General features: G+C 36.5%; 10 protein-coding genes across 11 annotated transcripts in view; 6 read left to right on the plus strand and 4 right to left on the minus strand.

Moving 5' to 3' along the window:
• Window positions 1-14,060: 14,060 nt before the first annotated feature.
• On the minus strand, window positions 14,061-15,492 carry LOC115999580. Its single transcript, XM_031239422.1, has 3 exons — window positions 14,717-15,492; window positions 14,455-14,577; window positions 14,061-14,313 (listed from the first exon to the last, which is right to left on the minus strand). Exons 1-2 carry the CDS (start codon window positions 15,490-15,492, stop codon window positions 14,463-14,465), a joined length of 891 nt encoding a protein of 296 aa, XP_031095282.1. The 3' UTR covers window positions 14,061-14,313; window positions 14,455-14,462.
• Window positions 15,493-18,729: 3,237 nt separating this feature from the next.
• LOC115997951 lies at window positions 18,730-21,591 on the plus strand. The gene is made up of 5 exons (XM_031237375.1): window positions 18,730-18,856; window positions 18,961-19,053; window positions 19,411-19,518; window positions 20,070-20,250; window positions 21,091-21,591. Exons 1-5 carry the CDS (start codon window positions 18,830-18,832, stop codon window positions 21,573-21,575), a joined length of 894 nt encoding a protein of 297 aa, XP_031093235.1. The 5' UTR covers window positions 18,730-18,829; the 3' UTR covers window positions 21,576-21,591.
• Window positions 21,592-22,166: 575 nt separating this feature from the next.
• LOC115998276 (probable zinc metalloprotease EGY2, chloroplastic) lies at window positions 22,167-26,739 on the plus strand. Its single transcript, XM_031237802.1, has 13 exons — window positions 22,167-22,502; window positions 22,670-22,748; window positions 22,893-22,982; window positions 23,108-23,194; window positions 23,737-23,787; window positions 23,922-24,032; window positions 24,184-24,258; window positions 24,340-24,445; window positions 24,546-24,639; window positions 25,111-25,264; window positions 25,677-25,884; window positions 26,035-26,195; window positions 26,359-26,739. Exons 1-13 carry the CDS (start codon window positions 22,357-22,359, stop codon window positions 26,620-26,622), a joined length of 1,626 nt encoding a protein of 541 aa, XP_031093662.1. The 5' UTR covers window positions 22,167-22,356; the 3' UTR covers window positions 26,623-26,739.
• A 999-nt stretch (window positions 26,740-27,738) lies between these two features.
• Window positions 27,739-32,751, plus strand: LOC115999887 (anthranilate synthase alpha subunit 1, chloroplastic-like). The gene is made up of 11 exons (XM_031239830.1): window positions 27,739-27,971; window positions 28,259-28,443; window positions 28,532-28,721; window positions 29,917-30,068; window positions 30,293-30,408; window positions 30,503-30,749; window positions 30,836-30,892; window positions 31,008-31,160; window positions 31,326-31,406; window positions 31,825-31,911; window positions 32,036-32,751. The coding sequence occupies exons 1-11, from the start codon at window positions 27,806-27,808 to the stop codon at window positions 32,408-32,410; spliced, it is 1,809 nt and encodes a 602-aa protein (XP_031095690.1). The 5' UTR covers window positions 27,739-27,805; the 3' UTR covers window positions 32,411-32,751.
• Window positions 32,752-33,076: 325 nt separating this feature from the next.
• Window positions 33,077-33,895, plus strand: LOC115999798 (30S ribosomal protein S31, chloroplastic). The gene is made up of 3 exons (XM_031239711.1): window positions 33,077-33,276; window positions 33,389-33,453; window positions 33,578-33,895. Exons 1-3 carry the CDS (start codon window positions 33,111-33,113, stop codon window positions 33,707-33,709), a joined length of 363 nt encoding a protein of 120 aa, XP_031095571.1. The 5' UTR covers window positions 33,077-33,110; the 3' UTR covers window positions 33,710-33,895.
• Window positions 33,896-35,469: 1,574 nt separating this feature from the next.
• On the plus strand, window positions 35,470-37,434 carry LOC115998881 (clathrin light chain 2-like). Its single transcript, XM_031238555.1, has 3 exons — window positions 35,470-35,824; window positions 36,437-36,590; window positions 36,947-37,434. Exons 1-3 carry the CDS (start codon window positions 35,532-35,534, stop codon window positions 37,280-37,282), a joined length of 783 nt encoding a protein of 260 aa, XP_031094415.1. The 5' UTR covers window positions 35,470-35,531; the 3' UTR covers window positions 37,283-37,434.
• A 485-nt stretch (window positions 37,435-37,919) lies between these two features.
• Window positions 37,920-42,448, minus strand: LOC115998880 (mucin-5AC-like). The gene is made up of 5 exons (XM_031238554.1): window positions 41,771-42,448; window positions 41,390-41,501; window positions 40,715-40,829; window positions 38,955-39,971; window positions 37,920-38,443 (listed from the first exon to the last, which is right to left on the minus strand). The coding sequence occupies exons 1-5, from the start codon at window positions 41,904-41,906 to the stop codon at window positions 38,186-38,188; spliced, it is 1,638 nt and encodes a 545-aa protein (XP_031094414.1). The 5' UTR covers window positions 41,907-42,448; the 3' UTR covers window positions 37,920-38,185.
• Window positions 42,449-44,549: 2,101 nt separating this feature from the next.
• On the minus strand, window positions 44,550-47,672 carry LOC115998279 (protein yippee-like). Of its 2 annotated transcripts, XM_031237807.1 has the most exons (6): window positions 47,404-47,672; window positions 47,086-47,193; window positions 45,847-45,890; window positions 45,371-45,479; window positions 45,222-45,277; window positions 44,550-45,047 (listed from the first exon to the last, which is right to left on the minus strand). In XM_031237807.1, exons 2-6 carry the CDS (start codon window positions 47,179-47,181, stop codon window positions 44,966-44,968), a joined length of 387 nt encoding a protein of 128 aa, XP_031093667.1. In that variant the 5' UTR covers window positions 47,182-47,193; window positions 47,404-47,672; the 3' UTR covers window positions 44,550-44,965. The 2 variants fall into 2 exon arrangements, with proteins under 2 accessions (XP_031093667.1, XP_031093666.1); XM_031237806.1 differs by lacking the exon at window positions 47,404-47,672 and having other exon boundaries at window positions 47,086-47,386.
• Window positions 47,673-61,122: 13,450 nt separating this feature from the next.
• LOC116000029 (cytochrome P450 90A1) lies at window positions 61,123-66,646 on the plus strand. Its single transcript, XM_031240022.1, has 8 exons — window positions 61,123-61,671; window positions 63,203-63,352; window positions 63,828-64,106; window positions 65,581-65,667; window positions 65,757-65,835; window positions 65,922-66,028; window positions 66,114-66,244; window positions 66,426-66,646. The coding sequence occupies exons 1-8, from the start codon at window positions 61,138-61,140 to the stop codon at window positions 66,532-66,534; spliced, it is 1,476 nt and encodes a 491-aa protein (XP_031095882.1). The 5' UTR covers window positions 61,123-61,137; the 3' UTR covers window positions 66,535-66,646.
• Window positions 66,647-68,481: 1,835 nt separating this feature from the next.
• The window catches only part of LOC115998537, a 2,383-nt gene continuing 1,663 nt past the window's right edge, over window positions 68,482-69,201 (minus strand). The window contains exons 3-4 of the mRNA XM_031238128.1: window positions 68,819-68,976; window positions 68,482-68,658 (exon numbers count right to left, since the gene is read on the minus strand). Of these exons, the coding sequence (XP_031093988.1) occupies window positions 68,911-68,976 (66 nt within the window). The 3' untranslated portion in view covers window positions 68,482-68,658; window positions 68,819-68,910. The remainder of the gene's footprint in view (window positions 68,659-68,818; window positions 68,977-69,201) is intronic.

Below are 69,201 nucleotides of genomic sequence, written 5' to 3' on the forward strand. Positions count from 1 at the left end.
GAGATTAATCGTGAGATGTGCTTCAACTAACCCACCAATCCTTAATACTTGTAGATTAATATTTCACATACATACTATGCATAACCATTTGCCCTTACTCAACTTCTCTTTACCAACCTTTGCATTCAAGAAAATCTTTCTCAAACTTGTTTTACATAATTAATTAACTAACCTACAACCATCTCACATTTTTATTTACCTCCTCATGTATTTTGCCCAATATCTTTACCTTACTATTTGTACCATCTTCAACTTTAACTATTATTCACCATGTATTTTGGCCAATATTTATACCTCATTATTTGTAGAATCTTCACTTTAAGCATTATTCATCATCATGTATTTTGCCCAATATTTTTACCTCATTATTTGTAGAATCTCCACTTTAACTGTCGTTATTCATAATCAATTATCATACCACATCTACTCCTCACCTTAATTTGATCCACACCAAATCCCCTTTTCATATAATATTGTATAATTGCTCAGTATATTATGAATAAAACATGAAATCTAACATGTTTGTATTCTTATTATTCCCCCCACCCACCCCCACCCCCACCCCCCAAAGTTACCTAGCTATGAACCTAGATAACATGTAATTTTAATTTGTTACCCCGGGAGTCCGGGACAATTGGTCAACAACCCAGAGTAAGTTTATATACTTTGTTTAGATACCAGTCACATGGTGTAATACTCGAATATTACCAAACAGTATGTATGTATGTATGTATGTATATATATATATATATATAAAATAGGTGTACTTACATCCCACCATTTACAAAAGAAAACCAATAGATATCTAGGTCATATAAAGCTAATGAGATGAGAGCAACCGATTTTTCCATCAGATTGAACATCAAACACATGTAAACCATAGGTCGATAATGCATGATATGATTGCACATACACAACAAGCATATTCACTTTTTATTTTAACAAACTTCAATTAAAAAAAAATTACCGGCAAAGATATTGTGATCAAGTGGTATAATTGTGATCCTCTCAAATAGAAGATCACATGTTTGAACCTTCTCTCAAATAGAGGTCACAGGTTCAATCCACAGTGTGGTCATACCACACCTACACAATTAATTTACTTCTAGAAGAACCCCAAGAATAAACTATCAAGATACCATCCAAATCACTATAGAAATTAAATTAGCATCATCGCATAACATTCATCTTTCACCATGCAAAATTGCAAACACACCCCATTGCACAATTATATATTGGGAGCAAGGTAGTAGGTGTAGTAAGTATATCTATACATATATATATGGTGTATATAGGAGCAGGAGTCTTTGGTCTTCCCCAACAAGACCATTATCCTATCCTATCCTAGGATACCCTCAACACCTCCACGCTTAGTCACCATCGTTGAAAGTTAAGCAACACTGAACAGTATTGTACCACTCGATCGAGTCCGTAGATAACGTCGTATCTATCGCCCATGTTCCTCGGCGTGCCCAATTTCGCCAAAACAATTACGTTTGACAATCTGGGATTTGCATGCGACTTCTCCAACACTGTACCCGTTCCAATATTGCGGCTCCTAATTTCACTTTCGTTCTTTAATTTTCCTCAAAACATGCTTTGATTGGCGCACAAAGGTTAGTAGGTTGTGTGTGTCCGCGACAAATCGGATTTGTGTTTGTATTTCCTCCTAAAAAGAATCATTTCTTCTTTCGTTAGTTGCACCCCCTTAGCTGGAACAACAAATTAAAGCACCTTTTCATGTACCCGTTCATACACGGCTTTCTTTCTTATTACCTGTAATAAAAGGTTTTTTTAATATTAATTAGCTTTATTTGAAGATTTCTTCGGAAACAATTATCCGTTTGTGCGACCAACACCGGTGTCCTTTTCATTGTTTATGGTTTCTTCCTCATCCTAGTATTTCTTTGAAGTGAAGTAATTTGTCATTATGCCATTTTTTAATGGGTGTTGTATAATTATGTGTATTATACTTTTTTTTTTTTGGTGGGATATGTGTATTATACTTTGATTGATAGTAAGGATAGCTTGCCGTTGTTATTGAATTTGCGCTCCAAGTGATCGAAGTTCATATTGCAACTTTAGCCGGCAAAATATTAGAAAATTATAAATCAATCTAATAAGTTGTCGAGAATGCTAATAGGCAGGTGTTACAATAAGTCAAATTTGGAATATTGTGGTTAATAAACCAACTAATTGACCAATTTGACTTGGGCTACCCAATTATGTGTATTATACTCTTTTTTTTTTCTTTTGTTTTTTGTTTTTTGTTTGTTTTTTTTTTGTTTTTTGTAACGAGGGTAAACCCACAACCACTAGTAAATCACGTCTTATGATTTTAATTGACAAATAAAACGATCACAAGAAGGTAAACTAGTCTAAGTTGCTCATAACTGACCAGTCAAATCAAGAAAACCGTTACTGAGAGTCAAACTTAAAACCTTATGGCTTTCAAGTCGAATTGGTCAATACTTATAGTACATGATACAACAATATTTGCTCGTACAATCATCTTCTTATATTGCAATTTATTAATTTCCTTCACTTACTCGTATTATTACTCGCATCAGTAGCATTTAATATTATCAATATCTATTAATACCGTAAAAATTGACTGCATCAGATATTCTTACAATACAAGTTATTAATTTCCTTCAATTACTTGGTATTAATTGCATAAGTAGTATTTAATACCATCACTAGAAATTGATACCCTAAAAAAGTTAAATGTAATGTGTTATTTTTTGTAACTAATAAATATGAAATCTTTAATTTGGTACAAATTGGCGGATTAAGACCAAACCTAAAAAGGCTACTAGAAGTGGTAAGATGAGTTTGACAGGGTCTGTTCAACAAATTGAGATGGTATGCAGCATGCATTGACTACCAAATAATAAACAAATGATAAGAGTCGTGTTTGTTTGGATAATAATAATAAGGAGTCTCCAACTCGGGTCGTAAATCAATCCGATTTTGATTTTCTGCTAACTTTCCAAACGTTTGGCGGGCAGACAACGGAAACTTTCGACGACTAGGTTGGACTGCCCAAACCCCTCCGCGTTTGCCGCTTCAAACGTCAAATTCCGCTCAATCCCTATCCATATTCCTTTTATCTTTTATAATTAGAATAACAAAAAATATATATACATAATTTATTGCTGACAAAAATTGTGATATCTAATACGTGAATTGTGTATGTTGGTGTGAATTGATCCGATGATCCCTACATACATCACAGGATATTTGAAAATTAGGTGTATAATTAAATAACTAGAGCAAGTGAAGAAAATAATGAAGCTTCAGTTGCTCGGGGTGAATCAGGAGCAGTTATTTCATATATTTCGTAAAGTTTTAATTCGTCTACTTTTATAGTGTTGAAGTAATATTTATACTAAAACTAGTTAAACTACATAGTCTAATCGGAATTGGTCACCTTTTTCGCCAGCCTGCTGGTCAATCCCTTATCGAAATGTCGCCAAAGCTCCGTTAACATGCTATAGCAGGTTACAATTAGGGTTTTGGGTCTTGATGTACCAAGTTAATATGTTAATGTGTGTAATTGCGACTTTCTAAAATCCGAAAGCCTAATTGACTTTTTACACAAAGTTGAAGGGTGTATTTGACCATATTTCCAAAATTATTCAAGGATAAAGAGTTCAAGTCAAAGTTACTCATGACTTAGGTACTAGTCCAATCAGTTTGACTGATCGATGTTCGTACGTGCTTAACTTATTGATTCGATAAATAATATTTAAGAGAAGAAAAGAAGCTTGACTGATCGATTTCGTTTGTTATAATGATCGTTATATTCATCATTATTTAACAGGTCGAATGACATTAGTTTGAGAATAATTATTGCAATAAGGTATCAAATATTTTATTGTATTAGTAATATGGAGTAAAACATTGTGTACGTATACCCGCATTCACGCGTTGTGTGAAAGTCTCTTGTGCAAAAATTTATGTCGACTGTTGACACCTCTGAGTGGTCCGACATGTCACCTGATGATTGGTGCACCGGCGTGATAGAGTCCAGCTAAGCAGGATGGGAGCCATGCACTTTTAGATCACCAGCCAATCACGCGGCCCAGCATGTGACTTGCCCTTGCGGTTAAATAAACCCAAATGGATCAGTCACGTGCAGTATACCAACCCGATTCCAGCCTGTACGCGCCCACGTGGAGTCATGCGGTTGGCTGGGCGGTGCCAGACAGGCACGAAAAGTTCCGCCACGTGGCGCATGATTTAGGATCTGGAAAGGCTTGTTTGGCTTGCACGTTTGGAATGAGGGAACAGGTGTCGCATAATCCTTGGATAAGCGAAGCTAAGAAAGTGGGCGTTGGTTGGCGTAGGTAAACCGCTGTTTAAATGTTGTATTATAATTACAATAATAGCCCCGAGTATTTTACTTGGTAGGAGACCTTTCACGTCGGCAAATAAAGAATTTTTAGTCATAGTTTTTTTTTTATATTTTTCTTGTGTTTGACATTTTTCCGGTTCATGCATGCCAATTCAATTACATGAGCATTCCGTTGCGCCTAATTTTTGGCTTCATGTATATAAATATAAGAGGTGGTTGTTAAGTGTATTTATACAAGAGAACATGTTTCATATAAAAAATTAAGAACCAATATTAATAGTGTTTAAAAAAATTAATAAATCTAATTTAATTTTAGAAAATAATTACTGACACTTTGATAATTTCTTACAATTTTCAAAGTGTAATTTTTATAAAAGAGTAAATTTTTATGTAAACCCTAATTAATATATATATATGGGCATTTGATCCACAAAATGGAAATGTGATGGTGAGGTTGACTTAGTATAGAAATTAGGCATTAGTCAAATAGAAATGGTTAATGGGGTGTGGTTTCCTAGCAGGGAAGCATGTCTTCTTGTGATTATGATCATCTCATCACCTTAATCCAAGTCAAAGTCAACAACACAACGTTGCTAGCTGATTATCTCTTCCCATCTTCCTATTGGGCATGCTCTCAGTGGTCCATCCTGTCACCGCTTTCATTTCCATCCAACGTTATCCAAACCTTTTTTTTTTCCTTCTTCTTATCATTATATTACATTATTATTATTTAATTTATTTATTTCTACGGATTAGATTATCCGACTTTTCTAGACTACAACAGCGGCATCATCGTTGTACGCTAAAAGGTCTAACAACTGAATAAGAGCGGTCGGGCCACGGCCTATCAGGCAGAGCTCTCTTTCGTCAAGCAATTGTCACGCCCTTTAATTTCATAATACCTATAAATTATACGTAGATCAGAAAAGGTAAGAGAAATGTTTTATAACATTTTTTGGAGTTGCAAAGATAAACAATTGAGGGTAGTTTTGTTTCATATCGGTAGGCAAAGGTCAAGCTCAAATTTTTAAATTGGAGGAAAAAGATTGTTATGTATTTATTTAAATCGGATGAGTGCGTATTGCGCATCTAATCATGTTGTCTACAAATCACATGTATTGTCTCTGGGTATAACTTAATTAGTTAAAGGTACATCTTGCGATTTATTTTCTCTACCTATTTTTATGGTATGAGTGATGAGGGCACTCAAGTTAAGTGTTGGGATTTATAAGTTACATATAATAATTAATGAACGGTGTACTCTAGTCTAGTTGGAGGATAGACGCTCTAAACTTTAGCAATAGTAGTTATTTATTGAATCTTTTAGGTTATTGTTTGTATGTTAATCACAATTATTGTAGGGTTAAACGTGATTTGTTATATAAGATATTAACCGTTTGATTATATATAATTCAATGCATTTATTAGTTTGTTTGGCAATCAAGTTGTGTTATAAATATCATTTCAAACAATAACAAATAATAATAGGTTAGACTATATATGTTTATGGTAATTACAAACCCTTCTTAAATCTTAGTCCGTGATTTTACATATATAGACACCAACCGCATATTTGTTTAGATGCCGCACGCTGCAGCATTGTTTATTGACTTAATAACAATGCATTTTTGTTAGGTTTTTTCTTATAAAGAGGTGAATTGAAAAATATAGAGGGTTAGAGAGAGAAAATTGTAAGGAGGTAATGGGTTTGAGCTCCATAAGGGTAGTGATGGGTAAATATGCACATGTACTAGTCGGTCCGTAAATCACCTGTCCGTCGGTCACCCAACCTGTCCGTCAACGGTCACCCAACCGGTCCGTCGACGGTCACCCGGTCCGTCGGCCGCATGATCGGAAGCAACACACCTTGTGGATTGGAGGCTCACGAGCGCAACAGTTGCTTGATGTGACGACCGACAACTTTTCGGGAACAAGGGATCCGTGTTTTCATCACCTCGAGTAACTCAACCACTTCGAGCAAACCGATACGCATTTTGCGGAGTGACAGCCCATATGCCCTCCACTTGCATATCAGACACCATGTGCATAGTGAATCCACTTTGTATAAATATAGGGCTAATTCCCCTCGCTGAAGGAGGAGGAATAACTCATCAGTACTACACTAATATACTTGCGATTTGCTCATTTTTCTCCTACTTACTCTTTATTACTGTTCGTCACCCGTAGAGCGATATAGCTTCGAACCGCTCAGTCGCTGACCGGTAGACCGACCGTCTGACCGGCCGAACGACATTCCTCACCACACGTAACACACGTGTTCGTAGCGTAATCATAGACCCGTTTACATTTACGCTATCATTGGCGCCGTCCGTGGGGATTGAACGAGTCACTCTGTTCTATCCCGTTATCTTTTATTTCTTCACACCGTTATCCATCTTGAAATGACGAACAGCAGGAGAAATCGTAGCCGAAGTCACATGCGAAAGAGAAATTCAACCCGTCAGATGACTAAAGCATTTCTAGAGGACGATCTACGTCAACAATTAGATCGGTCAAGGAACTTGAACAACGAGCTCACGTCCAATCCGTCAAGAAAAAACATACAACCAACCCAACCGGTTGGTTCGAGCGAAGGCCTACATGCTGGACAAACGAATTTTCAAATGACAATTACATGTGCCATGTTGCTGCCAGTAGGCCAAACGTTGACCTCAACGCCAAGTATATTTGGAGGGAATCAAATACAAGGAGCACCGCAACATGGACCCACACCGATATGCCAACCAGGGCCGGGAACTCTTGGGTACTATGTTACGACACCCACCCCCCGAATGACGACGAACCCTCAGAGTCCTATCGCTCAACAACAAATGCCTCAACTTTTCCATGCACAACAGTCGCATCTACAACCTCAAGGGAGCAACCAAGAGGAAGTTCGATTGGCGAATCGTACGCAAAGACTAGATCGAGAAGAACATAAAAAGCATCGACAGGATGACGTCATACAACGCAGAAGTGTTTTCGACCGAATTCGAAAGAGTGCTAAATTTCGATTGGGGGTTCGAGGTAACCATGATCGACAAACATCACGGATGATTACAAAGAAGCGGCTCAAAGAACGCACTACAAGCGGAACGGAAGGCTTAGCTGGTCGGGTGGACAACCAAGATGCATGGAAGAATGGGTCAGCTGTCTGACCATGGGATCCTACAAGTCTTAGACTTCTTCGTTTGGAGTTTTGTTCGACCTACACGTTCGTTTGGGGTTGTGTTCGACATGCACGTTCGTTTGGGGTTGTGTTCGACCTGCACGGATTTTCGTTTGGGGTTGTGTTCGACCTGCACGAATTTTCGTTTGGGGTTTTATTCTACCTGCACGGATCTCCGTTTGGGGTTTTGTTCGACCTGCACGGATCTCCGTTTGGGGTTTTGTTCGACCTGCACGTTTGGGGTTATGTTCGACCTGTACGAATTTTCGTTTGGGGTTTTGTTCGACCTGCACGAATCTTCGTTTGGGGTTGTGTTCGACCTGCACGTTTGGGGTTTGATTCGACCTGCACGGATCTCCGTTTGGGGTTTTGTTCGACCTGCACGGATCCGTTTGGGGTTTTGTTCGACCTGCACGTTTGGGGTTATGCTCGACCTGCACGAATTTTTCGTTTGGGGTTTTGTTCGACCTGCACGAATCTTCGTTTGGGGTTGTGCTCGACCTGCACGTTTGGGGTTATGATTCGACCTGCACGGATCTCTGTTTGGGGTTTTGTTCGACCTGCACGGATCTCTGTTTGGGGTTTTGTTCGACCTGCACGGATCTCCGTTTGGGGTTTTGTTTGACCTGCACGAATATTCGTTTGGAGTTTTGTTCAACCTGAATCTTCGTTTGGGGTTTTGTTCGACATGCACGAGTAAATGTAACCATCAGAGCAGCCAAGTTGTGCAAGTTTGTTAGCAGCGAGAGTTGGATGGAAGAATATACTACTTGAGAAATTGCAAGAAAGCATAGAGAAGCTTGAAGAGATAAGAGAACGTACTACTTGAAAAACTGCAAGAAAGCATAGGGAAGCTTGAATATTATCTTATGTCAAGGAATTTGCAAGATGGTTGATCAGTCGACCAACATCTTGGGAGTCAAGCAACCAACACCAGCCAACCAAGCACAACCCGCACCAACGAGCGAAACACTTGCGGATGCCGATCAACCTGCACCAGCCAACCAAGCACAACCCGCACCAACGCGAAACACTTGTGGATGCCGATCAACCTGTCCCAGCCAACTAAGCACAACCTGCACCGACGAGCGAAGCATTTGTGGACGCCAATCAACCTACACCTGTTTACTAAGCACTTCGTGTGACGGGCGATTCGACCACTTAAATGTTATGCAATCTGGTCGATCATCCGCTGGGAAGCCTAGCCACCTTCAACGGACAACAACCACTTCAACATCAAGCCATTGACAGAGTGATATGTTGAACAACCACTTGCATATCGACAGATTACTTGGTGTGTAGTAATCTACCGTGTTTTGACCAATCACTTGGACGATAAACAATCTATGTCGGTATGGCGAGCAATCGGTAGACAAATCGCTTGGATGAGGAGCAACGGACGATCGGCCACCTGGATGGCAACGTATACTTGGCCAACCACTCTGATGTCAAGTAACTTGTGACAAAGTGATATGTCAATTGACCACATGTATGTGAGGCATCTGTCGACAAATCAACCAATGGCGTCCACGAGCAAACACCCAATCAAGGAAACAACATGTTACGTAATGACAAAGTGAAGGAAGGAAATGATTCATACACGCAAAGTTAAAAATACAACCGACACAAGCGGGGTCGGTCTCCCGATCACACTCCACAAACAAGCAACTACGACTATGGAGGACAAAACAATCATGGATCTTGACCACGCGATGAGGAAGGACCCGTCGGAGGCTTCTTGAAGGGCTCTGGACCAGGAGGTGTCAGATCTTCGGGCAGAACGGTACGAACCGATTCCCAATCCTCAGGGAGAGCATTTTGTAATATGTGATACAAAGTTTGTTGCATGCCCCTTGTTCCTTTGAGATAACCCCATGCGGTCACCTTACGTATCATCGCTGATATCACTGGGTCTTCTCGGAACATATGGAACAAAGGAATGGCCGCATCCTCGGAGGGACATAAAGCAGATAACAGACCGGGCACCTCGGATGGTCGAGATACGAAATAAGCAATGACATCTCGACGAAACTGATCGGAATTTGGATACTGTCCCAAAGAATAGAGTTGGGCGTCCAAATGGGATATTTGTTCTCGACGAGATTCGAGTTGGTTTTCCTGATCCCTCACGGTGGCCCTGAGTGATTGTGTTTCCTTTTCCCATCCTATTGCAGTAAGCTGGCATCGCAGGAACAGCTCGGCGCCTGTGCTAGCAACCTGACATAAACACGATCATAAACCACAGTTTAGAAAGTACAAATCGAAGAAAAGAGAGATCAGCAACTTAATGATTGGAGTAAGTACGTTAGCTAGGTGATGGGCTAGCTGCTCAGCAACTTTTTCGTTGGACAAAGTGGCGATGCCCGAGGGTGGAGGACTCAGTTGGAGTAACAGATCGAACATTTTTCGCAAATCAACTGGTGCGCGGGTCAACGCGCTCACAAGTGGAGACCCCCGTCGAGGTTAGGACAAGTGGCAAAAGCGTTCCCCGACACCTCATTTTCAACCTCACCTATGGGACGCTTCCCATGTGATTTAGGGGGAAACGGAGCAGAAGGAAAGCCAGGGCTACCAAATTCATAACGGGGGATAGTAGGAGGTACAAATTTCTTTTTCAAAATAATCTTTGGCAATCCAGGTCGACTACTCCCGCTTGCGCCTGCACCTAGCAGTTCCTTTAATTCAGGATCAATATCCGGCGCTCCTGGATGTTAATAAGAAATAACAAAACGTGTGAGGAATCAAAGATTAAAAGGGGAGACATGTGCTAACCGTTTGAGATCCAACCTTGGGCCCCGTAAATTGGAGCAGGGAGTCGAGCTGCATCAAAAGCCTCTGCGGAGTGGTAAATCTCCCAAGAATAGCATTCAGACTTAATCTTCTCAACAGCAATGTGAATCTCTGGAGTCTCAGGGGGTACCACGCACTTACGCATCCGACGAGACCATTCATTTTTGAAAGGAAGATCACCATCCAGACGAACCCGAAGAAATTTCTCTTTCCATCTACGGTTGTTGTCAGGCAAGTCAGAAACTTTCTCAGCCGTCCCACGACATTGGATAATGACAAAACCGTTGCGATGGTTCTTCCCCATGCACTTTACCAGATGGAGAAAATTGAAGAGTTCTAGTGTACAAGGCACTTGGTGACGTTTGCAGATCTGAGGGTAGCATGCAAGAATACGGTGTGCGTTGGGTGCTATATGACCTGGAACTATGCCGTAATAATTCACGAAGTCAACAAGGAATGGGTCAAAGGGGATGCGCAAACCGGCTTTCAAGGAATCAAAGTGCACACCTACCCAATTCTTTTGGTGGCAATCAATGATGTTGGAAGGACGATGATCAATTGAGTAAGAAATCCCCTTTCCAATTAGCTTCTTGAGTTGTTCTACCTCTTTGTCGGTAAAATCAATTCCAACGATACGAGCACCATCGGAATCCAAGTCGACATAGTCACGTGATACTCNCCGTGGAGAACTTGATTGGTCCGTCAACTATTACTGGACCAAAGTATCACCAAGGGAAGACCCATCTCCAAACCATGGAAAAGATGTGAACAAAACCCGCTAAATGATCCATTGCTCGACGACCGGAAACAACCAGGACAAACCCGTCTTTAGTGATTATGCTTTCGGTTGTACTCTTTTTCCCTTAGCTAGGTTTTTTCCCAAAGGGTTTTTCTTAGTCTAAGGTTTTTAACGAGGCAACCCGCGTAAATCACGCCCCTCCTGCTCAAATCAAACTTGAGGGGTTCATCACGGATTATCAAGGCATTCAAGCCAGGGAGACTTTGCTCGCAACAAGTTAGCCGCCTGGAGCACATTCTACTTCTCGAACCTGACGACTCTCGCAGATTCAAGAAGTGGGGGACTTGTGATGGGTAAATATGCACATGTACTAGTCGGTCCGTAAATCACCTGTCCGTCGGTCACCCAACCGGTCCGTCGACGGTCACCCGGTCCGTCGGCCGCATGATCGGAAGCAACACACCTTGTGGATTGGAGGCTCACGAGCGCAACAGTTGCTTGATGTGACGACCGACAACTTTTCGGGAACAAGGGATCCGTGTTTTCATCACCTCGAGTAACTCAACCACTTCGAGCAAACCGATACGCATTTTGCGGAGTGACAGCCCATATGCCCTCCACTTGCATATCAGACACCATGTGCATAGTGAATCCACTTTGTATAAATATAGGGCTAATTCCCCTCGCTGAAGGAGGAGGAATAACTCATCAGTACTACACTAATATACTTGCGATTTGCTCATTTTTCTCCTACTTACTCTTTATTACTGTTCGTCACCCGTAGAGCGATATAGCTTCGAACCGCTCAGTCGCTGACCGGTAGACCGACCGTCTGACCGGCCGAACGACATTCCTCACCACACGTAACACACGTGTTCGTAGCGTAATCATAGACCCGTTTACATTTACGCTATCAGGTAGTATTGGCTCTTTGTGCTTCAGTAGGTTGAGAAAGTAATTATGAACGGATAATATATTATAACAGTAGTACTCAAACAAATTTTGTAATTATTTAAGTTTATTAGGTTCAATTGAAAAATTTTAAAAACAAATAATAAAGATGTCCGTTTTGTGTACCAGTCGTGCCCATTAGTTCGGTGAAGGCAACGAACAACTAGCTTCCAAATATTGATTGAACCATCTGCATGAAGCTTAATACAATGGCGCGGTGAAGGCTAGTTCTGGGCTAGCTAGTGCGGGTGGATTGTTTCGTGACTACATAGTGATTGGATTGTCCGTAGGGGTCACTTCCAACATTAGTGTCTCCAATAGTTTTATGGCAGAACTTTGGGGGCTTCGAGAAGACCTTCTAATTGCCAAAAACCGTGGTTTCGACAAGATCATCGCGGAAACGCATTCTAAATCCATGATTCAAGGCTTCACCTTAGTTGAGGATTGTAAATTCCTCTTGAACCAGTTTCAAGAAGCCAAGCTCATCCATATCTTTCTGGAGGGCAACCAGTGTGCGGACTTCTTGGCTAATCTGGGCCAACTTTCCCCGCAGGGCTTGACTATTCTGGATCATCTCCGGACGACTTGATTGTCCTTCTCCAACGCGATGCGACAGGTGTGACTACTTGTAAGCGTCGCTAATCTTCGGAACCCTGCGTCCCTCCATTCTACCGAAAAAAAAGTTGTGCCCTTTTTTTTTCCTATTCTTTTATTTATCTTGTAAACCTTTAAAAAAAAAAAAAAAGAAAAAAAGAAAAAAAAGAAAGAGCTCATTATGTGTTTGAGCTTTTGGATGCTCTAACAAGAAATAAAATCGTCAGATTCATTGAATGACATCTTTTAATTTCTAAAACTATTAATGTTGCACCATATTCAAGTAATTAATATTAGTATTAGTGCATTACCATTTCTTATAAATATTCTACACGCTTTCTTCTTTATTTTTTATTTTTTCCAAATTTTTGGATTTTGAAAAAGTTTTGCGGCGTTATCCAATGGAGATACCTGTCTTGAAGGCCAAGAACTTTCCTACAGTGGACCCATTCAAAAAAAAAAAACAAAAACAAAAGTCAATAGGAAGGGAGAAGACGATGGATGTGTCAAAAACGTAGGCGTTAGGGAATGATGAACAAAACCTCCTTCTCTAACAACCCATGTGAAATTCAATATAATAATAAGTTTGAACGCGTCTAGTGATTAAAAAAGATAAATCATAGTGTGCATTAATCGATTTGTTTGTAATAAGTTCAAAAGAAAAAGAATTGGGTCTTTGTATGATTATTATACTATCATTACTATGTTGCTGCGTATATAATTTATAAATTTAATTTAAATTGGTTGATCAGTTAAAGCTTAGCATTGTTTTTGATAGATTGGAGTAGGAACACATTCTTGTCCCATGCCGTATATAGTTTATTTAAATGAGTGCAACTCATGACCTGATATTATATTCCTCGCTTTAATTTGTCTTCCACAACTTTCATGGATTATTAAGAGATTTTTAATTATATATGATTCCTTCGCAACGTGTAAGGCATTCTGTGACTTAATTAAACTTCACATAATTAAATACACGAATGCAAAAAATACACAAATGCAGTTACTCTTGAAAATGTTGTGATTTTTTACTATAAAAAAATCAGTAAAAACTAAAATTTGAGGTAAAAAATAATGTAGGTAACTTCAATTAAGTTGGTTAGTCAATTAGTTTAGTAATAGTAAAGTTTCAAATTCACTTTTCTTTGTGCAATAAGGTTAATTTATTAGCATTCTTGGTTTCAGTCCATTAAGTAAGTTAGTTATAAGCAGATATAAACTGACTTATCTTCTTTTATTCTTTCTGTTGACTAAGATCAAAACATAAGTTTCACCTAAAGTGTATCTTCAAATGAATGACTAAATTGACATTGATAGGTAAAAAAAAAAAAAAATCAATTTTATGAGTTAAACCGTTAAACGATACCTACAAATTTTAAGTTATCCATCTTCTTGAGCTTGCTGAACCTATTGGGCCTAAAGTTCAATCCAATACCTATGTGGTCTTTTTGTGTGTGTGTGTAACAATAACATATTTTAGACCCAATTAAGTAAGATTAATAATGATTACATTTTGTTTAAAGCAATAGAGAATGAGCAACAATATTTACAGTGCAACAAACCATAACATTACCAAATGAAAACACTAATCACTTAATCAAACAGCCTGCAAATTAAAGACAATATTCTTCATCAGCCTCCTCCTCAAACTCGTTGTCTTCTTTCGTTCTTTTCCTCCACAACGAATTGAATTTCAGAGGATAGATCCTGCAATATTACATTTTCAACCAAAAGCTAGTAAAGATAGTATAAAAGAATTATACATATATATATATATATATATATATATATATATATATATATATATATATATATATATATATTTGATCTGTATATTATTATACAAACCTCAAGATCTATAACTTGAGAGGGAAAGAATAGGAGATGGCTAGAGCGAATGAAGTAACCATGCGAACACCCAATGCAAACTTTTCAATCAGCTCATCTTCTGTGAGATCCAGTACCTCGGGGCTAAATACAGATTACACATCTTAAGATTACATTACGAGATAATTACGGATTTTGAACAATCAATAATTATTAAATATAATATGAACAATAATAACGCATGTGTTTTGAACAAAATTAAAGTTCATAATGCAAACCAAACCTGGCCAGGCCACTTGTCCGGTCTCTCCACACAATTATGTTCTTCCTGTCTTCTTTACGAGGCTCGCGAGCTTTCATCCATACCCCATATTGGGACTCTTCTTCCTCGCCCGAATTGCCGCAACTTTTCTCACTATGTCCTAAAACTCCACAAATGAAACAGAAAATTGGTAGCCTTTCATACCTTAATATAACCCTGCATCTTTCTCTCTTCTGGAGTTCAAGAATCATAAATCTCCTTAGAGGTTTTGAGACATCAATGTTTACTCTCACCCTCATAAACCTCCCCCAACCGTTCCCATTTTCATCAACTTCAACCGCCTCAAAACATCCCAGTTTATCCCCGATCCTCTCGCCCACTCTCTGGTTCATCCACTTTAGCGGCAGATTGGAGATTTGAATCCAAAAGGAGCACCGGTTCATCTCCAGCGATTCCGGCGTTATACTGCCGTCATATTCTGAAAGTATTAACAGGTTCTTGTGAAACGCCCATGGTGTCCCCTCCAACACTCTTGCTTTATCCCTCGCATTGGCGAACTGGAATAGAGCCATGGAGTTCCCTAACTCTATAATGTCTAAGCCCTTGGCGAACCTCCACTCGGACTTCATCGTTGATTTCAAGGCTGTCATGTCGATCTTCTCGTGGGTTAAGACTCTGCCTACAAGGCAATTGTTGACAGTGTTGGTGACATCATCCGAGTTCCCAATCACTAACGCTTCCTCTTCCTCCGTTGTTAGTTTGATTTTGTTCCATTTAAGGCCCCTTTTCTCCTCCATCTCACCAGGCCCAGGGGTGAAGACAGTATTAAACAACGTATATCTGGAGATGCGGAATAGTCAGTTTTAAATAATTTTGAATATGAAAAGTCTAAAGAGGACTTATTTGATTATTTTCTTGATTTGTATCTTTTGTCCGAGAAATAAAGAGGGCAAAGAGAGAGACATCTCGAGATAGAGGGAGTGTTTTAAAAATAATCAAGAAAATAATCAAATAACGTATATTTGTATGTTAAACTTATTTGATTATTTTTAAGACATTTCCTCTATCTCGATATGTCTCTCTCTTTGCCCTCTTTATTTTTCGGACAAAAGATACAAATTATTCACCATTTAACATCTCGATATATGGTTTATATATGATTAATAAGTAGATTTTTTTTAAATAGGCGGGACCAACCAATTTATAACCAATAAATAGAAAGAGTTTTATTACTATTGTTTATTTTATGATCAAAATAGTTAATGATTGGCGAACACAACTAATAACAAACATAGTATAATACTAAGGACGCAGTGAGCAAATGTCTAACCTCTATGGTTCAGTTGAGTTATCATGATTTACATCTTCCTGGATGCTTTATCGAGCCGGGGCATGGGGGACCCTTGCGGTTGGAGATTCAACATGTTGGGAGAATAAAAGTATAATACTAAGGAAATTGAAAGTAAATATGGTGATGTTATTGCTTAGAGTGAAAAATATTCCAAACCCTTTACAAACACCTTCTCATGTTACTTATACATACGCGTATTGTGCGCCTAATTGTATTGTCTATAAATTAGATGTAATGTCTCAAGGTAAAACTCAACTGGTCAATCAATTTATACTAAGTTCATCAGTTTTGTTTTGGTGACAGTTGTAGCGTGTAAGGATTAAGTAGTATGTATATAAGTATGTGAGACATATCTTGTGATTTATTTACTTTTTCGCGTCCACATTCACTAACATCAAAGCGACGTTGTTTCGGACCAGGGTCCACAGTGCATCCACGATATAACGATTGCATTTTGGGTATGTGCATGTACAATGTGTGCGGTATTTTGGTGAAGTGTTTTCGTCCACGTCTTCCCTTACATTGTGAGAGCTTTATATATTTTAAGTATATTCTGGCCCATCATTGTTCTTGGACTTGCCAAGTCTTTTGGGCCCAAAACCCTATCCAACAAGCATCTAAACAGTAAATATACTTATGTCATACATTGTATTGTAAATCCTAATCCAAAATAACATTCATATTATTTAGCTACTGTTAACATATTAGGTATCTAGTACAATTAATATGTATTTTCAGTTAACATATTAATTGAATGTACATAATTTGGATGTGATTTTGAACCCAGATTCACAATGCAAGGTAAATGTTGGCCACGGAGCTTGAGCCAGGTGGCTATCGAGTAGCTTTTTAGGTTGTTCCTATTCTTCCCATTCCAAAAAACATAGCACAAATTTCATACGCTAAAACTTAGAATTGAAACAGTGCAGGCAGCACGCATTTTGATGCGTACGATGTTATTGATCCTCGACCAGAAAGCACAACACTCACGCACTCATCATGTGCAGCATAGCCTTGATCCTCTCAAACATATATACCCACGTACAGTATATATGCATAAACACAAGAAAGTGTTTGGAGTGCAAGCTTAAAACTAGCTACGCTGCAGGTCGGTAAGCTACAATGTACCAAGCTCGACAGCTCGTTAGCTTACGGGCACTAGTAGAAAAAAGTTTGAATTGTAACGGAATTCCGTTGCAATACGACTAAATTTCAGTGTAAATCACGTTTTGCAAATGAAATTTATAATGGAATACATTCGGATATGATAATTATGTTTTACTCACTTAATTATTATTTTTGGAGCAGGCAATATTCTTGAACTATATAATATGCATGACAATATTTGGGAAGAAGAAGAAGAAGAAGAAGAAGAAGAAGAAGAAGAAGAAGAAGAAGAAGAAGAAGAAGAAGAAGAAGAAGAAGAAGCGGCATATATATATATATATATATATATATATAGAGAGAGAGAGAGATAGACAACATATTTTGTAGGAGGCCCCGTGAATAAGATGCACTAGTACAATCCTCTAATCTAATGAGTCGATCAGTCACCATGAGTTGTTATATAAGGCCTTCCTCAATAGTTAAATTTGGTTATTTGGGTATGGTTTTTTAGGAGGCTTTATAAGTGTGATTATGAAAAAAAAAAGTAGGAGGGGAGAAAAAAAAAAGAAAAGAAAAAAATAAAACAAAATTAAAAAATAGAAAAAATAAAAAAGGGGTATTTACGCGCCCAGCCGGCCGGGCGCGAATCTCGTGTGAGGCGCAATTATGCTGTCATAAGGTGGGGCCCACATGGACTGACAAAACTTGCTTCTTTGCAGAAGAAAAACCCACTAAATTTACATCCCTACATTTGTTAAAAAATCCACGGTCAAGTTTTTATTTCTTAAAATTGGTGCCAACATTCACTAATGGAGACGGTTTAATGGACCAAGGTCCACCTAGATTTAAACTGTGTATTTTTAGTATTGAAATTGCGAACTTCTAAAATATCAATTTTGTTTCTAAGTCAAAACACATAAATTGTATACGTTAATATTGTGTGTTTATAGTATACAAATTGTAAATGTTTAAAAGGTAAAATTGTGAACATTTAGTATGTAAATTTTGAACACTCACATTCTGTTTTCATAGTATACAACCTACAAATTTTTAAAAGATAAATTGTCAACATTCAAAAGTTGATTTCACAAAATAATTTGAGTTTGGAGCGAGTAGATGAATTCCAATATAGTATCATTTTTATTAATTATTGATTTCCTATTCTGATACTACTCCCATATTAGAAATTGATAGAAAAAGTTTAAAATGAAAAAGTTGACATTTATTAGTAGGTGGAACATAACATTTATATTTGTTAAACGTAATATTATTTTGATCAAATTTGTTGTACAAATTATTTTTAGTGTAATTTATATCTTTGTGTAATTTGTAATCTATTGCAAAAGAATGAATATGAAGTAGAATGGATTCAAAATAATACCCTTATTACTAATTAGTACGGAGTCAATACTCAACAGTGCACCAAAGAGAAAGAAAAAAATTTCTGAGCCCTTCCTTAAATGGCTGCATGCATATGCTCTTTCACCATTTTCATACTCCCGTACGGCCTTACCCGTCTTCTTCTGCAAGTCTGCTGGAGAGTCCGCTCGTTTCTTCTCCCACCGTCATTTTTTAGAAGAAAAAAATGCGTTTCTTCTCTACTGCGAGAGACTGAGGGAGAGACTAGAGAGGGTGGGTGGTGTTTGCGCACAGTTCAGTGGTCGAAGCTCACAGCTATGGCTCCCCGCGGAAGACCCAGAAAAGTTCAGTTTTATTTCTTTTTTTTTTCGTTTCGTCTCCTCTGATCTTCATGGAGTTTCTCCGGTCGTGTTTCTTTTACTTATTCATGTGTTTTTTTTGGAGACAGAGGTCAACGAGAATGGACGCAGCGCTTGATGCAATGCGGAATCTAGGTTTTGAAGAGGAAGTTGTTACACGAACAGTGAAGGAGCTTCTCGATGTACGTCTCGGAAATTTTACTTTACCGCTTGCTTTTCCTCTTCCCTGTTTGTTTGGATAGAAAAATTTCTTCGAAATTGAGGAGAATAAGAAACGATTATGAGTATTCTCATCTAGGAACTACATTTCCGTTCATCAACATATTCTCAGTCTGATTTTTGTATGTATTCATGCGGCAATTTTAGGTTTTCGAAAATTAATTTAATCGAGTTTATGCTAGGTTTAGCGGAGGTTTAAAATGGCTTGCTATATTGTATGGGAGTTCTAGAATTTTTTTGCACAAAATTTGTTGCTAGACAAATGATTAAAGTAAAATTTTGTTTCAAGGATGATTTTGGTGATCTGATGTTATTAATAGATATATGGAGACGATGGTTGGCCATTCATTGAAGAGTATGGGTACAAGGAGCTCATTGATGCAATTCTTCGTGGTTCGGAGACAACAAAAGATGAAAACATGGAGGAGGTATGGACCAAATGTATTTTGTTGCATTACCATGATCATGTGTTTTCTTGTTCCTTATTGATGAATCATGAATTGTATATACTCTGTAAAAGCAAAGCCCCTGGGTGGCTTGGCCTTGTAAGCTTTGTGCATCACTTTACCTCATTTTGATGTTTCAGAACTAATTTATCAGGTGCAATTGATGAATTTAGATGAACTTGATTGATTATCTTTTGATGTGTGGGCTAATCTAGCAGTGTTTTTTTTCCAAACTGAACTTGATTTACAGTGGAACTAGTGCTAAAAGAAGTTCAGTACTGAACTTTGTGGAAAACTATTGAAAAAACGTGGCTGGGAATCTGTCCAGTGGTATTGTTTAGCTTCAATTGTCTTTTTCTAGAAGTGCCAATCTCTCATTGTTCATGCAGACAATTTATTTGGTCCAACTTTTCTGTGAGCTCGTATTACTTATGTTTATGGAGTTTGAGTTCGTGTCGTAGGACTGTTGGGTTGAAGTGTTCTTGTGCTGTTTAACTGTTTTAACTGTGATTGTTTGTGTCTATAAATTCCAGAATGATTCTAGACAAAATGAAGTAGCTAACGTAAGGCCTGAAGATGTAGCTGGATCATCTAACACTGCTTCAGGACAAATATGCTCTGAAGTTGGTGATTTTGCACCAGAGGCTGAGAACACTATTGTGAAATCACCTTCTTCGAGTACTTGCAATCCTGTGAAGAACACAGACAACAGAGGTAATCAAATTAGTATGTTCTCTTACTTTGTTACTAGGAACTTTAATTTGCAATACATTATGTAACTCAATCTTGCCAGTTTAGTAATGTCTTCCCTGCATATACCAGTAGCGTGGATTTATCAGTTGGCCACATACATGTTTCGTCAAATTGAGGGATGACTGCTTTTTAATTCTTACTTGCTTTCAACTGCATTATTAAAATAAACTCCCTTGCCACCTTTGAAGTGTGCCGATGTAGAAGGTTTTGCCTGTGATAAATTGTGCTGATGTACATATAACAAGGTATCACTCCATTAATATTGTGGATACCAATGTTGTTAGTTTCTGAAGCAAATAGAGTTTGAACATTTTAAGTTTTAACAGTTTCTGCTGTTAAATTTGTATGGAGTAATTAATACTGCTGCAGACTTTGATCATCTTAGGTTAATGCAATGACTGTTGTTCTGTATTGTGTGTCAATCTCATAGTGAATAGCAAAATTTGTTTCCTGTCTGATCATGTGTACTTGTGAGTTGTGACAAATGCTTTGAGAATTTGATTACAGCGATTTTCATTCTTCCAAATAGTGAAATGCAAGTGAACATTACATGATATTTAAGCCAAGGCTGTTAAGCATTTTGTTCATTAACAACTCGTGTTTAGCACTGACAAGTAGCTTAAGAATCATCAATATCAGCAAATAAACTTGTTTATCCAATAATGATTTGTTTGGAAATCTGGACGTAATTTGAGATTTGTGATGCATTTGTCCAATCTTTGGTAAAGCACAGAAATTCGCTTCTACTATGTTGGCAGCCATTTAATTTCTATATTCCTTAATAGCAATCATATTTTGCAGGAGGTACTCCCCTTGCCAATGAAGGTATAAGTGGTTGGAAAAAAGTAGCAGATTACCAGAGTAACCAGATAACCTCGACTCAGAAAGAGAGATGTAATGATATCTGCAATTCGAGTGGGAATCCTGGGGCTGAAATGAACTCTCAGAGCGCCCTTGCAGTCTTGACCCCAGTTGTGCCTTCTCCCCAGACACCCTTGATTCAGAAGGACAAATCCCATGATGATCGCAAAATGAATTCGCAGAGTGCCTCTGCGGTTCACTTTTCACCTCCGACTTCATCCCAGACACCAGTTGATCCACAGCTGGTTACTCCTCAATCATCTCGTAGGCGTAGGCGTATACCTTGTTATGGCTGGATTGATAGTGACGATGAAGAAGAGCCGGTTGATTTGGTACACTTGACACCAGTGGAGCCTGCCAAACGACCAACACAATTTGTTAGGAACAACTATGGACCTAACCAGGTGAAGCACCAGTCAGAATAGGATGTAAAGCCCAGAAATCTCTGATCCCTAGACTTGTCTCTTTGTTCCTATGAAAACTAACTAGTAACTACAGCTCCAGACACATATCAATGTATCTAATCTAGTCTACCATGATATTATAGTTGGAAGACTTACCATGTTGTCTACTTGTGTTGTTGTCAATATATTTCACTTGACTACTTCTCATGTTCTTACATTTCATGAGATCTCTTTGCCTCATAGAAGTAAATTGCAGATGTATGTCGACTGATATATAATTCTCAAAATGCACCATGTACTCTATAGCTACTAGAACAAAGTCTTTTAATTTATTTTGAGTTAGTTGATCAGTTGAATTGTGTTTCGAGACTTTATTTCAATTTTTATCGAGACTTTATTTCAATTTTTACTTGACATGATAGTCATGATAGATAAATTGGTGAGTATATTTTCCTTAATTTAGGTAAAGGGGTTTTTCAAATTTTTTTTCCTGCTTTTTTTTTAATTAGCTAGACATGTTACACGTGTCTAACTGGCATTAGCTAGTCTAATTCGCATTACGGGTTTAGGCGGTTCTCTTAACAGAAAGCAACGGATATTCCCCATTTCGCCCCAATCATAATCGTTCTTCACTGCCAGAAGGATAAGATATTTCTCGCTTAAACCTCTGGGTTTCCACGCTCTCCTTCAACTCTTTTGAACAAAATCGCTGCAAATCCTTGATTCTTCTATATTCAAACCCTATATTCAATGTTGCCAGGATTTAGATAATCTTCATACAGAAAACGCCAGTATTTTCACCATGAGTTTTCCGGCGATTTTTCGCGGTAATGTCGTTCCTCTATTGCAGTGCAGCTCCTGCTCTCACCTCCGCTTCCAACCTCTGCTGTCTTGCTCGGCTATTGCTCGCCAGAAACAAATCGATTTTCCGACCAAACACCTGCTTAGGTTCGGCGCAACTTGAGATTTATTATGCTCTATAGTGTATATTACTACTACTTCAATGAGTGATCAATTAAACAAGTGATTATTTCAATGCATTGGTTGAATAAGCTTATTAAATAGAGTGTAAGTCTTAACTTTTTATTTTTCTAATGTTTCGGTATTGACATTAGGTTCGCGTTCAATATGAAGCGAGATGTAATTTGCAGCTTTAGTGCGTCAGAAACCGAGCCTGATAGGAATGAAGACAATGTATTTTGTCCCCCTTTATTTCTTTTGTTGCACGGATAAATTATATTTTCTTCACTAGTTTGATGCATCGCAATTTATTAGTATTTGATTCTCGATACTGTGAGTTCTTGGCTTCACCTTAATGTTTGGTTTTGTGTTTTAAAGGAAAGGAAGTTGCATGAAGAAGAAAACAGCTCGGGCTCAGCTGACTCAGCTTCAGCAGATACATCGGAGCCAAACTCTTTGGCTGATCAAGTAGGATTGCTTGCTTGCTATTTTTTTTTTTTGGTTACACTGGGAGATTTATTCATTTCCAAATTGAAATTGAAATGTCATGTTGTTTGATTTGGAAATTTTTGTTGGAAACTGTTTTCTGCTAGGATAATGGGCAAAATTTGGGGATGCTTGAGTCTAAAGACTTGGTCAATGGTAATAGTGCAAACGCCAATGCCCAAACTGGAAATGAGGTATTTTTGCTTTTATTTGCTTTTGAGAGGAATATGGCCACTGATTTTCATTTAATGGTGTAATTGAAGCTATTTTGCTTGCATGCTTGGTGGTATTTTTCATGTTAACCTCATGAGTTCTAGCTTCTTCCATTTTCTCATGATTGTGTGAATCTTTTGAATCTTGGAAGGATAGTATGAAGTAGTTTTTAATACATTTTTCCAATCGAATGATTTGCAAACCTGTTTGCTGCCTGCTTAAGGGAAGTGGGGAGGCAAGACTGCAAGGGGAAAGGAAGTGAAGTATGTGTTAGTTTCACCCTTGTTAAAACTTACTGGGCATTGCTTCAGATTAATTTCAACTTATGAACTCCTTAAATATCCCAAGTTCCAGGCTAGTATGTTTTACAAGTAACAATCTCCAAAGAGTTACAAATATTCTTTCAGCTGTATAGGATGACGAATTGACTAGTAAGGGACTGGAAGTTTGCAGTTGTTTTGCGATTGAGCTTTCCATTTTCAATTCTTTTGTTTTACTTCATGTACCATTTGCGTTGATGCAGGATGCCGATGACATTCAAATTGCAAGCGGATCCCCTCTTCCAGGTCTCAAGGTGATAAGTGTTGACCAATTATTATTATAATTATTATTGTTGTTGCATTATTATTATTACTGTCATTTTTCCCTTGTTATATATACAATTTGAATTAGTCTCTCAATATTTTATTTCTGTTACTCCATGACCAGCCACAGCAACTTGATGAAGCTATCAGGATTCCAAAGGAAACTATTGATATTTTGAAGGATCAAGTATTTGGTTTTGACACTTTTTTTGTGACAAGCCAGGAACCATATGAGGTGAGTACCTCAATTGGCATTGCTTATAACACAAACTCACATACAAGAAAAACAATCATATGATAATATCAATTCAAACTCACATTGCTTATTTTCTTTCACTCCACTTGTGTAGTTTTATTTTTAAACATTTTCTTTGATATACTTTCAGGGTGGAGTTTTATTTAAAGGGAATCTACGAGGGCAGGCTGCAAGAAGTTATGAAAAAATATCAAAGAGAATGCAGGTATTTGCTTTCCATAATTTGAGCTGAATCATTCTACAGCTCCTATAATCAATCTAGAATAACTTGTAATTTTGTGTGCAGGACAGATTTGGAGATTTGTATAAACTCTTTCTTTTAATCAATCCAGAGGACGATAAGCCTGTAGCGGTTGTGGTTCCACGAATAACCCTGCAACCAGATACAACTGGTAGTTTTATACCGTCTATCTTCCAGAATTTACAGACTTTCATATTTGCTGGTTTAGTGCTCTCTTTTCAGCTAGGCTTTATTTACTCTACCTGCTGCAGCTGTCCCCGAATGGTTTGCTGCTGGTGCTTTCGGACTTGTCACAATATTTACCCTTCTTCTTCGTAATGTGCCTGCATTGCAAGCAAACTTGTTGTATGTACTCTTTCACTTTCTAATGTTATTTCATATCTGTACTCATGTTCTAATTTTAGTAAACAGTTAACACTAGATTTATATTCCATGGACCAAAATATAACATCTTGTTGAAATTGAGGGATTGAAATACCTGGCGGGTGGAGAATAACAACCACCCGCCAGTTAAGCGGAAGCAAAGTATTAGAGAAACCAGAGAATAATAGAATGTATGAGTATATTAGAATGAAAGAGTACAATGGGGTTCTTCTCTATGCCTCTATATATACTAAACTACCTACCAAATCTACCATAACAGGAATAGGAAACCCTAATAGGAATAGAAAACTAAGTCCAGCCCACTAGGAGTTTCCTAATATTGAATAATAGTTTCCTAATATTCAACACATCTTAACTGTCCACTATTTCTCCGGTTTCTTTTTGTTTTTTGTCTTTTGTTTGATAATATTATTTAGTGTTCGATTCACACAGGTCAGTTTTTGACAATTTTGACTTGTTGGAGAATGGCCTTCCTGGAGCGCTTGTAACTGCACTTATTCTCGGTGTTCATGAAATTAGCCACACTTTAGTTGCACAAAAAGCTGGAATTAAGCTGGGTGTGCCATATTTTGTTCCTAGCTGGCAGGTAAGAATGTAAGATATGTTTGTTCATGTACAGTAAATTATTGACAAACCCTTTGTACATTTATTTACACTTTGTTGATGGCTTTATTTATATTTACATCATCAATGCATTTGTTTATTGTTACTTTGATATTATACTTATATTGATTGTCTGATTGATTGACATTGGATCTAAATTCTTTGTTCTAAAGTAATGGGATCTTGGCTCTAGCATGTGCATGTCGCACCTAGTATTAGTTGACCTTTTATTTGCATGTTTAATCTTGCATAAAATTTGTTAGGAAGAGAGACTAACCTGTTGAAGTAATTTCTTCACAATTCCTGAGTTTCATGATTCCACTTTATTTACTCAGAATTGAATGCAGAATAATGTTCCCCCTCTACCCACTGCTAATGAGCTACTTTGGTGGCAGATAGGCTCTTTTGGTGCTATAACAAGGATTTTGAATATAGTACCTAAGCGCGAAGATCTTTTGAAGCTTGCCGCAGCTGGCCCTTTGGCTGGGTTCTCATTGGGATTTATTCTTTTGCTTTTGGGATTCTTCCTACCACCTGCTGATGGCTTAGGTGTTGTAATAGATCCCTCTGTGTTTCATGAATCACTTCTGGCTGGGGGCATAGGTGAGTAATCACTAATCAGCCTTGAGAACTCTTTCTGCAATCTGCATGCAGTTCATAATGTTTTGTTTTACACTCATGTAACAGTGTTTCAATGGTACTCTACTTGCAATGATTTCTTTGTTGAGTGATTCCGAAAATCTTTCTTTCTAGCTAAGCTGCTTCTTGGAGATGCTCTGAAGGAAGGCACTCCCATATCTGTAAATCCACTTGTACTATGGTCCTTGGCTGGACTTCTGATCAACGCCATTAACAGTATTCCTGCAGGAGAGCTCGACGGTGGAAGAATTTCTTTCTCCATATGGGGGAGAAAGGTACATTTTACAGAATCCACTCCACCCCCTCCCTCTATGACTAACTAAAAGAATAAAACAGAATTCAATAAAATAGAATATCAAAGTCCTAGATTATATAGCTATTATTATTCTTATGAAATAAATGTACAATGTGGTGATGCAAATGAGGTTGATGTTGCAGGCTTCAGCTCGCCTCAGTTCTGCCGCCATTGGGCTTCTTGGAATATCAGCATTATTCAGTGACGTGGCATTTTATTGGGTGGTCCTAATATTTGTGTTGCAGAGAGGGCCGATTGCTCCACTGTCTGAAGAAATCTCAGATCCTGACAACAAATACATTGCTCTTGGAATTGCCGTCTTGCTCCTCGGCCTTCTAGTATGCTTGCCATATCCCTTCCCTTTCAGTAATGAAGCTGTTATGGTCTCATCAGATATTATTATGTAATAATATATAATACACACACTAACACAATTTTTGCTTTTGGCCTCACTTCTGAGATGCATTGGTTAAACCAATAAAAAGAATTTAAGTCTGGAGGGAAAGATCATTATAAGTGGATAACAACATGAAATTATATTGCGTTCGTAATTATTCATCTCTTTATTGCTGCGAAATTAACGACTCGCAGCAACCACCAACTAGTCAACTACCAAGTACCAACAAAACAACGCTAGTTATTGCAAGGAGCTAACATAGCTCAGCCTCTTTAATTCAAATTTCAAGAGAATTGAGTATAAATCCAATCAAAATGGTGTTAGATGGAAAAATAGTAGGGGGTAGGGGGAAGACTTTGATTTATTTGAATTTTCTCCGTTTACCTGTCTGTATAGTGTATCCTCTACTTGATATTTAATTCCTAGGTGTCTATCATCCAAGTATGAAGCTGTACTGTATAATTTATGGTAAGTTTTATTATTTTTATGTAAAATATAATTAGGTACAAATTTCGTCACTTTTATGCTAGTAAACTATATTAAAGCATCTGTTGTAATATTTCCTTTTCAAGTCAGCTCTCCCTCTCTATGTTACTTGGCAATTGAAAAGCAAAAGCTATGAATGTACATATTTGCGGATGACAAAGAAAGCATAGTGATAGTGTAGAAATAAATGGACATTTGTGAAGGAAGAAAAATATTTCTTTGTTATTACGCAACTCCAGGCAAGTTAATCCACAAATTTTAAATTTAATTTTCAGTAAGAACAACTCGGGTGCACTGGACTTTACCATTTTGGGGGAATGGGCACAAGACACACTGACACGATAAATATGCAAATTATACTGTGGACCCCGATATCAAAATGACGTTGTTTTGATTAATGAAAACATACGAATAAAATGGTCACTATTTCGCGCAATTACAGTTTCTTGTTCTGCACCCTTTCAACACAAGTACAGTATCAATTCAATATAATTGCAATATCAATCAATCAGTATCAATTCAATATAATTGCAATATCAATCAATCATCATGACCATGGTCCACTGTATAACAACTGCACAATAAAGGCTCGCCCAGCGAATGAAAGAGATCCCTGTTCTCCGTTTTCTCTCTCCCATTGTCCATATACATACGGACTTAAAGTACACATATCGTTACTCTAAGTCTGTGTAGAGTAGCTCGCGAAAATGCAAGCGCTAGCCGCAATCCGTCAGCCGCTGTTTCCGGCGAGCCATCGCATATCTCCGCCCCAAACCGCCACTATTTCCAGCTGGAGAAGTTCGAGTTCTGCTCTTTCGCTTCGTGCATGTACACTCCAAGTCCAATGCTGCTCATTTCAATCTCCACCTCTAGGTCTCTCTCTCTCTCTGAGCAACTATGTATTATGAATTTATGATCAATTTGTGTCTGAAGTCTAGGATTCAAACTCCGTTTAGTTGCGTTTAGTGTTCGCTTTAAAAGCGCGCGAAAATATTGAACAAGATAAACGTTTAAATTTTCAGTCAATTTCTGTAACTTTTCAAAACTATATTACCTGTTTGAAGTTTCGTATGAATCGTATCAAAGGAAACAACGCTTTCAGAGCTTAGTCTCGTTATAACAAATCATCACTCTGTTATCATTTTCGGTTTCATATGCAGCTACGGATGAGGCGAATTTTATTGAAGCTTCTAGAAATGGAAACTTAATTCCATTGCACAAGTGCTTTTTCTCTGATCACTTGACTCCTATACTTGCCTACCGCTGTTTGGTCGAAGAAGACGATCATGAAACTCCAAGCTTCCTCTTCGAGTCAGTTGAGCCTGGTTTTCGTGGTTCCACTGTTGTAAGAGGAGTAACTTTTACCCACAATTGATTATTAATTGACTCCTGTTAATGTAGCTTCTCATTCGTTCCAATCCTTGATTTGTTAGGGGCGGTATAGCGTGGTGGGTGCTCAACCGACATTGGAGATTGTTGCGAAAGAGAATAAGGTGACAATATTGGATCACGTTGCCGGGGATTTGACGGATAAGGTTGTGGAGGATCCGGTGACAGTTGCAAGGAGTATTTCTCAAGGATGGAAGCCCAAACTTATCGCTGACCTCCCTGATGCTTTTTGCGGTAAGATTTTCATTTTGATGAATATTATCAGAACTTTCATTTCAGATATTGGGCTTATTTTATTGAGTGCAGAGTATTATCTGTGTCCAGACCCACACGTCTGAAATGGAACCACGAAGTAATTGCACGGCAAGTTGCCAGTTGGCCATCCACCAAATACTATAAACACATAAACATTCAATGTGTTTACTGTTGAAAGCTTCAGCTTTAACTTGAAAATTCAACTTAGATAGTAGAAATTTTACGCAATTAAAAGCATGGTTTAGTCTTTTATTTTCTTTTTGCATTACATGTTATTAGTGTGTGTGTGTGTGTATATATATATACACACACACACACACACACTAATATTTAAAATGTTGAGGTATTAAGATCAAAAGGATTGGAAAATTTCCCTTTTTTATTTGAACTTTGCACCAATTCTATTATCCAGAGGCACAACTGCTGAGTGTATGAAGCCTTGATTCTTGGAGATTGACATATTATGGTGTTTTACTGAGGGTGAGAACCCATTTTATGCAAACATCCGAATTACTTTGTCGTTGGATACTTGGATATTATTGATTTACTGGGGTAAAACTTCATATAGACCTGCAAGGAATTAAAAGAACTGTACATTTCTAGAAGCGTACTGTGCCATTATTACTCTTAGCACAAAGGTCCCAATTGTGCAAATGCTGCAGCAATTTGAAATAAATGACCTGTCCCCGAGAGAACTTGTGTGTGTGTCAGTATGTGTACATAAGACTTCTTTTACATAGACTCCATAGACTGTAGTCTCCATTGGCTCCAAGCTTCAGTTTGTCTCTTTTTAAATTTATCTTTCCATCATTATTACATCTCCAATTTAAAAAAAAAATCCCTTTTCTTTTCTTTTTTAATGGATAGGTCCACTACATGAAATCATTGAATAGAGAAAACCTGAGATAAATGAATTTTGTCATGCTTACCAAAAGAGAAAAAACAATAGAAATGGAATGGACTTATCGAAAAACAGCTCATTTGTGTCAAGCAAAGAAAGTCATATGCTGCTGATTGTTTCTTTCTTCTCTCCGCATTCTGTTTTAATCTCTAGTTGCCTTTAACTGTGAGTGAAGCATCTTTAGTTTTTAAGAGTTCCACTATTCATCATCTAAAGCTAATAGTAGAATAACTGTTGAGCTAACAATACTCGTGAAATTCTTGGCCTTGACAGGTGGATGGGTTGGTTACTTTTCATACGACACAGTTAGGTATGTAGAGAAGAAGAAGTTGCCATTTGCAAGTGCACCACCGGATGACAGAAACCTTGCTGACATTCACCTAGGACTCTATGATGAAGTGATTGTTTTCGACCATGTGGAAAAGGTATACTCTGTTATTAATGTATTATTGAACATGGAAAGGCTTCTAAACGCTTGTAACAAATTATCTGTTTTAGTAAAACATCGTGCAAGACATGCCTAATCTCTCTCTGCCTTTTTTTTTTCTCTAAACATACATGTGGTCCATGTGGAATGTGTGGGAGTGTCATATTTAGTTCCTTTTTAAGATACTAAGATTATGCTATTTGAAAATTCTGTATCATGTAGAAAGTTTTTATTATTCATTGGGTGCGGCTGGATCAGAACTCATCCATTGTGAAGGCTTATCATGAGGGAATGAAACGATTAGAAGCACTAGTATCAAAAGTACAAGACATCAATTCGTAAGTAATCTTTTAGCCTTTTCTAATTTCATGACTATGCATATCTGAAATATCACTTATAATTCATCTCCCCCATATGCTTTTCATTTAACAGTCCAAGGCTGCCTCGAGGTTCTGTGGATTTCCAAACTCATTACTTTGGACCTTCACTAACCAAGTGTAACATGTCAAGTGGGGAGTACAAGAATGCTGTATTACAGGCAAAAAAGCACATTCTTGTAGGGGACATTTTCCAAATTGTTCTAAGTCAACGTTTTGAAAGAAGAACCTTAGCTGATCCATTTGAGGTTTATAGGGCTTTGAGAGTTGTGAATCCAAGCCCATATACAGCCTACCTGCAAGTTTGTTCTTTTATTCCTGTTTATGTAACTGTCCTTTATTAACTAATTGATTTAAGTATGCTAATTATTGATCATATTTCTGTCAGGCTAGAGGATGCATTTTGGTAGCTTCAAGCCCCGAAATTCTTACCGGTGTAAAGAAGGTCAGTTTATGGTGGCCCTGATATGGATTCCATGCGTTCAATTCCCCCTTCTAAATTTTGGACCTAAGCTTAGGTTCTAACTCTGAACAATTGGAACATTTATTCTTATAAACAGAAAATAGTTGTTAATCGTCCATTAGCTGGAACAACTAGAAGAGGCAAGACACCTGATGAGGACTTGATGTTAGAATCACAGCTTCTAAGAGATGAAAAAGAATGCGCAGAGCACATCATGTTGGTTGATCTAGCAAGAAATGATGTTGGAAAGGTTTGCACTTAAACCCATTTTTACTCCAGCATGGGATGCCTAAAATGTGTGTTTCATATATTTGAATGATTGAATCCTTTCAATCAACTGTTAAACCAAGTAGTGAAGTAGATATGCATGTTACAACCCCCCTTATAACCAACTTTGCTGTGATTTTCCATGTAGGTGTCAGAACCTGGTTCTGTGAATGCTGAAAAACTTATGACAGTTGAACGATACTCTCATGTAATGCACATTAGCTCCACGGTGAGTGTATGTTTCACTTTAAAATTTTTTATTTTTTTGGATGACAAGGAAACCTCCTGTCACGCATTGGGTAAACCCTTTCTTGTGATCCTAGCCAGCAAAGGATTACAAAGAGGTAAATCAACGTAGGTTACCATAGGCTGTAAGAAAAATTCATACAAGCGCAGCAGAAGCATCAAATACTTTTTCTAGATTCTACGTTTAAAGACGGGAGTTTGAATGTTTTTAACCCTTGAAGCGTGCTTTGGCAAAATCAACAAAATTGAACATTCCAATTATCTAGCCTCTAGTCTGTCTACCGGACGCGAGAACTTCCGAGATTTTACCTGAAAATTATTTTCTGGTTAAAATTTGATACATGGAGTCCCCATTACAATAAAGAATGTGATGGAAACCTCAGCTTAACTTCTATTAACAGGTTACTGGGAAGCTGCTTGATCATTTAACTTGCTGGGATGCTCTACGTGCTGCATTGCCTGTTGGAACAGTTAGTGGTGCACCAAAGGTTGCCCTCTATCTTCACTTCCTCTTGCAATCTCTTTCCCTGATAATTAAGTTTTAGATTTTCAGTTTCGTGTTCATATAACTTAATACTAATTACAATCCGAGTGCATGCATTCATGGTACAGGTGAAAGCCATGGAGTTGATAGATCAACTGGAACCGACAAGAAGGGGACCTTATAGTGGAGGATTTGGAGTCATTTCGTTTCTAGGAGACATGGACATTGCTCTTGCTCTCAGAACCATTGTATTTCTCAGTAACAACACAACGTATTCCTACGATGATACTAAGAAACGCCGCGGAGAATGGATTGCTCATCTTCAATCTGGAGCCGGGATTGTGGCTGATAGTGATCCCGAAAGCGAGCAGGTTGAATGTGAAAATAAGGTTGCCGGTCTAGTTCGTGCAATTGACTTGGCGGAGTCGGCTTTTATAAAGGATAGACATCAACTATCATCTCGGCCTAATGGTTCTTTCTCTAAGCAATTATTCAACACATAATTCAAAATTTGAGAACTATGGTGTTATGTGTAGATGCAAGTATACAACCCCAACAAATAGGAATCATCACGTTAACCACAAGGTTCCAGATTCGATTATAGTGATGACGGTTTATTAGTCTTCACAATTTAAGTGGATCAACTATGGACAATTTAAACTGATTCACATCCTTGTGGTCTTTTATCAGGATCACAAGACAGACTTCAGCCGGACTGCACATTTGAGTAGCAATTGTAAATTCCTTTTGTAAATTGAAAGATATTCTCTGTAAATTAAAATGTTACTTATTTTTAATTAGCAAATAGTTATCACGTTTGTGTCAAGATCATACAATTTCTAGATCTTTGGAATTCATGATATAATGCATACTTTTAATTATGTTTATTTTATAAGAATAATATCTTAGAACATAAATTTGAAAATTTTATGTTAAGAATAGGCTCAATAATCCGTAATTTTGACAAAATTTAACAAATATTTACTGCATTTGGTGAATTAATGCAACAATTATCATTAAAGGTATATAATAATCACTCAAAAATTAATATTGTTATTTAATTTACTAAGGAGTAAAAGAATTCTAACGGGATGAGGGTGCGGTTATTTGGGCTGTCAACGACGTCGTCTTAGGCACTTATCAATTATCCATAACAAAAGGCTTTGAACCTTCGTCCACTCAATCTTCTGGGACACAATTTCAATGGCATTACTGCTAGTAGGAGCAGCACCCATGGCTTCTCTATCAATGGCGGCTCTCGCTCCAACTCTCTCCTTTTCTAGCTCCCGTTCACTCACCGGCGGTTCTCTTCGGATGACGTCATCGACGTCATTGTCTTCCTCCGTCACCGCTCCTAGCCTTCCATTGAGTACGCAAATATACATAATTTCTACACACACAAACACTTATGCTGTTCTCTCTATGACGTACATATATTTGTGAGCTGAACGGAGTTTTATGCTTTACTCTTATGATTTCAGTCTACTGTGGAAGAGGAGATAAGAAGACGGCCAAAGGAAAGCGTTTCAATCACTCATTTGGAAATGTAAGCGTTTTGCTTTGTAGCTCGAGTCTAATTCACAAAATTTACAGGTTTTATTTCGGCATTCCAATTTCGATTCAGTATATTGTTACTGTATAAATTAATATTTGCGTGTGAATTTGTATAGGCGAGGCCGAAGGACAAGAAGAAGGGGAGAGGACCGCCTAGGATTCCGCCTCCACCTGCAGCAGCACCGAAGAAGAATCCGCTTGATGATGGTCAGAAGGTTAAAATTGAAATTGACGAGTCTTTGAGCTGATGATTCAGATGCATTTTCTGAGTTTATTTCAGTAGTAATTTCTGGTTATATATATGGAACTGATGCTTTGCTTGTTAGTCTTGTTGCTTAATTGAAACTGTGACTATTCATTGACCAATCTGCAAATTTTAGAATTCCAGTTCCTATGCATCAGAGAGAAGTTCAACATCATTTTCTAACTTTGAACACTCAGTCAAAAGATAAAACTGGGATTAGAATTTTGTGACTCTCCAGGCTTACTTTTTCCATGTGAATTGCCCATAAGTTCATTTTGAGGCTTTCTTTTTGTTGCCCTGCAATTTGGTTGCTGAATCAATTATAGTGTTGCTAAATTTCCTCTGAAGCAAGATGCCTTTCTAACTTTCTTAGTATTCAATCCTTTAATTTGAATGACAACATTTATGATTTTCTGTTTGTTGAGAAATGTTCACAGCATAGCTTATGGCTGCCATGCTAAGCTTCAGGTTCAGGAATTTATTCCCCTTCTGTCTCTTATCTTCCTGGTTACAGTATAGGATCTGCTAGTACAGTATCAGTTAACAATTGCATCAGTTTTTGCAATATCTGCTGATCCATATTCACTTGGACAGTTCATCTCTACTCAAAAAGTACTTGAACACCATGCTTGTTGTTCTGGTTGAGTTATAAAATGGGAATGCAATGCATGCTTAGGGTATCAACTTCCTGAGATTATTGATGTTGCAAAGATATGATAGTGAGTGTATGGGTGCACAAATGTACAATGTCGTTCTCAAGGGATTCAGGGTTTATGGCACCCAAAAATCAATAACTAGCAAACTAGGCAATAACATTAAGAAATTAACAAAAAAAACTAAGCAATAACAAACACGATGGAACACACACATATAATTTATGTTGTGCATTTTCCATAGATACATTATACACAAGATGGCAACCATACAAGAATATCTGATCTTTGTTTTGGAACCACTCAAGTGGTTGAAAATTTGAGGATTGTGTCCAAGTGATCAAAAGCCCTAGACTCGAATAAATGGAAAGTGCTTGTTAGTGGGACATTTTGTTTGGTAAGCATACTGTTGATGCAAATGTATGGTTAGAGGATTGACTTTTGTATATGTATGATTGAAAGATCGACTTTTGTATATGTGTGATGTTAAAGAGTTTTAGGTTAAACTTTCTTTTACGTAAAAGTCAAATTTGATAAGTGTTTTAGGATCGAATTTAGATTAGTTTTGTGGCACTAGAGATACCAAATGTTATAGAAAAAAAATGGGGGGAGAGATTTACTATTAGACGTGACTATATCATTTTCTATATTGTTCTAAGCATCTACCATTAACATAATAATTAAATTGATCCATGAATTGGGCCGCATAGATACCAGGCTCGAATAGCCATTGTTATACCATGGACTAGGGTTCATATTGCATTATGAACCTTAATACAAAAATTTTGTACCTTCAGTTAACATATTTTGTAATTACAGTTAACCGTTTCTATATATGTAAATAAATAACTTGATAATTGCTGACACATAATATAATAACTATAGGTACATAAACTGTTAATCGTAGGTACAAAATTTGTCAACAACAAATAGAGAATTTGAAGGTTATTTTTGGACAAGGGTTACGATATAATTTGCTCTCGAAGAGTAGTTGGAATAAATTTTCTACAAAAGCCCACCAGAAAAGAATAACCAAAACCTAAGCCCACAAATCTAGCCCAATTAAACCAGGCCTACCTCATGGCTCACATATATATAGGCTGCAAAACATGTTTTTGACTCTTGTAGTGTACGATTTCTTTGCCTGGCTGTGAAATATCGGACATTGACGCGATGTCGTCTTCTTTCAATGACGCTTTCTATCAACTCGGCGGCGACTCGCCAAACGCTTCGAGTCGTCCATTCGACGATGGTTTCCTGAATCCGTCTGCTGACGACGGCTCGTCGATCTTTGTTTCGCCGCCAGATCAGCACACTTCATTTCCATCGCCAATTTACGCTTCTGGAGGCTCCGATCCGGAAGATGAGAAGACGTTCGCAGATGCTTTTGCGGCGTCTAATTCACCAGTTCTGCCGCCGCCATCGGAAATGCAAGAGGAAGGATTTGCTCTCAGGGAATGGAGAAGGTTAGGCATTTCTACTGTCTTATTGATTTATTCGCTGATCTGATGTATTTTTACATCCATTTCACTTCTCTCAACTGATTTTTTCTAGATTGAAATGTTATTCGACTCTTTTTTTTTATACCGATTAGCTGTCTGAACTTATTTAGCTTACGATTTGAATTTATTTACTTAGGTCTGCATAAATTTTACTTCTCTAGTTGTTTGTTTATGTTATATGGACTCTCTCAACTGTTTATGGTGTAATTATGTACTGCATTTGCCTATAAAATTAGGAGCATGATTGTGGAATCAGTGAAAAGTAAATTATATAGTTTTTTTGGTTGTATGAATATTGAATGCTATTTTAAGATTATTCAAAAATTGCAGAAGGCATATCTGGATTTAATTGGCTAAGTGATTCATATCATTGCAGAAATCAATGTATCTGAGGTTCTGAATCAATTGCACATCTCATAGTTCAATATAAATTTATGTTATGCAAATTGAACGCCCTCCCCAAATAAAACCCAAGTTTATTGTTGGTGTTAATCTTTTTGCTTTCTAAGGGTGAATATCTTTATTGATGTAAAACTAATTTAAGATATTCAATTTGTGCCCACATTTGATTTTCAGACAAAATGCTCTTCTACTAGAGGAGAAGGAGAAGAGAGAGAAAGAGGTATTGAGCCAAATCATTGATGAAGCTGATGGCTATAAAGTTGATTTTTACAAGAAGAGAGAGGCTAAGATGGAAACAAACAAGGTCACCTGCCGCGAGAAGGAGAAAGTAAGATTGCAATTTTCATATGCCAAAGTTCCTAAATTTGCTAGGCTATCTTCATATTGTTTTTTATTCAATAAATACAATATGATTATTACTGTGTCAGGTATATCCTCTGCTTTTTTGCCCATATTCATTCTTAGCATTCACTTGATTATGGCTAGTGTGATTTGAAGTTTCTCCTAATACTGGTTTTGCTTGACTGATATTGTTGTAGTGGAGTGTGTTGCTTTATGTCCTAATTGTTTGTGTTGACATTTTGGTTTTTTGGTTCATTTATTGGCAGTTTTGGAAGCAATAAATCACAGGTCTGTATTGCTTTTGCTTGTTTGATATCACTTATCTATGTCATGTCTTTTCAGATATTCTTGGCCAGCCATGAGAAGTTCCATGCTGAAGCCGACAAGCATTATTGGAAGGCGATTTCAGAGCTTATTCCTAATGAAGTTCCAACGATAGTAAAGAAAGGTAAGAAGGATCAAGAGAAAAAACCTTCCATTGCTGTGATCCAAGGTCCAAAGCCTGGAAAGCCCACAGAGCTATCAAGGATGCGGCAGATACTTTTAAAGCTTAAGCATAACACACCACCCCACCTTAAGCCATCTCCATCACCGGCACCCACCGCCACCAAGGATGCTAATGTTGGTACTGCTGCACCTGCTGTGGCAGTCACAACCAAGCCTGTTGTTGTTGCTTGATAGTATTATGTTTTAAAGACTTGACACCATACCCTATCTTTGTTTTACATTTCGTATAAAATATGTACATGTTTTTGTTCAGACTTGATATGATCATATGTTCACCTTGTGCCATCTACCTAATTATAGAAACTATTATTTATTGTCCATAAGATGAGATCTGTCATATCCAGCTTTTGCTTTGGTGGCTTTCTAGTTTCTTTTGTTGTTTGATATACTAGAAAGCTCATAGCTGCCCCTATGGGTAAAGTCTGTTTTGTGATCTTAATTGGCAAAAGACTACAAAAATTGGGTGAAGTCTGTCTTGTGATCTTAATTGACAAAGATTGTCATTTTGGGTGAAGTCTGTCTTGTGATCTTAATTGACAAAGATTGTCAGCTCAAATCAAGAAAGCAAATAAGGAATTTGAATTAACTTAGTTACTAAATTAACTGTTTGATTAACTTGATTAGAATTATCCTAGTTTCTTGGTTAGAGTTGTCCCAGTTTCTTATATCAACTTGCTATATATGGTAAATTGGTGAAAAGGATTTGATCCACAGGAAGCCAAGCACAATGAATCCAAAGACTTGACAGGAAGTTTAGTAGTAGGTAGTCGGTACTAGTAGCCCGTCAAATAGAAAGCATCCCGAGAAATACAGAACTATTAGCTATCTCGTATACTGCACAACAAACAAACCAATAGGCTTTTAGGCATTTCATGCCCCTGTGAACAATGGCGCAGAGCAAATAGTTTTCTTTCAGGTTTCTAATAATTCAGAAGTGCATATGTCACATTGACCTTTACATAAGCGAAGGATAAAAACCCCCATCAGTTCCTTTCAAGAACAATATATTAGCTCTAATTGGAGGCTAGTGCCTGCAAATGCAGCAATGTATTCTATAGCAGAACGAGCCAAATATCACCCACCATCCACACTGGCAGGAGATTGAGCATCTCTTTTGCTGATAATATCGTCTTCCACTTGACATCCATCAATATGCAGGGAATTTTTATCAACACTCACTTCAGAGCTCGTCCGGCTGATTGTTGCAATTCGTGTGTCAGATGATACACTACCTGCCTTTCTTCTAGGCCCTGACCTCACACTGTTCGTGGATGACGCTGGATTTTTGGTCATCGGTGGTTGTGTATTACCTGGGACACTTCGCCTTATATCCTGTCACAAAGGCAATTCAAGAAGGATAAGAGTAAATCAAAATGCAGAGTAAGCTAGAGATGAACTCCTCAAAAGAAACCATGTGGACAGAACAATCATAAACATTAGGTATAAGGGTCAAAAATACGCCTTCGAACTATTACAAGAACAACAACTAAGCAGTCAAACTAAAAAACTTCAAATGAACACTCGAACTTGACAAAAAAGTGCAATTAGCACTTTTAGTAGGTAATTTTCCAGCTGAAACTGGTTAATGCTGGTTTGGAATCTCACATATACAATCTTTATTGACATGGCACTGACGTGGCGTCCATTAGAATCTGTAACTTAAAAATGCTAGTTGCATTCTTTTGCAAGTTTGAAGGGTTTGGAGCTTTTTTTTAGTTTGATGGCTTAATTGTAGTTTCTGTAATAGTTCGAGTGCCTATGTGACCCTTAACCCTAAAACTTAAAAACAGCATAAAGTGACTTCTGCTTTGCTAATTAGTGGAATTTAAAAGAATTTACATACCATGTGCCTCATAGCCATATCCAAAGATTTCTTCGAGAGTGTCCTTCCAAATCCTGAGCTGTCAGGTGATGAAGACTTTAAAGATAAATAACTGTTGGGGGAATGTCTATTATCTTGTTTTGGTGGAGCCAGTTTCCGCATATTTATCACTCTCTCAACCATCTTAGTTCCAACCACAACAGGGCTGACATTGGTGTTAGCTTTAGCTTGTAACCGACTCATAGCTGAGACAGGAACAGAGCTTCCACTACTATGAATACCAAAATTAGGAGGACGCCCTCTTGCTGGAGAACATGATAGTCTTCTAATCCTTCCATTGACAACAGATGACAGGTCAACACTAGATGCTCCAGGTCTACCCCTAGGGGCTGAAACTGGCTTGTCAGGCAGTGGTTTCATTGAATTAGGTGAAGCATCAAGAGAGAGACGCAGTGAGTCTGGAGGTTTCATGGATCTTGGTTTCATAGTTGGAGAACTAGCACGTAGAGGTGGAGGATTTCTGGTTCCATTAGTTGATTTAATTAGTGGAAACCTGCCAGGAGAAGAAATTGTATTCGATGCAGTTGACAATGTTGGATGCGAAGATGGGGCTGCAGCCCTTGATGTTGACTTTGGTCCAGGAATAGATGGCCTCGTAGTTGGTGTGGAGGATCTTATACTGGACCTTGAATTAGGTGTAGAAGTTGTTGGAGGAGCTGTGGGCTTAGTTGAATGCAATGTGGCACAAGAAGTGGGTGTTGCAGACCTTGAAGTTCTAGATACTGTTGTAGATGTTTTAGATGCCACTCCAGTTGACATTCCTTTGGATGATGCATTTGATGTGGGTTTAGATAATGAGGTCAATGTGGACCTGGATTTGCTCAAAGTTGGTATCACGCCTGGAATTGAAGGTTTTGATCCACCTGAATATGAGTGTCTTCGACTAAGTGTTCTTGAAGTATTGAACTGCGGAGAAGATGCTGGCTCTCTAGATGTTAAGTTGCTTCTTGCAATGGGCTCAGGATGGGGATTTGATAGCTAAAGACATAAAAAAGCAGGATAAAATCAGTGTAACAAAGTTAAAACAGAAAAATATCTTCAAATTAAAACAACCAAACTGAATAATAGACCATTTTCACCAAAACCATAGACCTTGTAGAGACAGCAGTGCTTTGATTCTTTTAGAAGATGCCCATTTAGCCTCTTCACCATTATTTTGCTTGACAAAAAATATTAACAAATTTAAGAAAGTATGCATGCCCATTTAACGGTTCTTAGTAATTATCTCTGGACAAGCACTCAAAAGGCTTGTTCAAATCCTTCCTTCTGAAGGAAGGATTCATACTCAGGCACTCTTCTCTTGCTTGGGTGGCTGGTGGCCCCACTTGCAGGAGAGTACAACTCACATGCCTAGCCATATGTTCATTGCTATTATTAATTTCATGGCACAGCACAAATGTCTTTCAATTAGACAATTAGTGCAAACCACAATAAATCAATTACTCATATGAGACCTTCACTTTTTAAACAAGACCTCTCAGGTCATAGCTATTTCTCATTACCATTGGACACTTTCTGGCTGCCCTATAATTAAGGCCATGCTAGTAATATAGAGGGGAAGCAAAAACAGAAAGGCGTTTGCCTTGGGATTACTATTTAAAAGTGCCTTTTTATTAGTAGCTCACTCTTAAAAGAAAAGTAGACTTCAAAAATCACTTAAAATTTAAGAATGCAATTAGGATTCTTATACTATAAAGATGATAGAACAAAGACGATCTTACTCTGCATTTTTGCACAGGTGCACAGGCTTCAGGGGTTTCCAGCTGGCTCGTTATTGTTTCCTCTGGATCCAACTCCAATGAAGAAAAAAGAGGAGAATCGGGAGGTGATATAAGCCTGAAACAATACAAGATCATCTGAATATAGACCATGGGGCCTTGCATATTATTAACAGAAGAGTAGCCATCTACATACACTCAATTTTGTAATATGCACACATTAAATCCTTAATTCCAGAAATGTCTATCAATCTTTGACACAAAGAAAGAATTATCTAAGATCATGTAATTTATCAACAGCAGTGTTCCCTGTTCTGCAATTTGGATTAAGAATCTGATACCAATGGGATGTTTAATTAATGTGATGGAGATGCCAGTTCATTTATACTATTACAAATTGCATAAGTAGATTCTTTTTAATATCATTAGCAAAACAATTTTCTTCCTTTCATTTCGGGTATTCACATATGACATAACCAAAAAGTAACAGTTACAAAAAGATGGAGATTAAACACGAAGAGGAGTATAATTGGCATGAGACAAGCATCTGAACTGAAAAAATTAACATGTAACATTGGGAATCAACATAATGTTCAGATAAATAGCTAAGCCAACAAAACATAATAAAAACAAACCAGTGCACACGGGGAAAAGTACAAGAAAACCGTAACCAATTACCATTCATAGTCATTTTTATAATTCTCTGAATTGAGAAAATCATCAGTACCAATCTTCATAACAGGTGTGGTTGATGCGATACTGTATATAGGTGAACTTCCAGTTGCTGATCCTGCAGGCAAAAGGTAATTGTAATGCGTAGATTTGATGCAGAAAATCACCATAACCAACAGATTGCCAAAAATTAAAATTAAAAATTAAAAATTAAAAAAAAAAAAAAACAAAAACAAAAAAGGCATAATCCGTAGCTAAAATACAAGATTCACAGAGCCACCGACGAGTATTCCAAAAGACAAATGCATTATTCAATCGAATCAATCACAAAAACACCGTGAAAATTTAAGAAAACAGAGATAATACAAAATTAAAAGTTTTCCATACCAAGAGGAGCATCAAACTCATCGGAGTTCTCAAGCAGAAGAAGATCGTCCTGTTCCTTCTCTAGTCTATACATTTCAAAGAACAACGCTAGCTCCTCGTCCTTCTCCTTCATCACGGCGTTCCTGAGACTCCCCATTTTCCCTCCTCCGCCTGGAAACTCCTATTTATCGCCTGCACGAACCCTAAACCCTCCAAATCAATATCACCATAGCAAAATACTAGTCTCCCCTCCCCTCACCTCGCTCCCCCTCCACCTAAACAACCTTAGCCTTTCTCCCTCAGAACAGACGAAAACCACGTCGCTTCTCTTCAAAAATTAGAAATCAATGTCCACAGATCGGAAATCCAGCCCCGACGCTCCGAATTTCCGACCTGAGAATCGGCTAGAAATCACACCGACATTTCACATTCTTCACGTGCATGTCCAAAAACCTCCAAAACTGAAATCACAGCACAATAATTAAGGAAAAAAATTAAAAACGCAAACATACGGATTCGCGGAATAGCAGAGTAGAAATCCGCGACATATGTATGTTTGAGTTCAGAACAATGATTATATATACGCACACACAGTGTGCATATATATCTATATATATATATAGCTTCAAAGGAACTGCATTGTTCAGAAAATGAAAGCTGAAATTTACAGAGAGAAGGAATTTGGGAATGAATTTTTGGAGAGAGAAAGAGCGGGTATAAAATATCGGGGACACAAAATTGAACGGTAAAAGAATATTTATTAGGTTTTTTATTTTTTATTTTCCATAAATAATATGAATTAAACAAATTATATGAATTTGTCATATTGAGTTATAGATAAGGTCATAAGGTGGTATGTTGGTGTGTGTCATGTGACATTGTGACATATATGGTTATTTTTCATATATTTATTGCAATAATATTATATGAATCATATTATATGTCATGTAAAGTGACTTTATCTAAATAACAACAACATATAAGTGTACAACTTTACACACTTGATATAACTCATGAATTATTTATATAGAATTCTTATTAGTTAAATCTAACATGATCATCTAGTCGTAACTAATTGATAAATGAGTAACTATACATGTTTCAATTTTATTTTTATAATACAGTTTTCATAACTTTTACAAACTAAAGAAGTAAATCTCGCCACAAGTACACTTATGAGAACAACTAAAAACAAGACTAAGCAATGATTGGACAACCTATTGAGCTACTCGCATAACATACATTGATTTAATAAGAGCATCAGCACCAATAGATATTGGGTGGTTTATGTCAGGAGAGATGCCACCATGGCAAGAGAGAAAATAAGAGAGAGAGTGAAAATAGTTCATCTACAAGTGAAGATCCATGGAATAGTAATTTCTGACAATCTGATTAAATGCACATGTGCTGCTATGCGCGTTTTGCGCACGGCGGGCGCCCGCAGGGATCGTCAGGAGGCACGTCTGACCACTTTTTTTTTTTTTTAATTTGATTTGTTTTAATTTTGTGTCTCTCCTCCCACTTTATCTTTCCTAATCACACTTACAAAAACTCATCAAAAACCGCGAAAAAACTCCATTGATAAGGATGCTCTAAGAATAATATACCAACTTCTATTATTTTTCATTTTTCTTTAATATAACTAGAATATGTGAAGAAAAAAACTCATAAAAATATATGTATTATGTTTCATTAATTAATAAATATACAAATAGATTATAACATTTGTTACAAGTCACATTATTTATTTTACGTGAAAGTCTACAACTGCCGCTCAAGAAACCTTTGAGACTTTAGCCGGACCCTATAAGATAAATCAGTTTAGGAAAATCTTAGTTGATTACGAGAGCTCAAATAACTTATGCAAGTCTTATTTAATTGAAGAGGCTAATAGCTAATTCCAATCGAGAGTCAAATTCGGGGCCGCCCATTCAACTAGGACCAAACAAGACACATTATTTGACTGTACATTTATAGGCCTATTGATGGAGAAAAAGTGTAACACCTTTTTGATAGCTTAAGATGCACTTGGATCTTCTTTTTTTTTTTTAAGTTGGGAACATTAATTAAGTAAATCGTATTAGTTCATAAAAATGAATATTTACCCAAAAGTAACTTATTATCCATTAGCTATCCTTCTTCCCAACTCAACTAAATCTCTGCTCAGAAGTTAGACCTTTGCTTACTAGTTACCGCGCACAAGAAGTCTCACATACTGTCGTTAATGAGACTCAACCCCTAATCTTTATTCTCAAATTTCACCACAGTGACCAACTGAGTTACTTAAGCAAATAAAATTGATCCATTAGCTATCTTTGTTGGTTGTAAGAGTTCAGGTTTGTGGAATAAAAAAGAGATTCTCTACTTGTTACTCCAATGATATATAATAGGCACCATGTGAGATAGCATATCTATCCATTGCTAAATATTGTATTAGAATTAAATATTGTATTAGAGTTGTCCCCAAAGAGGTATTCGAATAAGTAAAATATGATTCTTATACAAAAAAATTATCTGATTCTTATACAAAAAAATTATCAGTTTGATTTTTGTTAGCACCCTTTCAATTAAACGCGTTACCGAATCTTCCTAAGTAAAATATGATTCTTATACAAAAAAAATTATCAGTTTGATTTTTGTCAGCACCCTTTCAATTAAACGCGTTACCGAATCTTCCTAGTCAAGTATAAAAGTTTGCACGCCACGAAAAACTCATCATACCTAATACGAGTAATTATTTATGGGATAAAACTTATAGGCAACATTAACTAGGAAGTACCTAACTACATAACCAACCATGGGAACCAATTAATATATACTTATTTTTGTAGTTTGCATCGAACATACGCAGAGTTAAGCAACCTTAACTGAGAGAGCACCTAACATACATTGGAAACTTAATCCCGGACTTTCCTTATTGCAACCTAATCTTGTACACATTATTTGGAAATTGGAATCAATATAGCACCATAAATTGCTGGTAGGATAGACTTTTGGGTACCTAATTTTTTCACTGAAATCAATAATTCATGATGATATAGAAACTGCAACCACTGAGTAACAAGAGATGTTCAGACATTGATTAAGGATGATCAAATGTGCAGGGAAAAAACTGCGGGATAAGTTAACCAGGAATTGCAGAATCCAGAAGTTTAGTGACACGAATACCGGGTGAGTGAAGGATGTACAGTTGAAGTTAAGAATAATGAAATGCGATCAAACGTCTTCGGTGTCGCTGGGGGCGCGGGTTTCACGGCTGGTCCAGTAGCTGCTCCCATCGGGGCCGGAGATCTTAAACCTATTCAGAGAAAAGAAGGCGTTAGTTAAGATAATATAGTCATTCGTGACTCCTGACCTGACACTGATATTGAGGGACGTGTTTTGTTCCAACTAAAAGTCTGAGCTCATAGTTAGACTGCACATTTATATTATGGGAGGGGGTTTGGGAGTTTCAGAAGAGTTATCAACTGACCGTTCGAGAACTGATTTGCCTTCTTTGTACTTTTGACTCTTGTCATGTGCGGTTTCCTGGAAGTGGTTCAAACGTTTGATCTGTTACTTGCAGGTACAGATAAGAAAACAATTCGGGAACAAGTAAAGATGTTAGCGGTTTGGACTCACATATTTCCAGCCAACGATTGAGCCGCAACAGACACAGAAAATGTCCGCGACAGTGTGCACGCCAGTCATCATGTGTCGATCTTCATTTGCTCCAGAAGTGACATTCACTCTGTCATTTTAAATTTCAGCCAACAGAATATACGAGATCCAAAAACGCATGTTCGCTTTCAAAATTACCCTGAATACTAAGATACATATGGCAGTGAAGAGTCGAAGACAAAATGATTGGTAAATAACTAAGTATGCAATATCAAGTAACCAAAACTGTTATGCTCTCAAATCTCAACCTGCTAGAAATGTCACAGTAAAGTCCCGAAAAATTGTAGGGCAACTTTCAATTTGCATTGAAAAGTTTTGTTCTTTTAAGTTAGACCAAGAATATTTCGTGCATTTGCCCAGAAAGCGTTACACTAGACCGCTAACCATGTAACTATAGTGGTGAAATCTGTTATAGTGTCAGAATCAAGGAGACTTACACCTTATTGAAGAGATAAGCCTTCCCGTGTCGGCATTGGAAAGACTGAAGGAAAGAGCAAAGCGAAAACGAGGAGTTAGAAAATTTTATAACGAGTGATCGAGATTCCTAAATGCAGTGATTGTCTGTACATTTACAAGAAAAGGATGGAAAAACAACAATGCCAGCCATTACAGACTAGTTGAGAGAAACGCTAGCACATTAGTCAAGTCCATGTCCTAAATAACCGCAAGACAAAATATGAGGTTGGAAGAACGACCATAAAACAGCCATTGGATTCAAGTAAAACTGTCTCACTAAAACGAAAAATGAACAATCTTGAGGGAAGCTTTTCTTCAATGGTGACTTGAACTCTATTAACAGTTAACTTAGACGTTATTTCCATTAATAACAGTCGACTAGGAGACAATCCCATTTTCAGTTTTGGCACAATGCAGAATCTAAGACCTTCCAAATATATGAGGTTGCAAGAACGACCCTAAAACAGACAGCCATTGTATTCAAGCAAAACTTGTCTCACAAAAACGCAAAACGAACTATCTTGGGTGAAACTTTTCTTTAATGGTGCCTTGAACTCTATTAACAGTTAGCTTAGACATTATTTCCATTAAAACCAGTCCACTATGAGACAATCCTATTCCCAGTTTTGGCACAATGCAGAATCCAAGACCTTTATATATACTACAATATAAGACACAAAGAAAACACAACCATTACTAATCTACACATGATGTGATGATGACAATACAAAAACCCTGCAAAAGCACCTCAACAGACCAAAAGCTAAGATGATCACTTCAACTTTACATTTCCACAAAAGGATATTAGGAAAGGGAAAAGAAAAACCAAAAATGGGCAATTCATTGGCAAGCTTATATTTAACAAGCAATGATAAGGAAACTAGGAAAGTCAACCATCCAGCCATCAGAATTACTCATTTTAGTAAGAAAGAATCACCAGACAGATGAAATCAAAGAACCCAAATTGCAAATCTGACAGAAAATCTGAAATGTCAAGTATTTGAACAAGTCAAACCTTTCTAGACTGTGTCATCAAGAATCATTCATTTCAATACAAAAAGAAGCACCCAGCATATAAAGTTATAAACCCAAACACCCAAAACTGTAAATCGATCAAAAAGGGGGAAATGGCAGGCATTTAAGAAAAACAAAAACTAAAAACTAAAAACTAAAAAAAGGTGAAATCTTTGATGGATTTAGGACAAGATAGATGACTTAACCCTGGAGACCACGTCTTGAGAGAGAGCAAGGTGCGTTCCACAGTGTTTGCAGCTATAGATCTTGCCTTCAAGGCTCACCACAAACAGCCTCCCCATCTGCCTTCACCTCTTCAAATGCAAAAGAACAACAAAAAAAAATACAGTAAAGTTTAAGAAAATTCAGAGATGGGTGCTCGAGAAAATCGATAAACAACTAATGCGTTGCATAGATAATCTATATGAAACTATGTTTGGCAGTTTGATCAAGGGTCTTTGTGCATTGAACGTGAAGAAATGGATAAAGAAAACAGAAGAAAGAAAGAGAGAGAAGCAATGTACATTGAAGAATATAAAAATGAAGCTACCTTTGGGCGGTGAAGCATTAACAGTGAGCATTAAGCAGTATACATACTACATTTACACGTAGATTATGTCAACCGTAGCACCGATTTGCATTAAATCCTACAAATCTTGAAGTGGACCCCACCATTACGTATTCTTTTTTTTTTTTTTTTTTTTAATTATTGTATTTTTAAGTTTCATTTTTTTCTCCCTCTGGACTATTTCATTGTTTATTAATGCATTTTGTTTTCAATTATGAGCTATTCTCCTTGCAAAAAAAATTTAATTATTCTAAGAACCATTGATATTATGCTATTTCAGAGTTCTAAGGAAATAGCCTAAATTTTTTATTTTCTACTTTATACACAATTTGACCTAAAATTTGTTATAGTTTTTTTTTTTGTCCCTATCATAATTTTATTTTGTTATTATATTTATTTCACTCAATGGTGAATGTATATGGTGTTTAATTTTATATGATATTTTATTTATTAGATTAAGTTAGTTGTGTGTGTGTAATAGTACTAGGTTTTAACAATTAGTCTATACGAGGTGATAGTTTGATTTATGATGAAATTGTCCTTGTTTTGTTAAAACCCACTGATAATTATAGTAAAGTGGTTTTTTCTCATCCTTAATCCCTATTGAAGAAGACTATAATGTATAAGGAGATTATTTGTTGGTAATTAATCGTTATTCATATTTATATTTTATGAACATGAATATTATATTTGTTTGTTTTGAATTTCATTATACATTATTAAGGACAATTGTATTGCTTTTGAGTATTTTGTTGAAAAAGAAACTATGTCGTTCCTCTTTTTAATATTATTAAATGTTATTAAACAAAATTTTGTTACACAATTTTGTTTGATAACAACTTACACATCATGTTTTTTGTTTTTTTGTTTTTGTTTTTGTTTTTTTTTTTAAATTTTACAATAATATAGTTTCTACATGATAATATCATCTACAAATCTTATGCAATGTTATTATTTTATATGGGAATTTATGTCTTTTAAAAATATATTTCATTTATAGGAAAAATTGTAATTTATGTCCCTTCATAATATGTTAATTATCAATGTCACCCAGAATTATTAGTAGTGTAAATGTTGCCCCTCAACTTTCAAAACGGTGTATGGGAAGGGCAATATATGTACCGTTTTGAAAGTTGAGGGGCAACAATTGCACTTGGGAGGGGCAATATATGTATCGTTTTGAAAATTGATGGGAAACATTTACACTACTAATAATTCAGGGGTGACATTGATAATTGATATATTATGGAGGCGCATAAATTACAATTTTTCCTTCATTTATATTACTTAAACCAACCAAACACTGGAATGATAATCCTAAAGTCTATTCATTCAATGAAACAAACAATAGAATACAGTTCCTGATCTATTTATTGTCTATTTCATTCATTATGAAATAACATTTCTATTCCATTCAAATTAATTTCACGAGGTCATCAAATGGTGGTGTCGCAAAGACTGGAATATCGCCTTTCGAGTGGTGTACAGAGAGCAAAATATGGTCGCTGACACTCTTGCTAACCTTGGAACCCTCCAACAAGGGAGTTGGGAAACCTTCTCGTCTACCCCAATGATTAGCGAAAGGGCCTACATACATGATTTGGCTCGAGTCACCTGCGCTCGGAGAATTAGGGAGTCTAGCTAGGCTTTATGTGAACCCTCGGGTATCCCCCGTCCCCCCAGATCAAAAAAATTAATTTCACGAACTAAACATGTTGTGATCAATGAATATTATCATTGATGAATGTGTTCATTTTAATTAATAAAAAGCGAATATAACATTCTAACTAGGTAGATAGTAATTGCCCATAAAAGGAATAAACTATACTACATCAAGATATCTTAGGTAAAATTCAAAAGGTTTACTATTTAATTAAGGGTCATGTTCTCGGGCCGTTTCAAGCCCAATTGTGAAAGGCTACGGAACAGATTGTTGGATCTACACCATTTTACATGAAAAGTGGTATTTGATTTAAGCAAAGCAGAAACTGTTTGGTCTGATTCATAAATTATGGGCCTAAATGAACTATGCTTTTTATTTGTACCTTTCTTTCCTTACCCTATCAACCTGGGCAAATTATACCGTGCACCACGGTGCACATAGCAATATGCACCACGTACCTAAACGACACCGTTTTGAGCATTATAAACTAATCGTCCGTTTTTTTAGAAATCACGTTTCCCGTTTCGGCCGGTCTCTGTATTTATGTTAATATTCTGTGTATTCTAGGTAATCATTCTGTGTATTCTAGGCAACCGTTCTGTGTATTATAGGCAACCGTTATGTGTATTCATGTTAGTAACACATGTTGTGATGTGTTTGTGCATTCGAATGTTTAGGAGGATGAGTTTTGTGTCAATATTCTGTGTATTCATGTTATTAACACATGTTGTGATGTGTTTGTGCATTCGAATGTTAGGAGGATTAGTTTTGTGTATTGTGTGTCAATATTTTGTGTATTCTGGGCAAACATTCTGTGTATCCTAGACAAACGTTCTGTGTATTCTAGGTAATGATTATGTGTATTATAAATAATGAATTCTCTGGAGTCATTTGCGTACGCGTCCACTAACACCAAAACGACGTCGTTTTACGTACGTGGTGCACATTGCTATGTGTACCGTGGTGCAGGGTATAACAATTGATCAACCTGTCATTGACGCGAAAGGGCAAATTATGCTGTGGACCCAGGTCCACCTTGCAAGGTGGACCTGGGTCCAAAACTACGTCGTTTTTGTCTCCTTTTTTTTTTATTTATTTAATTAGTAAACATATTGCTGAATATAGAGTTGTCCAAAAATGTGTGAATGTAGAGGTTTCAAAGTGTGAATGTAGAGTATAAAAATCGTGAATGTAGATTTATGATTGTGTGAATGTAGAGTTGCCCAGAAATGTGTGAATGTGGAGGTTTCAAATTGTGAATATGTAGTATAGAAATCGTGAATGTAGAGTTATGCATGTGTGAATCTGTAATAGAGTTAAGAAGTTCTAGCAACTTGTAGCCCTGTAATGTGTGAATGTGGAGTTCTCAAGTTGTGAATGTAGAGTATAGGACCTGTGAATATAGAGTTTTGAATGTGTGAATGCATAACAGTGGTAATATAATTACTAAACATATAATCATGTAATGTGTGAATGTGAAGTTTACAAATTGTGAATGTAGAGTATAGTGTATGTGAATGTAGACCCATATCCACCTTGCAAGGTGGTCCTGGGTCCACGGCATAACAACCCACGAGAAAGCTTGTAACTATTACTCAAAAATAAATTTTTGATTGAAAACAAAACGAAACATATATTAAGAAAGGTAAAAAAGGAGTACATCAAAAAGAAAAGAAGGAGGGGATGAACCCCATTCCTTACGATTAGACAAGAGTAAAGCTTCCCTCGTTAGGAGATGAGCAACTTCATTCGCATACCGTTTAACAAATACAAAGCTAATAGAACTAAAGTAAAAAAAATAATAAAAATGATAAAACTCATTTTATGACTCTAGTTGGTAAAAGACTACAATAAAATTAATTAGTTTAGGTTCTCCATAGTTGACAAGCTCAAGCCAAGAACACCAATAACTTGAAATTATGTGATTATCAAATTAACTGTCTGATTAACTTGGCAAGAGTTTGACCTAATACAAGAAAAAAGGGATAAGGGTCAAATAGACCCTCAAACTATACTCATGTGTGCAATTAGGCCATTCAACTTCAAAAAAACCTTTAATTAGTCCTTCAAACTAGTTACGGAGTATTTTGGAGCAAATAAGCCTTCTTACTTATTTGTAACATGTAATTGCAAGTCAATTAGACTTCTGGCGAACATCTGACCGAATTCCGACACCGAGACACCGGTGACGTTACCTTTTGCTGGAGAAGGTTGGTCGCCTTATCCGGCAGTAGAGACGGAAAAAAAAAAAAAAAAGACATTTTCAAATTCGTTGATTTATTTTGCTAGCTGGCCCATGGTACAAGATAAAGGAAAAATATGACCCATAAAATTACATTTGCAAATCAAATTTCAAAATTTACAAGATTGCGAAAGGAAAAGGGATTTTTTTTTTTTAACATTAATTTTCCTAAGTGGCAAGTGGGTGAGATATAGTTTTGTAATCCACACTCTTTCATGGTAAGGATGGCCTTAGTTTTGCCGTCACGGGCATATCTTACTGGTTTAATAGATAGTATTTTATAGAAAAGACTAAGGTTTGAATTTTGATAGCGAAAATGTGTGGATTATATTCAAAGTTGACATATTCCTGGTGTACACCGACCATCGGCATATAATCCCATTTGCTGAGTCATTAAGTCACCGTGATTTACATCATTCCAAATGCTCTGTCGAATCATTAGAGTTGGGGATTCAACCTTTTGGGAGAAGAATGATAGCCTTAGTAAAGAATAATTATTGCCAAGTAAATGTCCAAGTGAGTGGAACATATTTCAAAATGGATGATTGAATGTGCAAACCATAGTTATCAATTTATCGTATTAGAAGGTACAGAGTTTGATTTTTCAACACTCCCTCGATCAACATATTACTCAAAATCTTTTATATTATAATTTGTGAATTATTATTAAAAAAAAAACTTTGTTATCCGTGCAAGGTTTAACCAATAAAGATAGGTTTTACTATATATGGGCATCTGTCCGAACTCCGAAATATGGCACTTCTCTTTACTGGATTGCAAACATCGAAGTAAGGATTTGCATTGAAGAAGTAGCAGAGCGCAGCAGAAAGGGTTTGACCCTCTCAACTGCAGGACAGCATGGTAATTAATCTCAATATTTTACATTTATTTTACACTGTACATTTGATAGTTTATCACTGCATTTTTTTTAAAAATATAGTCTTAAAAAATATAGTTGATTAATTGTCCTCTTTTTAACATTGCTAAATTAATATTTACTCCAGATATATAATTCTAAAGTATAAAAAACATTATAAATAATTTTATAAATAGACGGATCACGCTAAAATCCTATTTCAACAGTAGTGTACATACAAGGAAGATATTGACCAATCAGAGATGATAAAATTTCTTGTGTACAAAGACACAAATGGTAGATATAAGGGATGAGAACTCGAAGGCTAAAAGGGGACGACTCAGAAAAAGATTAGGATATTCTCAAAAAAAAAAAAAAAAAAAAGATTAGGATAGCATAGTCAGAAAGTAATGGTAGTAGCAGAGTAGTAGTCCGTAGCGTTTTACTCTTTTCAGTGACAGGGAAAAGAAATAATCAGAAAAGGTTAGCCCACACGTGTGGTTTCAGTCCTCTTGTGTTCCGTGACGCTGACCTCTTTTACTTTACTTTTCTCTTTTTGACTTCTACCACACTGCTTCCTGTTTTCCATTTCTCATGCACTCATTCTATTTTATTATTATTATTATTGGAAATTACATATTCTATTTATTTATTTATTTATTGGGGGTAGATCTGGAGTCTGGTCAATATACAACTTGTATTAACTTAAACTCTTTTTTTTTTTAAGATAAACGTAGCTATTCCATTAATTCATAACATAAAACGTTTACATCAACGATCAATGAAATGGTAAACCATTCCTTACAGTCAGACATAGAAACAACTTTTCTAACTATGATATAGAAAACTTGAATCGCAGACTGTTTCATAACTATGAAGCTATGTTCCTTCAAGGAGCTTAAAGTTTCATCAAAGATCTAGGTCTTCATCATCATTCTTTTTTGCTCGCCCAGGATAAGATCAACACTTGCCGAAACCAAACTAAACGATTTATGCTAATGATAATGAAAAGCTCGTGAAAGTAACGAGAGGAAAAAGCCCGTGAAAGTAATGAGAGGAAAACACAATAATAGAGAAAATAAAAAGTGGTAAAGCCAAAGTAGGGTTGGGAGTTCAAGACTACCAACACAAACCCCAATACCTACCTACTATTGTTTTATTCAAAGGGAAAGAAAACGGAAGAAGAAGATCTGTGGCGGTGGTCGGAGGCGGACAGAGTTGCGACGGTGGTCGGGACGGAAGAAGAGCGAGAGTAAACGTAGAAGGTGACCAAAACCGCCGGCTCAAAGCTCCATTAGAGGACAAATATATATTAGTTGGTGATGGAAAAAAAATGATACAAGCAAGAAAGTGAAAGGAACGTTATTTAATTATTTTGATTGAGATTTTTCATGACTTTAGCGTCAACTGTTCTTCTTGTCCAAGGAAAGGCAATAATATTTTTTTTTTGGATAATGAAAAAAATTTATAATAATTTTTTAAGAGTGTGTGTTGAGTAAATTTTTTTACTTTTTTTTTATGTAAATCACATTAAAAAAAATTATCTGTTAAGGATTCGATGGAGAGAGGGTTGATAAAAACTTATTTGATAATTTCATAGTAAAAAAAAATTTCACATATTCAATCAATTATTCAGGGTAGGAAAAATAATAATATTGCAAAACTATTGCAACAAAAGGATGAGAGGGCACCAGTCATTTTTTGGGATTTGTTAAGACAAATTTCTTTTAATTTGTTGTTACGATGATCTTCATCCAACGTTAACACGTGTTATAAGAAAAATCAACATAATTATTATTATTATACTATTCTTAATCAAATCACCAAACCTCCCCTAAATTCAATCATTGAATTGCATGCCCCAACCACAGCATGTTGTAGCACTGTCGCAATCTATTATGTGTTTATAAAAACTGTACTCTTCTTTAAAAAAAAAAAAATCATTTCTAGTTGGTCCCTTCTCTCTCTCTCTTTTCTTTGGAATGATGACATAAATTCATATTCTTACTTGATAAATTTTACTTTTGTGTAATAACATGTAAATCATACAAAAAAAAGTAAATCGCACTAGAGCAACGAACTAAGAAAAATGTTGGCAAGAATTAAACCATTCTATCTTTCCAGGCTAGTTGGTCCCTTGTCTTGATTTGGCATAAGATTTGTTTAGATCTTGTGGCCCAGTTGTGATTTATGCCAAAAAACTCGTAGCCATTTCGTGTAGTAATATTGAAGTTTGGCCACCCTGGCCTATCCGTTGTGGTCTAGTTATGCAGTGTGGTCCATTCTAATTTCGATAATTGAATTTTCGCCACCAAATAATAATTCTTAGATGTCTTATCAATAACAATATTTTTTTGTTGGGTACATTAAAAAAAATCTATCTAATAATTATGTTGATCTTTGGTTCATTGAATTTCCATTTTAATACCCTTCATGTTATTTTTAGTATATTTGAACGAAATCAATAACCTATCTTGAATTGATTATTTAAAAAAATCACAAACTTGTGTCATTGATAGGATTATTTGCGGCAATATTCCTTAATATGGAAACAATACGTTTATTACCAGGTGCATACTGATGATGTGGAGATAGGAGCTGAGATTCCTCATTTTCGAAACAATACCCTTAATAACATTGCTGTAAACATAATGATTCAAATGTTGATTGGCAGAGCTCGATGGAGGAAATGGCGTCAACTCAATCCTCGCCAATGGATGGATCAAAACACCACGATGAGGAGGCAACCGAAAAATCACCATGAGTGGCCGCGAATTTTTGCGATCACTGTCTGGTGGATATGGAGGTGGCGAAATGAACGTGTTTTCAATGCCGGGTCTATGGAAATCAATAGAAAAATTGCCTGGATTCGAGAAGCCGAAAAGGAAGTCAGTCGTGCATTTGCACGAGAGAAAAACATGGGAAGTAAAGGCGGGTCTGAGAAGACCCTGAAGCTGTGTTGGATACCCTCAACTGCTCATCGGTTTACTTTAAATGTGGATGGAAGCGTGAGGGCGACCGTGCAAACAGCATGAATTGGCGGCATTCTAAGAAGTGCTGATGGGAGATGGATTGGAGGTTTCGTTGGTACCGACGCAAGCACTAACTCAACCATTACTGAGATGCAGGCGATCGTAAAAGCCATGCGTTGGGCCTGGGAAAGAGGTATCCGAGACTTTGAGATACAATCTGATGCTAAACAGGCCATTACGTGAATTCGGGAGAAAGAGGATCTTCGGGGCATTGCCCGGGACCTTGTGAACGAATCTGTTTGCTGGTGTGCGAGGGACTGGAGCATCTCCATCCGAAATATATATCGAGAGCAAAACAGAAGTGCGGATGCCTTAGCTTTACTGGGCAATATTCAGAAGGTGGAATGGAGAGAATTCTCGTCCTGCCCACCGGAGTGTGAAGAGGCATACAACAATGACCTCATGCGTGCCACGCAATGTCGTAGAGTGAGGGTGACCTCCTAATGTGGTCTCACCCTCGGGGTCCCCCCTCCTTTTTGATCAAAAAAAAAATGTTTATTAGTATGTAAGAATGGGCAAAAGATATGCTTTAAACACAGTAACACACTATAGGGAACATAAGGATGCAAGAACTCCTTTATGAGTACCAATAACGCATTTGTCTAAGAGGTGACTAGGTGAGAAGTTTTATTTAAGATTTGTTTTTCGTGATGATATTGTGTGTTTCAGTCCTTCACGTGAGCAATGAAGATTTGAGTTTGGATTATATTCCTTATGGGTAAATGTGTATAGTTTAATGTTGATTCTCAAAATTATAATGAACTACTAATCTCTGTATAGGTTGATGCAAGTTTATGGGATTCATGATATAATTCAGCAACATTGAAAATCAGAAAAAAAAAAAATGGTTTTTGACTTTTTGTACGCACTTCAAAGCAAAATAGAAATGTTCTTCTTCTTCTTAAAAAAAAAAAGAAAAGAAAAAAGAAAAAAAAAAAAAGATGCCACTAGGATCTAGGAAACGAATAACGTGACCCATACTTACCCACTAATAAGTCTTAGGAAAAAAGGTTGTCAAATTGCACTCAACTCAGATACAATTGATATACCATGGATAAGGATACATCTTGTATTATGTACCTGGAGTTGTTGATTATGTGATTGTAAATAAATTAAAGGCATATAATATGTTAACTAGACATATAACATGGTAACTACTTACACATAATATGTTAATTGCAAACACATAATATGTTGTGGGTGTTTGTAATTAGCATGCCATGTGCTTTTATTTTTATTTTTTTAAATACAATTGACCATATTACATTGTAGTATATGCTCATAACTTTTAATTTATTTATAAACACATAAATGGTTAACTGCATGTACAAAATATGTTACCTACAGATACATAAGCTGAAGTTATTTTGGACATTTAATTTGTCAAAGGAAATCCTAATCCATTGTATGATTTATCACTTAGACAACAACCTCACAAAACCCCAAGGTGTACGTATTTCATGGGCCCTAAAAGGGGTAATCCGTGTTCGAGTGGATGTAATATAATTCTCGTATTAAAATGTCATCTAAATTTAATTATTGTTAACATACTGTCTATCATACATGATTTTTTTAGTTCGGTATATAAAAAAATATATTTCTTCAACCTGTCATGCATGTGCTATAATTCCTGTCTCAAAATAACCAATCCAATGTTTAATCTCATTATTATATTAAGTACACTAAGATGACTTTTGTTGGATGGATGATGGCAAGGTTCTCCCATACAAGAAACACCCACACCCAAATCCACATATGCTTTTCAAAAGAGACTTCACATAATCACATCAGTGTAATCATGGGATTTAATTTAACAATGTTTTGTGGGTGTTAATTAAGAGTACAATTTAATAATGTTGTGTAAAGCTAAGGTAGGGCATACTCAAAATTGCTTGATTCTCACATGAAAATGCTTTTCCCAATGTTGAGATCTGTTGTCTACTCCCAAAAGGTGCATTCATTTTTTAGATGATGACTCAAATGTCCATTTTGGGGACCATGTGAATGAACATGGTGTGATCATCTTGAGCTTTTGCAATGGCATTTTTATAATTAAAGGCTAAAAGATGATGGTTTGGTTTCCAATTATAGTCAACCTTGTTAATATTAATATCAATATACTATCTTTATATTTTCATATATTTAATTTTAAGATAAAGTACTGAAAAGTTAATTTGTATGTGGTTTGAATGATAATGTACATATCATGTTCATTCTCTATTCAAATCATGCTTACAAATCTTCGAGAGAGAGACTGTCGAAAAGTTTAATTCTGATTTTTTTGTTTATGTTGTGGGAGTGACGTCTATGCCCACAATTTTGTAGTCTTTTATATTATATTTTGCACTTAATTTTGGATCTAAGTTTTGACTTTAAGGCTATGATGTATGGCACTATCATTATGTTAATTAATTGAAAATATCTCGAAATAAGTGGTCGAGTAGGTAAATATGTTCATACTTAAAGGGCACAAGTTTAATTTTTACCAACACTAGAGTCCGTCACATAGGGTTATTATATTGCAATTAATTGCTCGTTTATAAATGAGCGAAATTTACTCTTTACACATTATTAGCTAGTGGTTGCGGTTTCTCTCATAGCCAAAAATAAAATAATTGAAAATAATAATAATAATAATAATAATAATAATAATAATAATAATTAACGTTGGAGATTGTCTACTCTATTTGTCACGATGAGATTGATTCACCATCTTCTTTGTTAATTTCCATTAACATTTATCTATTATTGACGATTCTATCAACAATGAGTCACCATTTTGTATGGGTGGCCCCCACAAATTCTATTATATTGTTTAAATAGTATAAAATAAATTTTATTTTTAAAGTTAACGCAAATCATATTAAATTTACGACAAACGTAGTAATAAGCCTGTTAATTTTTTATTTTTTTTTTGTGTTTAAAAAACAGTGTTTTGTCATATTTATGTTTTACATTTAAAAAAAAAATCAGAACACTAATTTATTTATTAAAAAAATTATCATTTTATGAATTTATATATATATATATATATATATATTTCAATTCTATATGCTTTCAATCAATAATAATCTTTAAATCTATCAACCCACTGTCCCACTTGTATACTTGCATGACAGCAACCCAACTTCTACCCCACTCCATTATAATTATCCTTTTTCTTTTTTCTTTTTTCTTTTTTTACATTGCCCTTCACAAATTAAAAATAGTAACACAATATAGTGTAACTGTTAATTTCTGCGGTCACTCTAATAATAATAATAATAATAATAATAATAATAATCTATCTATATATAATGAATTTGTTATAAGACTACGGACCTTAACTTCAGAGGAAGATAAGCAGACGGTTGATTGGTTTTCAAAATGGATTGCAAACATAGGAGATGGGATAACAGGAGTTGTAAACAATGGGTTGTCTGAGATCGATATTCCACCAAGGTTTCTCTTAAACTGTGGCCATGATCCGATAGCAACTATAGTGGAAAGCACATTCCCAAGCGCGAGATATGGCATGATTGATGAGTTGGATCTAGAAGGTCGAGCGATCCTTTCACCGACTTTAGACGTAGTTGATCAAATTAATCAATACATGTGCAACATGAACACTGCAGAAGGTCGAACTTATTTAAGTTGTGACTCTTTGTGTAAGGCAGAATCAGACGGCGAAAATCTATCACAAGTACACACTCCTGAATTTTTAAATAGTCTGAGATTATCAGGACTTCCCAATCATTCATTGATATTAAAGGTTGGTGCACCTGTTATGTTATTACGGAACATAGATCACTCTCTTGGTCTTTGCAATGGTACGCGCCTCATTGTCACAAGATTGACAGATCATATTGTGGAAGCAAAAATAGTTAATGGGACACATCAACGGACCAAAGTTCTTATTGCCCGAATGTCTCTCACCCCATCTGATACGAGATTGCCCTTCAAGTTCCAGCGTAAATAATTTCCGTTGATGCTTGCATATGCAATGACTATCAACAAAAGTCAGGGTCAAACACTAACCCACGTTGGGTTATTGCTAAAAAAACCGGTCTTTAATCACGGTCAGTTGTACGTGGCTTTTTCGCGAGTAACTCATCCTGATGGTTTGAAAGTTTTAGCTCTAGACGAGTATGGACAAACTTCTTTTACTACTACCAATGTTGTCTACAAAGAAGTTTTCAATAATGTGTAATTCAAAAAAGTTCTATTACATATTGTATTTTTTTAATGCAAAGATGACAAATTTTTTTATATATCTATATAAAACATATATCTTGCGTACATATAATTTCTATAATTGAGTTGCTACACAACGAAGTAATTTAACCAATTAATACAAATCCTAAACATTGATATGCAAATTCATTAATGTATCAACACCAAATGTATATATCTACATGTTTGTTATTAATTGGTAATTAATTGGTCATATTCAAGTTATTTGGAAAAAAAATTGTTCATATTCAACCAATAATAACATCACAAAACAATGAATTAAACTCAATTCTCAAATTTGATTATATAATATTTTATATTACGGTTTACACAATTGTATTACGATATAAATATTATTCACATATTATAACAAATCCATTCCGTGCAACGCACGGGTGGAAAATACTAATAATAATAATAATAATAATAATTATTATTATTATTATTATTATTATTATTGAACTATATATATACATTCCACTACTCAAAAAATATCTATACATTCCACTTTGAGATCGTATCCTTTTTTATGGACATTTTTTTTTAACATTATTACTCAATATTTGTATACGTATATCCATTTAAAACTTTCCTTTTTTAAAAATGCACAAAACCAAATATATAAGGAAATAAAATTAAAAACATTACCAATCAATTGAATTTTGTACATTCTTGTAGTGCATGATTTTTACGCAATATTGCAATAAATACAAAACTTTTTCATATTTAACCGCTAAGGCAAAAACTTGTGTGAGACCGTCTCACCATGAGTCGGGTCGGGTCGGGTCAAGATGCAAATGTAACACTTATATGCACAAATGTCATACTTATATGCTCAAATGTAATATTAATCATGAATAAAATTTTGATACTTATTAGGGTAAATGTAATACTTTTAAGAGAAAATACAATACTTTTACATTTCGATTTAAAAGTATTACATTTTTTCCTCAAAAGTATTATATTTGCCCTTATAAGTGAGAGGTACTGGTCAACATTACTTATTATGAAAAATGTATTACTTTTTCTCTTATAAGTAACAAAAATTGTATTTTTGATTAGTGTTATATTTGAGCATATAAGTGTGAGATTTGCACATATAAGTATGACATTTGCATAATGTTTTGACCCGATCCGACCCGTCTCACGAATAAGGATCCGTGAGACGGTCTCACACGAGTGTGACCCAACCGCTAATACAATTACGAGGTCACATTTATTTATTAATTTTTTGGAAAAAATCAATTAAGCTCAGATAAATCTCACAATAATATAAACATAACGTCCGCTCCTATGATTTTAAAACACATAAAAAATTATTATATTTTCAAGGTGAGAATGAGAATATGCGTTGACTATTTAATCATTTTCATTTAATGGGTTCTTTAAAGGAAAAATGTTAGGTGGTGAAAAATGCATTGCATTTTCCAAAGTAGAAAACTAGCACAGTGGATTATACAAATTTTATGGGGAAAAAAAAAATGGAAATATGGTGAGACCACAGAAATTCGATTTTCTCCCAGTCTAGATTTCTTCTAGATACCCACTCGTGTGCTCCCCCCCCCCCCCCCCCCCCCCCCCCCCCCCCCCCCCCCCCCCCCCNCCCCCCCCCCCCAATCAAAACCCATCACCCCCTCTCTCTCTCTTCATATAACTGTCAAGCTTCAACTTCTTTTTGCATAACCATGGAGTCGTTCAATTTTCTTCTCCTCTCTTTCTCTCTCTTTTTTCTCGCCGCCGTCTCTCTCCTCATCCTCCGCTCCTCCGCCGCCGCGAGCCGCCGCAAGCGCCACCTCCCGCCGGGGACCTTCGGCCTGCCGTTTCTGGGCGAGACGCTGCAGCTCATCTCCGCGTACAAGACCGGGAATCCCGAGCCCTTCGTCGACGATCGGGTCGGGAAATACGGCGCCGTTTTCACCACCCACATCTTCGGCGAGCCGACCGTGTTCTCCGCCGACCCGGAGCTGAACCGGTTCGTCCTCCAGAACGAAGGCCGCCTCTTCGAAGCCAGCTACCCCGCCTCCATAGCCAATCTCCTCGGCCGCTATTCCCTCGTGCTTATGAGCGGAACCCTTCACAAGAGAATGCACTCTTTAACTATGAGCTTCGTGAACTCTTCCACCATGAAAGACTACCTTTTGCTCGACATTGACCGGTTGGTTCGACTGAATATGGACTCTTGGACCGGCCGGATTCTCCTCATGGAAGAAACCAAGAAGGTAATTAAGTCCCATTAATTCCATTAATCTATCGCTAATTTTCTCCACTCTCATGTATATTATATGCATATATTAACCATCAATCTTTTTCCAGTTTTCTGTCATATATTAAACCTCATTTTACACCCATCTTGTCCTTATGCTAGTTTGGTGGTGTACTTTCATTTCACTATTTCATAGTATGTTCTAGTCCATAAAAATGCAATCTTTTTTACTGTATCATCTATCTTGTGTATGAGGGGTCCAAGTTTGACTCTAGTGGATGCCGGGTCGATTAGGGTTTTTTATTTGAGCTGGTCATCTATTGTCAACTTTCCCGTTTTGCCTATTAGCGTTTTTTATTTAAGCTGGTCAGCTATGGTCAACTTTCTTGATATGTTTTTGTCTAGTATTAGAGTTTTTGATTTGAACTGGTCAGCTATTTTCAACTTTCCGGTTTTGCCTATTAGGGTTTTTGATTTGGGCTGTTCAACTATTGTCAACTTTCGTGTTTTGTTTCTTGTGATCTTTTTCTTTTGACTAGAGTCACAAGTAAGGATTTAACGGCCCTCGTGTAGTGCTTGCAATTTCTTTGTCATAAAAAAAATATAAACAAAAATGGCCTAAAAGTATTACTGAGTACAATTTTCCATTAGATATATCATGTATAGTTAAATATTGAACCGGACATATAAAATAGGACCGGGGAGTTATTATTTAATTTGGAAGTAGTACACTGGGGGGTACAGTGGGGAATTCTCAAACAGGAGATGGAGACACAAAGCAGGTCATCATAGTATGTCGACAGACCAACCTACTTAATAGTAGGTCTGCCAATGCGCCATGTGTTCATAAGATACCAAACTCGAAATGCTAATGACATGTTTGCCTAACTAGAGTTATTGAGTGTATAGTTATGGTAAATGATAAGATATAGTTGTGTTTTTACAGTGGATAAGCTGGTAAAATATTGCCAGCTGCATATAATGTGTATTATAATAATGTGAGTAATTGATTTCATGGATCTTAGCACTAATGATTAGAGAATAAAGATGGATGAGTCTTATATCACTTTCATGCTTATTAGTGGGTCTCATAAGTTTGGTTGTGTTAGGAGTTGGGACCAACAACATGAGGCCATGCACATATGCACATCTATTTGTTTAATTTGTATTTTTCGATCGCTTTTTCTTTTCCAAGTTGTCAAGCTCGAGATCTCCTTTACACTAGTCCAGCAGTCAGGACAGTAGTTTTGAATGGGATATCTTAAATAAAATAAGTGTTTTGATCCTTAGTTAGAATATATTGTATGCCTAAACTTGGTGATTATGATTAATTAGGATTTGAGTGTAAAAGCACATGTGATTGCCTGTGATGTTATGATTCTCTTTGCCTTGTAAAGTTAGAAGGTTCTAAAGGTGAGGATCATGATGGTTTCTTGTGCTTTTTCACGTTTTGTTTTTAACCGGTTTGGGTAAGGAGTGAGTACACAAGTCTTTTTCGTTGTGGTTATAATTTGGGAGATTAACGAAAGAGTGTTTAAGATGTGCAGATCACGTTTCAGCTAATGGTGAAACAGTTGATGAGTTTTGATCCGTGTGAGTGGACCGAGAATTTGATGAAAGAGTATATGCTTGTTATTGACGGGTTCTTCACCCTCCCTTCGCCTCTCCTCTCCGCCACTTACCGCAGAGCAATACAGGTATAGTCTTGTCCCGAGAATCTTTACTATGCTGAAGTTTTACGTTGTGGTTATGTGTTAAATGTGCAAGTGATTGGTAACATATTGAATGAACATGTTATTCAACTTAAATTGGATGTGGTATTTTTTTATTTATTTTTTGAGTACTACTTACTCTGTTAGAATGTAGTATCTGTTCATAACTACTTTCTCAATCTACTGTTACAATTGGATGTGGTATTTAGTTATAATGAACAGTCTTCGTATCTCTGTTTGCCTACATGCTCATCTGGTCAGGTTAAATGAATATGTTGTACTATCAAAAGGAATGTGAAGTGCATTCATGATGAACCCAAATGCTAGTGTAGGCTTTTGGTGGACAAACATATATTTTGTGTCCAACCTTTTTCTGTTTTACTTTTTAAAATTATCATACAATGATGACATCAATAGATTCAATTTTCCCTCTGTTTTATGATGTTGGGAATATTTTTAGGCTAGGGGAAAGGTTGCGGAGGCCTTGAATAAAGTGGTGACCGAGAGGAGAAAGGAGAGGGAGTTCGGGGCCGAGAAAAAGAATGACATGTTAGAAGCGTTGTTGGAAGGAGATGGCGGTGCCACGGGAGGCGATGGCAGTGGTGGCGGCTTCTCCGATGAGGAAATTGTGGATTTCATCCTAGCATTGTTGGTGGCCGGGTACGAGACAACCTCGACCATCATGACTCTTGCTGTCAAGTTCCTCACTGAGACGCCTCTCGCCTTGGCTCAGCTCAAGGTGTGCATAATCTCGATCTTTTGCTTCGTTTTACTTGATCCTTAGTTTCTTTTCTTAATTGTTTTGATGCCAATAATGTTTTTCCTTGGTGGACCAAACTGACAACTACCATACGGGCATGTAGGTCTCGTTTCTTCCTTGTATGAACCGTCTTATCTAAATTCTCAACCAAGAAAATTAATTTCTTTTAGGATTACAAAAAATAAATAAAGAAAACCCGGGGGCGAGTGATGAAGAGTGTTCATAAGCTACACGATCGATCTCTATATTCTATTATTTGGAAAGCAGTTCATATATTGCTGGTTTTTGGATACATGCCTACTTTTTGAATAGCAACTTGGCATTCACAGGCTGGCAACCTTTTGAATTCTTGTCCAGTTTATTAGACAAAGTACTTATTGCATCTTTTTCTTTGTATTCTAAACCTTTTTAGATGGGATTTTGCTAACACACATAACTATCTTAATGTTAAAGAGTCCACATTGAAAATATAAGAGAGAACATACATGGTTTATAACCATGTGTTAGACTAGCTAATTGATTGGATTCAATCTTTTACTGTGATTTGGTCCATGTGTATTATAGGCATTATTTGATGCCAAAGGATTGCACCTCAATTTTTTGAGGGTTTGAAGAAGGAAGAAGAAAAGGACAGCACATTTCTGTACAATCTGATGGTGAAATGGTCAAAAGTTGGGGAAAAGAGTGTAAAGATTTTTTTTTTTTTGAAAGAGAAGCATTTGGACTGGCAGTCAAAACAAGGCTTCATGGGGGGTCAATTCCCTACTAGGCTACAAAGTCTGCAGCTATAAAGATGTTTTTGCCAGAAAGTTTTTCATCATAGGGGTTGATGGGAAAAGTTGTCATTTTTCCCCTTTACATTTGAAGGGCATTCTTGAGATTGTCTAACTAAAACACCTTTTTGCAATGGAGGTTCTTAGGTATCTTAGTACTGAACAGCTGACTCTTTGGCTTTTTTTTTGTTGAGAAATTGAACAATGTTGCCTAGGTTTCTGAGCTATAATTTGGAGGAATCTTTTCTTTGCAATTAGGCCCTCTGCATTTTCAAGTACTTTCAAATTAGGGCATCTCCAGCCAAGTTAGTCAGACTGTTGGCTTGATAACCGCAAGGTTTCAAGCTCGACTCCCGGTGGGAGCAGTCTATTGACTTTCTTGGTTTGAGCCGATCAGCTATAGACAACTTAGGCTGGTTTCCTTCTTGTGATCCATTGCTGGCTAGGGTCACAAGACGGGTTTACTCACCCTCGGGTTGTGACTGTGAGTTTCTCTCGTCACCAAAAAGTACTCTCGAATCTTTGCCATTACTGTAGATATTCTGAAGACTATTGAAATTACTTCATCTATCTAGTGCCAGTACAATGGTGAAACATGCCTAATTTTCCATACTGGATCACATTTTTGTAGCATGCTCTAGATTTCATCGAACACGATTTTCTTGTTCATGTGTTGGCAGAAAGAACACGACGAGATCAGGTTAAGGAAAGGCGAAATTCGGGCGCTGGAATGGGATGACTACAAGTCCATGCCTTTTACTCAATGTGTGAGTGGAACTATAGAAGCTAAACTTCATCTTTTGCTTGCTGGGAATCTCTAATCTAACGGGCGAATTATGCAAAATCATGTTTTCAGGTTATAAACGAGACACTTCGAGTTGCAAACATCATCGGTGGAGTATTTAGGCGAGCCACAACAGATGTTAACATAAAAGGTGAGATTTCACGAAGAAGTTATCAATGCAACTTTGAGCCTCATTTTGCCACGCTAAATTCAGCTCGTTTTACTTGATCCTTGCAGGCTACACCATCCCGAAAGGATTCAGAATTTTTGCTTCGTTTCGAGGAGTGCATCTCGACCAGGAACACTTCACAGATGCCCGAACCTTTGATCCCTGGAGGTGGCAGGTACCCTTTACTTTAATTTCCTCACCCCGCTATTCCCAAATTCTAGTCTAGTCACCAACACAGTATACATTGATACATGTTTCAGAGTAATCCCGGGCCGACAAGTTCAATGACTGCATACATGCCATTCGGTGGAGGGCCAAGGCGCTGTCCAGGCTACGAGCTTGCCCGAGTAGAGCTCTCTGTCTTCCTCCACCACCTGATCACGCGTTTCAGGTAAAACGCTCTTTAATCTTTCATCATAGCACTTAAAATTGAAGCATGTGCTCCATCTCAACTAAAAGCTTAAGCTGATAGTTGGACTTCACATTTATGCTTATATATTATTTATGCTCAACACTTATAGTATATATAACTTTCGCGTGTTATGTGAAATGCTGCAAATTTGATTGAACAGTTGGGCGCCTGCTGAAGAGGACAAGTTGGTTTTTTTCCCAACAACGCGAATGATAAAACGGTACCCAATTATAGTTCAAAATCGAAGCATTTCTATGAACACAGAATGATCCCGAGGCGTTTATGGAGGAGAGAAACATGATCAGTAAGTGTAGGAAGCAGAGTTAGTCTACAAATGGTACTAAGGCTGAATTATCTTATATGAGGATGAAGCTTAGAAAATATATATATATATATATATATATATATATATATATATATATACACATTTATATATAGATCAAATTAATTGTAGTATACAACTTATTAGTCTTAGAACATATATACACCCTATATTCGTTTTGGCCTTTCGGGTGCTAAGGATGTTTCCTATTTTCATATGAACTCGAGCTAAAATAATATGATCACACATCGATTCCTTTTGGAACGATGCTTTTGAGGCCACACTTTCATTCTTAAACTAACTTTTATGGACGGGGTTAAGATCCTGGGAGCCGAGAAGTGTTCAAAGTGAGCGTTTATACTTAAAACACGAAAGAACTTTCGTATATGACACATCATTTTCTCTGCACTGATTGATGTTTGGTATGCCCCAACCCCCCCCCCCCCCCACTCTCTAGGGGTGGTATATATTATTACTAAATGTGGTAAGTGTGATCTGTAAACATTGTATGGATATATTTCATATGGAGGGCCAGAATCTTTTCTTTGCTGAATAAGAATGATCTGTAAATCTGTGATGGCAACTATTTTGTCCAGTTTTTTTTTGTTACTATTTTAATGTATAAAGGTTGATGATGGCCCCTCTTGGAAACACTTTAGAATGGTCGGTTGGTTGCATATATTTCCCCTCCTCTCTCTTCCTGTTTTCTTGTTTTGATTTGTTCATTTCTATCAGTTATATAGTAAAAAACTTTTGAGTAGTTACATCCAATTTTAATTAATTTGACTTGAGCTGTTATTGAGCTCATGTAGTTATGTTACAAAAGGCAACAAAATTCAAAAAATATTCTGAAATCAAAGAATGCCTCGAGATAACATTAAATTATTCATTTAACCATAAAAGTTGAGTCGTTTATCTCATTCTTGACTTTAACCTTTCTTATGGTCTATTTTGGTACGTTAACATGGAATTAGCAAAAAGACATTCAAAATTGAAATTAAGTGACTAATATAAGACGGCTTTAGTTTATCATTAAAATTCTGGTATGAATTTTAAAACGAGTTAATACCTAATATAGTCCTCGACTATAGTGGTTTTACTCAATTTAGTCCTAAGTGACTTTTTGTACTCTATTTAGTCCTCGACTTTAATGATTTTACCCACTTTAGTCCTCTGTTAAGAATTCTGTTTGTTGGGTGTTAATAACAAGGTTAACATGGTAATTTCATTTCTATTTTATTTTTTTATCAAATTAATTATATGTTCTATATATATTTACACAATTGCATACTAAAGACAAAGTAAATTATAATACTTTAGGAAAAAAAAGAAAAAACAGTTAGCAAATAATGAGCAATTAGTTAACTTTGGCATATTGAAATTCTGATCACTTTTCAAATGAATTCAAATAGAAGCATTTTTAGTTATTTTCAAATGAATCCAAACACAAAGCAATTAGCAAATAATTAGCAAATAGCATTAACAGTAATGAATTCAAACTCAATCAATTAGCATTCTGTTCCTGTAGTATCAATACATTAGAGATACTAAGATAGAGATAAATTAGGACATATAATTAATAATTAATTTGATAAAAAACAAAATAGAAATGAAATTACCATGTTAACCTTGTTATTAACACCCAACAAACAGAATTCTTAACAGAGGACTAAAGTGAGTAAAACCATTAAAGTCGAGGACTAAATAGAGTACAAAAAGTCACTTAGGACTAAACTGAGTAAAACCACTATAGTCGAGGACTATATTGGGTATTAACTCATTTTAAAACTCTATTTTATACATGTTGCAGCCATTCATTATACACAAAATTTGTACTCTTCTTGTTTTTGAAAATTGAAAAAAGAATAATAATTGAAGTGCATAAAGCAGTCTCTTCACAATCATAATTAAATACCCATTAAATATTACTTTATTATAAAAACAACAAAAATCTGTACATGTTAGGTAGGCTATGAATCATTGTGGCATCCTCCTATACTTCTGCTCTCACATATACTATAAAAAAAATAATTCTCAGACCAATCAGGATGAGGTTCTCCTTCGGATAAACCTACAAAAAAACACAAGAACAGAGTTAGGTAAGTGGTTCCAAAATGTAAATGAAACAATGATTAAAGGGGTAAAAGAATGTGCTGGAAACAATTAAGATTTTGTCTTCTAATGTAGCACTGATCAAATGCTTTTATGTTTTGATCAAAGAAGATGTTTACCTGAAACCTGGCTGTGAGAGAACTGGCTGGTCTGAGAAAAAAAGTATACACAAAAAAATGGATATGTTTATGTATGTACTATAGTTCTTCAATTACTTCACTCTTTCTTCTTGGATCTTCTTTGGGTACCTAGAAAATCCCTTTTTGCATGCTGTTACCTGCATTCATATCATTTAAAATCTTCCATTAATCAGATGCCACTACTTAAAAGGTGTGTTATGAGTGAAACGACTATACCCAACAAAGGACTAAAAGAGATAAAATAGCATAGATTGTCCATCCATCTTAACCCTAGCTGGTAAAGAACCACAAATGACTAAATCAACTCACATTGCCCAACCACCTTAGTCGATAAATGATCATAAGGAGATAAATCAACCTAA

The sequence above is a fragment of the Ipomoea triloba genome, chromosome 12, assembly GCF_003576645.1.
Source record: "Ipomoea triloba cultivar NCNSP0323 chromosome 12, ASM357664v1".
NCBI lineage: Eukaryota > Viridiplantae > Streptophyta > Magnoliopsida > Solanales > Convolvulaceae > Ipomoea > Ipomoea triloba.

Excerpts from the sequence above, each read along its gene's own strand:
- LOC115998279 (XM_031237807.1), bottom strand. The coding sequence starts at position 47,181 with ATGGGGAGGCTGTTTGTGGTGAGCCTTGAAGGCAAGATCTATAGCTGC. Across the intron at positions 45,891-47,085 it reads CTCAAGACGTGGTCTCCAGG|TCTTTCCAATGCCGACACGG; the intron begins GTTAAGTCATCT and ends TCTTTCCTTCAG. Across the intron at positions 45,048-45,221 it reads GGCAAATCAGTTCTCGAACG|GTTTAAGATCTCCGGCCCCG; the intron begins GTCAGTTGATAA and ends TTCTCTGAATAG.
- LOC115999887 (XM_031239830.1), top strand. The coding sequence starts at position 27,806 with ATGCAAGCGCTAGCCGCAATCCGTCAGCCGCTGTTTCCGGCGAGCCAT. Across the intron at positions 31,407-31,824 it reads TAATGCACATTAGCTCCACG|GTTACTGGGAAGCTGCTTGA; the intron begins GTGAGTGTATGT and ends TTCTATTAACAG. Across the intron at positions 31,912-32,035 it reads CAGTTAGTGGTGCACCAAAG|GTGAAAGCCATGGAGTTGAT; the intron begins GTTGCCCTCTAT and ends TTCATGGTACAG.
- LOC115998880 (XM_031238554.1), bottom strand. The coding sequence starts at position 41,906 with ATGGGGAGTCTCAGGAACGCCGTGATGAAGGAGAAGGACGAGGAGCTA. Across the intron at positions 40,830-41,389 it reads TATAAAAATGACTATGAATG|GCTTATATCACCTCCCGATT; the intron begins GTAATTGGTTAC and ends GTATTGTTTCAG. Across the intron at positions 38,444-38,954 it reads ATATGGCTATGAGGCACATG|GATATAAGGCGAAGTGTCCC; the intron begins GTATGTAAATTC and ends CCTTTGTGACAG.
- LOC115997951 (XM_031237375.1), top strand. The coding sequence starts at position 18,830 with ATGGCTCCCCGCGGAAGACCCAGAAAA. Across the intron at positions 19,519-20,069 it reads AAGATGAAAACATGGAGGAG|AATGATTCTAGACAAAATGA; the intron begins GTATGGACCAAA and ends TATAAATTCCAG. Across the intron at positions 20,251-21,090 it reads GAAGAACACAGACAACAGAG|GAGGTACTCCCCTTGCCAAT; the intron begins GTAATCAAATTA and ends CATATTTTGCAG.
- LOC115999798 (XM_031239711.1), top strand. The coding sequence starts at position 33,111 with ATGGCATTACTGCTAGTAGGAGCAGCACCCATGGCTTCTCTATCAATG. Across the intron at positions 33,277-33,388 it reads CGCTCCTAGCCTTCCATTGA|TCTACTGTGGAAGAGGAGAT; the intron begins GTACGCAAATAT and ends TTATGATTTCAG. Across the intron at positions 33,454-33,577 it reads TCAATCACTCATTTGGAAAT|GCGAGGCCGAAGGACAAGAA; the intron begins GTAAGCGTTTTG and ends GAATTTGTATAG.
- LOC115999580 (XM_031239422.1), bottom strand. The coding sequence starts at position 15,492 with ATGGAGGAGAAAAGGGGCCTTAAATGGAACAAAATCAAACTAACAACG. Across the intron at positions 14,578-14,716 it reads CGGACAAGTGGCCTGGCCAG|CCCCGAGGTACTGGATCTCA; the intron begins GTTTGGTTTGCA and ends ATCTGTATTTAG.
- LOC115998881 (XM_031238555.1), top strand. The coding sequence starts at position 35,532 with ATGTCGTCTTCTTTCAATGACGCTTTCTATCAACTCGGCGGCGACTCG. Across the intron at positions 35,825-36,436 it reads GCTCTCAGGGAATGGAGAAG|ACAAAATGCTCTTCTACTAG; the intron begins GTTAGGCATTTC and ends TTTGATTTTCAG. Across the intron at positions 36,591-36,946 it reads CCTGCCGCGAGAAGGAGAAA|ATATTCTTGGCCAGCCATGA; the intron begins GTAAGATTGCAA and ends ATGTCTTTTCAG.
- LOC115998276 (XM_031237802.1), top strand. The coding sequence starts at position 22,357 with ATGAGTTTTCCGGCGATTTTTCGCGGTAATGTCGTTCCTCTATTGCAG. Across the intron at positions 23,788-23,921 it reads CCCCTCTTCCAGGTCTCAAG|CCACAGCAACTTGATGAAGC; the intron begins GTGATAAGTGTT and ends CTCCATGACCAG. Across the intron at positions 26,196-26,358 it reads TCTCCATATGGGGGAGAAAG|GCTTCAGCTCGCCTCAGTTC; the intron begins GTACATTTTACA and ends TTGATGTTGCAG.
- LOC116000029 (XM_031240022.1), top strand. The coding sequence starts at position 61,138 with ATGGAGTCGTTCAATTTTCTTCTCCTCTCTTTCTCTCTCTTTTTTCTC. Across the intron at positions 63,353-63,827 it reads CTTACCGCAGAGCAATACAG|GCTAGGGGAAAGGTTGCGGA; the intron begins GTATAGTCTTGT and ends GAATATTTTTAG. Across the intron at positions 64,107-65,580 it reads TCGCCTTGGCTCAGCTCAAG|AAAGAACACGACGAGATCAG; the intron begins GTGTGCATAATC and ends ATGTGTTGGCAG.